We start from the raw sequence: 60,948 nt of genomic DNA, 5'->3' as shown, positions 1-60,948 counted from the left end.
GAGAAGATTTTGAATAAAAGGTAAATTGCAAAATTGTTTGTTTTTACAAGCTCCGCTTGATTACTCAGGCTTCTTGGTCTGCGCATAGAATCTCGCCGTGCCTCTCTTACATGTTGGCAGCAAACCAGTTCAGCTGGTACTGTGGTGCTGCACATCTGATGACCTGACCCAGGTCCGGCGATCACTCCTCCTCTTCCCTGGCCACGGAGGCATTGTATATTTTCTAACTGTAACCCAATTTGTCACATGACCTTGTGCATCCTGCGTCTAGTTCTATATGACCATGTGCTTACATGCTGCGCGCACACCAGTTTGTATTCTAGTTCATACTTTTTGGGGGTTTTCTTTTGTGTCTGATTGAATTATGTGAATATAAAGGTGTGGCCTGCCTTTGTATTGAGCTGGGGATTATTCATGTGGTCTCTCATCCACCAGTTGGTTGCGGTCCGTCTCAGCCCTTATCTACATGCACGTCACTTGACAAACAGTAAGGTTTTTAATATTAGCGTTAAGACTGTCCCAATTACGGTTGCCATGACGAAGCGGGATGGTTTTTACATTTTGTCACATGACCGTGTGCCTCTTGCTTCTGCTCCCTATCCAGCAACACACACATACACTTTCTAGTTCCGGCTTACATTCTTTTTTTGTCCCCGTCCTTATAATCTCTGGTCACTAGGTGGCAGTGTTCGTTTACTTAGGCACCACAGTGCATTCGGCTATTTAAGTATTTCACCTCCTTACATTGGCCCCTCCCTTCCTGGTTGACACAAAAGTTGGAAGAGGAGTGAAAAGTTTCAGAAAGTGGTGCAGAGCTCGTTATTCCCAAACATCCCAATAATCACATAGACAAACAAAATATGAAGTTTGCATTTCCCTTTAAAAAAATACTGATTTATTTTCAATCATTTCCATACATGTACAGACATAACAGGCTTTGGTGCAGTACGGTGATCTCGGCAGCTGTCACGTCATCGATGCACGTTCCATTATGTACTTTTAGGATTCACCATTAATATTCGGACTAATCTTGGTTAAAAAAAAGATTGAAATATTCACAAAGAATTCCTGGTATCTATTTGGCATTGTTACTACTAGTGCTCCGCTCCTCCGTCCTACGTGGGGTTTGTCAGCTGGGTATGCAGAAAGCGCAATAGGATTGTACCACATTGGGTATTGCGCATTGATTTCTACAAGCAACCCCCATATCAAGCCGGAGACACTTGGCCTTTTCTTGACTTGGTGCTGCTTGCGTTATGGGATGCCGTCTGATCTGCGGACACAGATGGCTCGATGGCCCATGGGTTCCTACCACAGCATAGAAAAGGTATCACACATTCCTGGAACTGTTGAGACAAGTGGACGTGAAAAAGTTAGTCTGGATAGTAAGAACTACAGCCACCCATATTAGTTTTCCTTAAAGTGGTTGTCTGTGACCGTAACATTGATGGCCTGTCCTTAGGATGGATCATCAATGTCTGATCGATGGGGGTGTGACACCCGGTACTCCCGCTGATCAGCTGTTCCCGGTGACCGGAACTGGCTCGGTGGCAGAGTTGCACAGTTCTGTCGCAGGAATAGTGGCCACGGCCGGATACTGCACATCCGAGACTGATTCGAATCAATAGGGAGTGGATGTGCAGTACCCGGCACTATTCCATTAATGGAGCTGTGCCGGGCTCCGTAACTAAGCCGTTCCGGCCGCCGGTACACCGGGAACAGCTGATCAGGCATCGATGGCCTATCCAAAGAACAGGCCATCAATGTTAAAGTCGTAGACGATTTCTTTAAAGTTTTTAATTAATATTTGCATAATTTGAAAAAAATAAGGCCCTTTCTTATAACTCTACATTGTGTCATCCATCTGTTCCCCTGGAAATGTATAGGTAAATTGGCGACTAGGTGTTATTATTCCCCATGTCAGCTGGATATGTCCCTACGGCTTCACTTACTACTGATTGCGCAGTGTTAAATAGTGTAGGGACCCGGCGCTCTGATACGATGAATTGTAACACCCAATTAACACATTTTTCTGTTTCCAGGAGGAGCAACAGAGGAACAATACAGAATTCTCCGATAAGGTTCTGGTTAATTGTGATCTGTCAGATGTGATGCCGCCCTGATTGCAAAGTTGTCAATAAATGGACCTACTGATCCTGATGAGGGTTCTTACCTGCTTATTCATAAATATGTATATAATTGGGTTATATACGGTGCTGGTTTTGGTCAGGTACATGGGCACGGTGGCTATTACTGGGTCAATATACATGCCAGGGTTTGCCACGACCATCATAGCAAAAGCGGCGTATGGGAGCCAGCAGATGAGAAATGCCATGATCATCACTAGGACCATGCGGGAGACTTGGACCTCGGCTTTGCTGGTAGTTCCTCCTTCTGCTACTCCCAGTTTGGACACCTAAAGGGAAGCACAGAATATTTTTTTACTGGTAACAAGATACAGTGAAATCTCCTACTGCAGCAATGATCCTGGAGGAATTACTTGCAAGGGAGCTGATGACATCTTTTATAGTTGTACTTATAAGGAATCTGTCAGCAGGTTTTTACTATGTAATCTAAGAACATCATAATAAATGGGCAGAGACCCTAATTCCAGTGACGTGTTACTTATTGGGCTGTGTTTAGCTGTTTCAACACAATCATAGTTTTATCAGAAGGAGATTATCATTACCGGACAAGCTGCCTTGTGCCTCCCAGTCCAACCACGCCCCACCACTGATTATCAGCTCTCTGCCAATATACAGTGTACACAGAAAGCAGCCAATCAGTGATGTGGGCGAAGATATACAGAGCTCAGCATTTGAGCACTGCTAGATCTGCAGCAGCAAAAACAGCGATTGTATCGCAACTGCTGCACCCAGTAAACCAGGTTTTTATTATGCTGCTATGAGATCACATGAAATAGTATTTTTTCATCATTTCACAGCACTTGTTTTTTTTCCCAGTTTTTCAGTACATTATATTGCTAAGGAGAATGTTGTCATTCAAAACTACAACTTGTTACACAAAAAACACGCCCTCATATGGCTATGTTGACTGAAAAATATAAAAGTTATTGCACTTTGACGGCGGAGAGGAAAAAGTTCAAATGCAAAAAATAAATTAGGTAATGAATCTGGTCTTGTCAGGAGTGATCTTGTTAAAATGGATATTTCACCAAGTCATATGTGGCCAGTTTTGGCTCTTATTTTATTCCCGCTGATCCCCTGAGTATTGCATTTTTTATTTTTTTTAAATCCGCCATATGGTTCCAGAGATATGGGCCTTTCTTTACTAAGGGATTGGTGCTCACCAGTGCAGCCTAAAGACACGCCCCCGGAGAATCCTGCGAGCCACGCCCTTTTTATAAAGATCATAAAAATGAGTACTGAATAAAAAGGCCCATATCTCTGGAACCTTATAGCGGATTTAAAAAAAATAAAAACCGGAATACTCAGGGGATCAGTGGGAATAAAATAAGAGCAAAAATTAGCCACTTTTGTCCTAGTGATAGGTCCTCCTTAAAGAGGTGTTTTAGGGGGGGTTACTATATGTACTGTATTTTTCTGATCTAATAGTGGTTCTTGGATGTCAAATCATATTTTAATATCTATAAGCAACTTTATAGTACTAAAAAAGCTAAAGAGCTCCTGAAATCACTTTAGTTGAGGGACTACTGGAGAATAAAATCCAGAATGGAGGCTGTTCCAAATGTCAATGAGTAGCCCCCCAAAAGACTAATTTTGGGAGAAAACAAATGTTAAAAAACATTAAAAGATGATGACAGAAGCCTCAATATTTAAAATATGCAACATTTTCGGTAACATGCATAAAAAATAGCTAAAGGAAATTAAACTGTGTGTTAAATGTATTACTTTCCACATCATATAACATTTACATATTTTAGTTCCAGCAACAATTAATGGTCTTAGAATAATTACTTCCTCGCAGTTGTCATTAGTTCACATCGAGTTTCCTCCAGTAAAACTGGATGATTGGATTAGATTAGAAGAATTTTAGGTTCAGAGTTATGTTTTACCTCGGGGGGAACATTTAAATAGAAGCCATTTTAACAAGTGTAACCCTGATAGCGTACCCCTGGCGCCAGCTAAGTGCTTCCATAACGCCGGCTTGTATTAAACCAGCCACTGTTCATTTACATTTCTAAAGGAGACGTGGATTAATGTACATTTTATGGGGGAAAAACGGGATAAATGTTCGGCTATGAGATTCCAAATCATTGCAATATAAAAACATAGGAAGGGTAATTAAAATGGGGCATTGGCAATTTAAAGTCATTTATTAAGGTAACATGTTGTTGAAAATAATGAGCATCATTCGCTCCTTCATCTTAATGTTGTTTGTATTGCACCCATAGTAGTAATTATAGACATAAAACACAACTTTGCAAAACTTTAATGTGTTTCGCAGCTGCAGCGAGACTGAGACGGATGAAATATTGCCGCACTCATGGAATCAGGGTTACTGGATGAGGGTGCAGTGGGAGAAGACAAGTACCACATGTGTAAGCCTCATGGGTTAAATGTCAATAGCTTGGAGGATTCCCATTCAAAATAAAACATAACCTTTAATAATCCATTAAAATCTAAGACATCACATAAACAACACATAAACAAACATAATAGTGCTCATGTGTATCAGTGCTCATTTAAAAAAATGGTTCGGTTTCACCATTAATCCTGGACATAAGCGCCCCGGCGTATTTTTCAGAGGTCCCTTACTGGGTATTCGGGTCCATGTAGCAGCACAAGACAGTGTATGAAAAAGGAGGTTAATAGGGTTACAGGTATGCAGTTTTCCCTGTCCTCCCTGTCGTGCCCAGGTATTACTCCTGCCCTTACAAGGACAGGCCCCAAATGGACCCTATAGTGTCACCCCCAGTCCTCGGAAGGGGTATTAGCTCCCTACGCGTTTCCTCCCCAATAATGGGGAATCATCAGGGGAGTTATATAATTAGATATAAGGGGGTTTGAATATATTTGTCCATGGTGTAGTTTCCTTAAATAGACCATCTATCCATGGGACTTACTTTTTGGCAGTGATATGGACAGTCACTCTGCTGGTTGAGGCACCCAGCCATTGCAGGGCCCCTTCTTTATGGACCACAAAATTAAAACGCATGAAAAACAAGGCCCATCTAGCCTGTCTAGGATTCAAGCGTATGGCCGACTCCAGATAAATCAAATTCTTGTGGTCAGTGAGGACCACAACTTGATGTCTAGCTCCCTCCAACCAATGTCTCCACTCTTCAAATGCCCATTTCATGGCCAACAATTCCCGATTCCCCATGTCATAGTTGCGTTCAGGTGGGGAGAACTTTCGAGAAAAGAAGGCACAGGGATTCATTTTAGAAGTCACAGGATCTTTTTGGGACAAAACAGCTCCTGCACCAATCTCAGAAGCATCTACCTCCACCTGAAATGGAAGTGAGACATCAGGTTGTCGTAAAACCGGAGCAGAAGTGAATCTCCGCTTAAGCTCCTGAAATGCCGAGACAGCCTCTGGAGACCAATTCAGCACATCAGCGCCCTTCTTGGTCAGATTAGTCAGTGGTTTGACAATACCAGAGAAATTACCTATAAATTTACGATAGAAATGAGCAAAACCCAAAAACTTCTGGAGAGCCTTGAAAGAAGTGTGCTGAACCCAATCATAAATGGCCTGTACCTTGGCCGGGTCCATTTCAATAGTCGACGGAGACAAAATAAATCCCAAAAATGAAATCCTCTGTACACCAAAGAGGCATTTTGATCCCTTAAAAAACAGGGAATTCTCCCTCAAAATCCAGAACACAGTCCGGACATGTTCCACATGAGAATCCCAATCACTGGAAAAGATCAAAATGTCATCCAGATAGATGATCAAAAATTTATCCACAAAGTCACGGAAAATATCATTCATAAAGGACTGGAAGACAGAAGGGACATTAGTGAGCCCAAAAGGCATCACCAGGTACTCAAAATGTCCCTCCGGAGTATTAAACGCTGTCTTCCATTCATCCCCGTGCTTGATACGAATAAGATTATACGCCCCCCTGAGGTCAAGCTTGGTTAACCAGCCGGCACTTTTAACTCTGGAGAATAAATCAGACATCAGGGGTAACGGGTACTGATATTTAACCGTCATCTTGTTAAGGGAATAGTAGTCAATACAAGGTCTTAATGAACCATCCTTCTTGGCCACAAAAAAAACCCAGCACACCTAAGGGTGAAGAGGATGGTCTAATATGACCCTTCTCCAACGACTCCTTAATATAGGATCGCATAGCATCCTGTTCGGGTCCTGATAAGTTGAAAAGCCGACCCTTGGGAAATTTACACCCAGGCATCAACTCAATTGCACAGTCATAACTCCTATGAGGAGGCAAAGACGCAGACTTACTCTCACTAAATACATCAGAAAAATCAGTCAAATAATCAGGAATATCATGAGACTGAGGAGAAGTGGAGAAAACAGGAGTGTCCCTAAGAACACACTGACAACCCCAACTCACCACAGACACAGACTTCCAATCCAAAACTGGATTATGAGTTTGCAACCAGGGAAAACCCAGAACAATAGTATCATGCAAATTGTTGAGCACCAAAAATTTACAATTTTCTTGGTGGTCTGGGGCAACTCGCATTATCACCTGGGTCCAAAACTGAGGTTTATTCTCCGCCAAAGGAGTAGCATCAATACCCCTCAAAGGAATAGGCATCCGCAGAGGTATCATGGGAAAACCACAACGTTTAGCAAAGTCCAAATCCATCAGATTCAAAGCTGCTCCTGAATCTACAAAAGCCTAGCGGAAAATGTGGATAAGGTGCAGATCAGAGTAAATGCCAAAAGAAACTTAGGTTGTATACTGCCCACAGCAAATGTGTGTGCAAAACGTTTCTCTCGTTTAGGGCAGACAGAAATAGTATGAGAGGCGTCTCCACAGAAAAAACACAGCTTATTACTCCTGACGTTGTGCCCTAGACAAAACCCTATCACATTGCATAGGTTCAGACGTTTGTTCAAAAGGTGGCAACGCCTCTCGTGTAGTTTTACGTTCACATAAACACCGATCAACTTGAATGGCTAATGACATAGAATCATCAAGACCAGAGGGAACAGGAAATCCCACCATAAAGAGAGAATTATTTCAGAGTAAGGAATTGAGATACACGGACAGGCCAAGGATCACCTGACCCAAACTTGACAGCCTCAAATATACCTATGAGTCTGTTGTGTTTGAGTCGAGAGACCTGTGGCCGGTATGTGAATCACAGACCATGACACAAAAATGGGTGAATGTGACCTTATTCAACCGCCTGAAAAGAATTCCTCATGAGATCACCCATTTGTCTCAAGCACACCTGATGCTAATAGTTTAGGATTTCATTAATTGCATCATGTGTGCTACATTGAAGTATGGTGGTTGCTTGGTGATGCCTTCAGTGAAGCATAATGGTGGTTTGATGAATCCTACAGTGAAGCATGGTGATAGTTTGGTAATTCCTATAGTGAAGTGTTGTGAACTCATTTTCTGGTCTGCCTCTGGTTTCTGGTGAGGGAGCTGGTTGTGCTGACAGCGGAGTTGTGAGTTCTCTTTCCGGGCTCCCTCTGGTGGTGGCAGGAGGTAATGAAGCTGATCTAATTAACAGAGACCTGCCACCTGATAATGAGGATGAGGATTGGACATCTGGAGTCTCAGACTGGATTTAAGACAGCCGACTCCCTATTCCCATGCTGGTGATTTTTTCCTGCCTCCTGAAGTCTTAGTTTCCAGCTCAGTTCCTACCTTCTCAAGCTAAGTTGTCTCTGCTAATGATCACATTTGATTTGGTTTGGTCTATTCAGTTTTTTGTGTGGTCAGCCAGCCCCGGCTGGGGCTGTGCTGAATTTCCACTCTTATTTCACTGTATGTGCCAGTTTGCTTTTTGTCCCTTATTAGATTGGCCTCTTTTTGCTCTGTTCTCAGAATATGCCAGAGTGCTGATATAGTGGGTGAAGTCTAGTGACTTCAGGGTTTTTTTGCTATCAGAAGTGTTGGACATTTTTGCAGGGTTTTTTGGCGTGATTGCAGACAGTATCTTTCCTTTCCTGTCCTTTCTAGTTAGTGTGGGCCCCATCGTTTGCTCAGCCTATTTTCCTACCTGTGTTTGTGCTTTCATCTTGTTTCACCGTCAATACATGTGTGGGGGACTGTCTATTCCTTTGGGGTCTGCTCTGGGGCAGTTTAGATTTCCCCTTTTCTTGCTTTAGGCTTATTTAGTCCTCCGGCCATGTCGAGGTGTCTAGAATCATCGTAGGTACGCTCCACGGCTGCTGTTAGTTGTGTGTTAGGATCAGGGGTCTGCAATCCACGTAGTTACCAACCTCTCTGGTTTCCTGTGACTTAGCTTGGTTTTGTTTTCCTCCTCGGTGACCCAATCATAACAGTGAAGCATGGCAGTGGCTCAATAATGTCTACAGTGAAGCATGGCAGTGACTTGGTGATGCCTTCAGTGAAACATAGTGTTGGTTTGGTGATATCTATAGTGAAGCATTGCAGTGCATTTGTAATGCCTACAGTAAAGGATGGCAGTGGCTTTGTGATAACTACATTTAAGCATGGTGGTGGCTTCATGATGCCTACAGTGAAGCATAGTGGTGGCTTCATGATTCCTACAGTCAAGCATGGTGGTGGCTTGGTGATACCTTTAGTGAATCATGGTGGTGGCTTGGTAATTCCTTCAGTGAAGTCTGGTGGTAGTTTGATGATTGCTCCAGTGAAGCATTGTGTTGTCTCAATGATGCCTACAGAGAAGCATGGTGGTAGCTCAATGACGCTTACAATGAAGCATTGTAGTGGCTCGGTGATGCCTACAGTGAAGCATTGCAGTGGCATGACGATTACTACAGTGAAGCATGTTTGGGTTCAGTAATATTCTGCAGCTACTTTGCTTGCTCTAGCACTGGATGTGTGTGGATAGCAGGATAGATTCAATCAAGTGTTAGGAAAAAACATCATGCTGTCTGTGAAGTGGCTGACGTTTGGGTATCATTGGAGTTTTCCACAGTATAGTGAACACAAGCATATCTCACAGTCCTGAAAGATTCTGGAATGGCGGTCACAGTTGCCTGACTTCAACACCATTGAAAAAATATTAAGTGGGGTTTGAAGAAGACGGCTGTAGCGAAAAAAAAAAAACCAAGAATATTAGTGAACTGGAGGCCTTTACACATAAGGAATGGGTTAAGAGTCCTCAGAATCGCTGCTAAAAGCTAGTGTCTGAATATGCGTCGTATTTGCAGCAGGTTGCAACAGCCAGAAGTTATCTACTAAGTATTAAAGTCACATGTCATTAAAGGATGAATTATTCTGAGACTGCAATAGTCAGTAAAAGTGGCATTTTGTGTGGAAAATGTCGAAATCTATTGTTACATTTGTTTTATTATTTTGCAAAAAGTAGAAAATGTGTATAAATGGCAATAGGATTGGGGATTGAATAATTTTGAGTGATGGCAAGCACATACAGACATATATACGTTATGTATATATGCGCATGTTAACTTATATATTATATTGAGTATATATTATATATACAGTGTAATTGTTAAACTTTTACTGCAAATTTCACAGGTAAAAAATTGAAGTGGAATTGGAGAGACATACAAGGTCTCATTTCTGGTTCTGTTATCGTCATACAGTAATTATTACCTTTCATTTCTTTTCAACTTTTTACCCATAATCTGTCAGATTTTTTTTTCTCTGTCACAGTTCACCCATTATGTTAATTTTATTCTCCTTCTTTCTTGTTCTTTAGCTAAAATTATCCAACTCTTTTAACTCCTCCATAGTCAGAAAACTGCTATGATAATTCCCTAATAACTAAGCTGAGCTAATAAAGTAACAAAAGGGAGGAGCTGAGGTTATAGCCTGGTGCCCAATGTTCCCCTATAGATCCTCTACTACCAGTGATATACATCGTAAGCGAGGACCTTGGTATAGATTTTGCATTAGGGATTGTCTACCTTTGGGGACATATTTTTTACTTAAATGGAATCTGTCACCAGGTTTTATGTAATCTGAAAGCAGCATGATGTAGCGACGGAGACCCTGTGTCACGTCCGCCATGTCTGCCATGTCTGTTTGTCTCAAGAACTCCTGGAGCGATGTGCATGCGCATGTTTTGTCTGCTGTCCTGCATGTTCGCTAGAGCTGTGTGCAGACTCACCTCATGTCTGAGCTGCAGGATCCCTGCGTTTCTGCTCTGCCTTCTGTGATCTTCTCGTCATGTCTGGAGTCCTTGATCATGTGATGTTTCTTAAGATCCTGCACTGTCTGGTTCTGCAATCATCTCGTCATGTCTAGAATCCCGGATCATGTGTTCTTCCTAGGATCCTGCACTGGTTGGTTCGGTGATCATCTCGTCATGTCTGAAACCCTGATCATGTGACGTTTCCTAAGATCCTGCACTGTCTGGTTCTGCTATCATCTCATCATGTCTAGAATCCCGGAAGTTCTCCCCTGGTCCTGACCTGGAGGAGGAAGTGCTATGCCCTATATCAGGCCGCCTCTTCCTATGCTCAGGGCCTGATTATTGTGTTGCTTCCCTGCAAGGCTCTGGGTCTGTGGGGGGGGGGGGGCTCCCTCTATTCTGTGCCCTTGCACTTTGCTCTGTAGTGCGCCTCTGCACACGCTCCGTGCTCGTATTCCGCCTCTTGTCTTGTGCCATGTCTTGTGTTGTCTCTTGTGCCATGTTTGTCTTTGCCTTGCTTTGCCTTGTAGTCCTTCTGCTGTTCTTTGTCTTAGTCTGTTTTGCTATGTCTCGCCTTAGCTATGCTTTGACTTGTAGTCCTTCCTTTGTTCTCTGCCTCGCCTGTTTTGCCATGACTTGCTTTTGCTATGCTTTGACTTGTAGTCCTCCCTGTGTTCTCTGCCTTGCTATTCCTTGCTTTGTGTTCCTCCCTATGGTCTCAGTCTTTGCTTGCTCTGCCTCGCTCTCTCCTATGGTGCTCTGTAGTGCTCCCTGGCACACGCACCATTTCTCCTCTCCTTAGTGCTCGTTTCTTTGTCTAGTCCCAAGGTCTTCCCTTGGCCCGGCTCTGGGCTTCTGCCTACGCTCCGCTGCTAGACTCTGTCCTCGCTCTGTTTCTGCCTGTATTCCTTGCCTTGTTCCCTGCCTTGTCCTTGCATTGAACCCCGGCGTGGGTTCCCCTTGGCCGTCTCCTGTGCCGTGGTAAGTGCCACGTGTTTGTGTACAGCCGTGTGTACTGGCCAGTGTGGCGTGCCCCCTGCGTGGCTCCTAGCATGCAGCCCTTCCTTGTGCCCTGGCGTGGCTCCTAGCACGCACCCTGCCTTGAACCCTGGCGTGGCTACTAGCACGCACCCTGCCTTGTACCTTGGCGTGTCTCTACACGCACTCTGTCTTGTACCTTGGCGTGTCTCTACACGCACTCTGTCTTGTACCTTGGCGTGTCTCTACACGCACTCTGTCTTGTACCTTGGCGTGTCTCTACACGCACTCTGTCTTGTACCTTGGCGTGTCTCTACACGCACTCTGTCTTGTACCTTGGCGTGTCTCTACACGCACTCTGTCTTGTACCTTGGCGTGTCACTACACGCACTCTGTCTTGTACCTTGGCGTGTCTCTACACGCACTCTGTCTTGTACCTTGGCGTGTCTCTACACGCACTCTGTCTTGTACCTTGGCGTGTCTCTACACGCACTCTGTCTTGTACCTTGGCGTGTCTCTACACGCACTCTGTCTTGTACCTTGGCGTATCTCTACACGCACTCTGTCTTATCCTATGCTTTGGCGTGGCTCTACACACGCACCCTGTCTCGTTTGTGAACCTTGGCGTGTCCCCTACACACGCACCTCGCTTTGAACCCTGGCGTGTCCCCTACACACGCACCTAGCCTTGAACCCTGGCATGTCCCCTACACACGCACCTAGCCTTGGACCTTGGCGTGTTCCCTAAACACGCACCCTGCTTGGATATCTGTCGTGCCTCCTTGCCTGAACCCTGGTTTGCCTGCCGGATGCCCGGAACCTGCCGACCGTTGCCAGAGGTCCGGAACCAGATGACTGCGGCCTGATGTCCGGAGCTGACGTCCGCAGCCTGATCCCTGGACCCTGTCGGTTTGCCAGCAGTCCGGAGTCCGATGCCATCTTGCCATTACCTGTGCCTAGGCGTGCCATCTGGCACGTACCATGTTATGGACCTTGGCGTGCCCACGCGCGCACCTTGCACGTTTTGCTTGTTTTCTCTGTATGTGATCTTGTGTTATTCTAATGAAGATACCTTGCACCTACGTCTAGTCTCGTCTTGCTTCCTGCTCGTCCTTGTCGTCAGACACTCGTCTAGTGTCCCCTGAGCCGGCCGTCTGGTCCCAGCAGTCGTGGTGGCTCACCCCCTTGGTCTTGCCCCTGACACTCCCTGTATAGGGGGTGGATTCTCACAAGGTCAGCTCGCCCTCGGTGGGTGGGTGCCACGACCCAGAGGGTCCACTCAAAAAATGGGCTCAGCAGGAGCTGAGTCCGTCACAGTTAATCAGGCCATGGACTCCGCTGGTACCTCGGCTACCCGTCTGATGACCCGTCTGTTATAGAATCTGATCTGCTCTGTCTCCTGGACTCTCCTGAATATGGCGGTACCCCGGCCACTCTTCTGATGTAAATCAGACCTGGCCCTTGACCTCTGGACTCATTTGGAAATGATGGCTGCCAGAGTAAGAAGACTTGCTTGTCTAACCGCAGTCCTCCCCACTGGATCTTCATGTCTCGTTAGCGGCTCCTGTGTCTTGACCGGTGCAGGTGTCCGTTTCAGATGTCGGATCAACATTGTTGGAGTGGTTTGTACTAAACTCTGGTTTCTGCCGAAGAAAATTTTTTTTTTTTTTTCTTCTTTCCAGCCCCGGTGAGAGGGGGCTTAAAGAGGGGGGTACTGTCACGTCTGCCATGTCTGTTTGTCTCAAGAACTCCTGGAGCGATGTGCATGCGCATGTTTTGTCTGCTGTCCTGCATGTTCGCTAGAGCTGTGTGCAGACTCACCTCATGTCTGAGCTGCAGGATCCCTGCGTTTCTGCTCTGCCTTCTGTGATCTTCTCGTCATGTCTGGAGTCCTTGATCATGTGATGTTTCTTAAGATCCTGCACTGTCTGGTTCTGCAATCATCTCGTCATGTCTAGAATCCCGGATCATGTGTTCTTCCTAGGATCCTGCACTGGTTGGTTCGGTGATCATCTCGTCATGTCTGAAACCCTGATCATGTGACGTTTCCTAAGATCCTGCACTGTCTGGTTCTGCTATCATCTCGTCATGTCTAGAATCCCGGAAGTTCTCCCCTGGTCCTGACCTGGAGGAGGAGGTGCTATGCCCTATATCAGGCCGCCTCTTCCTATGCTCAGGGCCTGATTATTGTGTTGCTTCCCTGCAAGGCTCTGGGTCTGTGGGGTTGCTCCCTCTATTCTGTGCCCTTGCACTTTGCTCTGTAGTGCGTCTGCACACGCTCCGTGCTCGTATTCCGCCTCTTGTCTTGTGCCATGTCTTGTGTTGTCTCTCGTGCCATGTTTGTCTTTGCCTTGTAGTCCTTCTGCTGTTCTTTGTCTTAGTCTGTTTTGCTATGTCTCGCCTTAGCTATGCTTTGACTTGTAGTCCTTCCTTTGTTCTCTGCCTCGCCTGTTTTGCCATGTCTTGCTTTTGCTATGCTTTGACTTGTAGTCCTCCCTGTGTTCTCTGCCTTGCTATTCCTTGCTTTGTGTTCCTCCCTATGGTCTCAGTCTTTGCTTGCTCTGCCTCGCTCTCTCCTATGGTGCTCTGTAGTGCTCCCTGGCACACGCACCATTTCTCCTCTCCTTAGTGCTCGTTTCTTTGTCTAGTCCCAAGGTCTTCCCTTGGCCCGGCTCTGGGCTTCTGCCTACGCTCCGCTGCTAGACTCTGTCCTCGCTCTGTTTCTGCCTGTATTCCTTGCCTTGTTCCCTGCCTTGTCCTTGCATTGAACCCCGGCGTGGGTTCCCCTTGGCCGTCTCCTGTGCCGTGGTAAGTGCCACGTGTTTGTGTACAGCCGTGTGTACTGGCCAGTGTGGCGTGCCCCCTGCGTGGCTCCTAGCATGCAGCCCTTCCTTGTGCCCTGGCGTGGCTCCTAGCACGCACCCTGCCTTGAACCCTGGCGTGGCTACTAGCACGCACCCTGCCCTGAACCTGGCGTGGCTCCTAGCACGCACCCTGCCTTGAACCTTGGCGTGTCACTACACGCACTCTGTCTTGTACCTTGGCGTGTCTCTACACGCACTCTGTCTTGTACCTTGGCGTGTCTCTACACGCACTCTGTCTTGTACCTTGGCGTGTCTCTACACGCACTCTGTCTTGTACCTTGGCGTGTCTCTACACGCACTCTGTCTTGTACCTTGGCGTGTCTCTACACGCACTCTGTCTTGTACCTTGGCGTGTCTCTACACGCACTCTGTCTTGTACCTTGGCGTGTCTCTACACGCACTCTGTCTTGTACCTTGGCGTGTCTCTACACGCACTCTGTCTTGTACCTTGGCGTGTCTCTACACGCACTCTGTCTTGTACCTTGGCGTGTCTCTACACGCACTCTGTCTTGTACCTTGGCGTGTCTCTACACGCACTCTGTCTTGTACCTTGGCGTGTCTCTACACGCACTCTGTCTTGTACCTTGGCGTGTCTCTACACGCACTCTGTCTTGTACCTTGGCGTGTCTCTACACGCACTCTGTCTTGTACCTTGGCGTGTCTCTACACGCACTCTGTCTTATCCTATGCTTTGGCGTGGCTCTACACACGCACCCTGTCTCGTTTGTGAACCCTGGCGTGTCCCCTACACATGCACCTAGCCTTGAACCCTGGCGTGTCCCCTACACATGCACCTAGCCTTGAACCCTGGCGTGTCCCCTACACATGCACCTAGCCTTGGACCTTGGCGTGTTCCCTAAACACGCACCCTGCTTGGATATCTGTCGTGCCTCCTTGCCTGAACCCTGGTTTGCCTGCCGGATGCCCGGAACCTGCCGACCGTTGCCAGAGGTCCGGAACCAGATGACTGCGGCCTGATGTCCGGAGCTGACGTCCGCAGCCTGATCCCTGGACCCTGTCGGTTTGCCAGCAGTCCGGAGTCCGATGCCATCTTGCCATTACCTGTGCCTAGGCGTGCCATCTGGCACGTACCATGTTATGGACCTTGGCGTGCCCACGCGCGCACCTTGCACGTTTTGCTTGTTTTCTCTGTATGTGATCTTGTGTTATTCTAATGAAGATACCTTGCACCTACGTCTAGTCTCGTCTTGCTTCCTGCTCGTCCTTGTCGTCAGACACTCGTCTAGTGTCCCCTGAGCCGGCCGTCTGGTCCCAGCAGTCGTGGTGGCTCACCCCCTTGGTCTTGCCCCTGACACTCCCTGTATAGGGGGTGGATTCTCACAAGGTCAGCTCGCCCTCGGTGGGTGGGTGCCACGACCCAGAGGGTCCACTCAAAAAATGGGCTCAGCAGGAGCTGAGTCCGTCACACCCTGATTCCAGCGATGTGTCACTTGCTGATCTACATGCTGTCATTTTGATACAGTCCCTGGTTTCTCTGCTGCAGATCTAGCAGAGCTCGGAATGCTGAGCCCTGTATAACCCCGCCCACACCACTGATTGGCAGCTTTCTGTGTGCACTCTGCATAGACCTGAATTAAATTTTTTTAGATAGTCAGAAATTTTTTTTTGCTCTAATTTTGCATTGTTTTTCAGAATACATGACTTCTTGCTCTGCAAATGTACAACATCGATTAAAGACCATTTTTGACTTGGCGCAAAATTTGTGATTTTGAAAAATTTGGCACAAAAAATGGAAACCAGTACCACAAGGAACAAAAAAAAAGGGAAGTGATTTAAGAAAAATTTTGCAATATTTTAGAAAATTGTATGACGGAATATGGAACGTTTCTGAAACAATTTTGTAAGGAAACGTGGGCAAGCGTTCAGAGTTCTGAAAACGACTCACTGATCGCAATTTTTTGGATACTTAGCAATGTGTTGATAAGTAACGCCGAGTCTGAAACAGAGTTGGAGGAGACTAGCAAAGTGCTTGCACGGCGCACTCGGACTAAGGCCGGGGTAAGACTAGCGTGTGCAATGTGAGAAACTCTCGCGAGTCCATCGCATCAATACCCGGCACTGCCGCCGGGACTCGGATCGGAGTGTGCGGCTGCATAGAAATACATGCCGGGTATTGATGCGAGAGACTTGCGTGAGTTTCTCGCATTGCACACGCTACTGTGACCCCGGCCTAACTTATCGGCTCGAAACTCAATGTTATGATAAGTAGAAAGTTGGCCAAAAATACCATAAACCCTGCTGTGTTCAGAAGGCAAAAGATGAGATGCAATGCAGAGGAACTTGGTGAAATGATGGGAGTGATTACCTGCCGCAGAGTCCACACGAGGTATCCGTAAGAGGCCATGATTATAAGGAACGGGATTGCAAAGCAAAAGCAGAAAAAGCTTAGGATGTAGGACATATTGACCGGGTCCGTGCTGTACCAGTCAGGGGCGCAGGACGTTTCGACTCCTTCCAGCTGATAGCTGCCCCAGCCAAAGAGAGGTGGAGTATTCCATATGAAGGACCAAGTCCAGGCCACAGCTATGCCCGCCACGGCCTGTCTCGGGGTGAAGGTCAGGGTCCCCATAGGTTTACATACTACAAAGACACGATCCACAGCTATGACAGCAATTGTGCAAAGGGCAGTGATACCTGCAAAAAAGACAACAACAGGTAATGATAAGGAATGACAGCCGGTATATTCTTCACATGGAAACGTGGCTAGAGCTGAATTTGTGGTCCGAGAAGAACAGACTGGCCACGGGGGTCCTGACCCAATGTATACATGCCTATAAGGGTTTGAGGAGACGACCATATTTTCAGTCTGAATGTGATCCGACAAAACATCAGATCGTACTCGGACCACGGAGCTGTGCACGTCTGATTTTTTTCCTCTGTCCAAGGAAAAAAAAAAATCGCAGCTGCTGCTTTCTGTGAGGTAAAACATTTCCTTATCTGTTTTACCTCACAGAAATCAGCATATGTCTTGTCTGTATACTCTTTTTCGATCCCTCCCCTGCCCAGGAACTTATGATATTTTATGAGGCTGTGCTCGTGTCCAATTTTTTCCTCAGAGACCAAGTAGTCCGTGGAAAATATCACGATGTCGGATCAAAATCGGCAATGCAAGTCTAGGGGGCCATGAAAAAAATCAGACTACACTTGGATGGCATTCGAGTGGGTTTCGATTTTCGTGGACTGTCAGAATGGAGGCGGTGGAGAAACTGTTTTTTTTTTTTCTCTCCACATACGACAAAAACTGACGACACTCAAATCACAATTTGATTAAAGAGTGATTAGAATAATCTGACCGTTTTTATCAGATGTGGGAAAATTGGACGTGTGAACGAGGCCTTGTAAACAGTAAAAAAATCAACAGTGCATTCATGTGCTTTCCATTTTTGTTTTATGGACCCATTGATCTGAATAGATGAGTTTGATTAATAACTCGGGTCAAAGCACAGTCACGTGAACAGACCCATAGACTACAATGGGTTCTATGAAAAACACAGATAGAACACGTATGTGAAAAATGGACGTCTGAATGAGGCCTAAGGGCATAGCTTTATCTACCAAGTGTTTCACCAAGGGATTTGCTGTTGCTAAAAAGGGCTCATTTAGATGTCAGGTTTTTGGATACGAGTTCTATCCTCGTTTCTCACGTACGTTATTTTAGTTTATTGAGCTGCTCACGTGTTTTTTTTTTTTTTTTTTTGCCCACGGCGTTTCTGTAAAAAAAAAAATCACGGAGAAATGTCAACTTTTGATTGGTGGATCATAGTCGTCCATACCTTTTTATATTGCTGCCTTCCGTGTGTTGTGTATTTTTCACATTGTGATGGATAGGAGATTTTGCCAACTTTATTTATATATATTTTGTTTTTACATATGCAAAAATTACTGATGTAAAAAACTGACCAAACGCTGATGAAAATGTGGTCCTGATTTTTTTTTTTTCACGTGTGAGAAATAGAATGAGACCTTGGTCAAACATTTTTTCTAAAATGAGTAGCGACCTTTAGTGCTTGAATATGTTTAAGGAAAACTTTTGTTTTTAGCGATAGTACAAATCTTTTCAAACTTTTCACGGAACATCGCAAACAGTCTAAAATCCCTGATCTAAAAGGTTCATATAGGGGTGTTATCGGATAGTGCTTAGAAAGACAAGCCATTTTGCAATTTACTACTTGTTAAAATTTTCAGCCGTTGTTGAGATATTAACACTTTTATTCATCGCTCGTTGCCTTGGAGACCGACCACCGCTGCTAGACAGTAGAACATATGCGGCGCTTACAAGCTGTTTTCTGTTGACACTGTTTTGAAACTGGCTGGGATTGCTGACATTACTTATTCTGCCCAGCTTCAGGTCGGCGCTTACAAGCCGGACGAGGTCAGCACTCTAAAGCCGGACGACAACAGCGGTGGTCGGTCTCCTAGGCAACAAGCTGCAAACAAAAGTGTTAATATCTCGAGAACGGCTGTAAATTTGAATACGCAGTAAATTGCAAAAGTCCTTATTTTTATAAGAACTATCCATCTATTAAGTTGCAACGGATGTATGTTGTAGATGGATGTTCTTTAATGTCTGTCTAGATGGTATTTAATAGTATATTAAGCACATCGGATGCCTGGATTTATCGCTCTGCACATCAGCTCTGTGGAAGTTCAGTACAATGTGTGATTTATGGAGACGGCCAAGAAGCTGAAGTCGCTGGTCCTCTTGTAACCATTCCAGTTTTATACCTTCAGTTTATGTCTAATAGTCTCCGGAGCAAATTTATAGCGTGTAGCCTGGAAGATCAGTCCTAGCTCCTGCGTATAAACCCACGAGACGGACTGCTCAAAATTCCGGTAGGCTTTCCAGAAGAAGAGGTAAATGGCTTTATAAAATGAATTTACGGCTTGTAAAATGAAAGATATGTGTCACACTAAGCTGAAAAAAATCAAATTAACTTTTCTTACCGGCAGTATTAAAGAACAAATGTCTGGAAAGGTTACTTCATATTAGCTCTGGACTGATGGTGAACATTACGCTGGATTTAATAACACTATCTGTGTTTACCATAAAGGAAGCCTCGGAACGATTTTCTAACGTGAATTCATAGGGTTATTAAATGAGAGAAATGGAGAATATTCAAAGTCACGGATTTAAAATTCTAAATATTTGTAAGATGCCTTCAAATAATATGACATATTCCCCGTGAGCCCGCAATGTGATTAGCCCAAGGAACGAGATTGGAAGAACGTTACATTATATGCCAATGTCTTACATTACTTTCTACGGGAGGGGGGCAAGCCATAAAGGAGGGAAGGAATGGCGGCTCCGTCGGCGATGGAGAAATCATCGGTATATGAATGAGCCTTGCCACATGACGTAGGATAAAAGTCAAACCAGAATCTCAATTTGCAGACACATGTTTCAGGGTGTTACCCCTGCTAAGTGCAAAGCATGAGATCTGATTTGGCTGTATGAGAGGTTTCCAACTGGGATATAAGGGGTAACATTTTTCTTTGAGATGAGTGACATGTCTGGCATGGCAGTATAAGGAGGTTTGTAAGTCATACATGGCATATAAGTCTCAGGCTATGTGCACACGGTGCAGATTCTGCTCCGGATCCGCAGCATTTCTGGCCCTGCGGATCCGCAGCAGTTTCTGCTGCATTGTACAGTAGGATTGTTTTCAATGGTAAAGCCAAAAACGCTGTGCACATGCTGCGGATTTTTCCACGCGGATTTGCTGCGGGTTCAAATCCGCAGCATGTCAATTCTTTGTGCGGATTCCGCTGCGGTTTCACACCTTCTCCATTGTGAGGTGTGAAACCGCAGGGCTAAACCACAGGCCAGTTCGCAGGTAAACTGCAGGTCTTTTGACCTGCGGATTTACCTGTGGATTTTTCAAAATCCGAGTGGAAATATCCGCAACACTTCCAACTACGTGTGCACATAGCCTCATGACACTGGCAAGCCAGGAGTGTCACTCTCCACAAGAAGAAAAGTTACCCCTTAGAATCAAGCCTGCTGTCCACCCTAGATGGTCATTTATATAGTAAGCACCCATCAGTTCAGAGTTCAAATCTCAGGATTCTCAATTAAAATCAATACCCAGGGCTGGCGTTAGATTGGTTAGTATATTCTATCAAAGGGAATCCATCAGCACATTTTGCTATGTAATCTGAGAGCAGTATTATGTAGGGGTTGAGAGACTGATTTTAGCGATGTGTTACTTACTGGGCTGCTTGCTGCAGGTTTGATAGAATCCCTGTTTTCTCTGCTGTAGATGTAGACTGCTGAGCTCTGCATAACCCCGCCCACACCCCTGATTGGCAGCTTCCAGTGTACACTGTCACCAAGCTGCCAATCAGTGTTGGGGGTGGCGTTACACAGATTAGTTGGTGACACCTAGTCCTCTAATGATGATCTCCAGCTGATAAAACACTGATTGTATTGAAACTACAGCAAGTTGCTGAGCAAGTGACACATCCCTGGAATAAAGCTCTCTGTCCCTACATCATGCGGCTCTCAGATTAAATAGCAAAAAAACCTGCTGAAATGTGTGTATGGGGGGCACATACTCTGTATAGAGGGGGCTGTGTGTGGACTCATAGTATATAGGGAATGTCAGCATACTTACTTCTACTCAATATTAAATCATACAATTAATATTTATAAAAAATAATAATTGTAATTAATGTGATAATATTGATATTAATAGGAATTAATTTCAGCCAATTGGTTCGGCCCTCCACAGCAGTCACAGTCTCTCATGTGGCCCCTCATTTTGTACTTATTTTAATGTTATATGACAGTGAGAAAACAATGGAAAGGTAGATTGAGTGACTTTTTTAATGGTAAGGACACTTTTGGTCATAGTTTTGCTTTTTTTAAATTTAAATGCATGTGTTTTTGGGCTAAAAATCAATTTTCCAATTGGGCATCATTGAAAATTTTACATAGTTTGGCTTTTAAAGGCTGCCTTAATCTATTGACACTTGTGCAATATCTTTTCTATTATGCCATCTTGTGATTAATCTGAGTTACTTTAGGGAAATTATTTTAATCTCCAGGTGTTCCGCACCTTATCAGACAAATTTCTTGTTTTTTTTTTAGTGACTTTTTTGCATACCTATTGATTATATCATTTATAGGAGCTGATTCTGCATAACGAAGCCTGTGATTTTAGTATACGGTATTTGCCTTGCACGTTCTGCATTATACAGTATGTGCTTATTATTCATAAACAATAAAATGTATCGGCACGGCCCGGCGCAGGTTTCGTCCAAAGTCTTCATCACTGTGGTGTTTTTCTAAAGCTCCCGTCACACATAGCGACTCACCAGCCATCCCGACAACGATACGACCTGGTCAGGATCACTGGTGTGTCGCTACATGATCGCTGGTGAGCTGTCAAACAGGCAGATGTCACCAGAGATCAGGACAGCGACGACGCGGGTAACAAGCGCGCGATGCTTAGAAACCCGCTGTTTACCCTGGATACCAGCTCCCAGCGCAAGCACGCTGGTATCCAGGGTACACAGCAGGTAACTAAGCGACGCGCACGCTTAGTTACCTGCTGTTTACCTCGGATACCAGCTCCCAGCATCTGTTTACAGCGATGCGTGCTGGCCAGCAGGAGACCAACGATCAAAAAATGGCCCAGGACATTAGAGCATGATCAGCGATACCCGGCGGGGGGGGGGGGGGCGGTCGCTGATAGGTGTCACACACAGCGAGATCGCTGCTGAGGTCGCTGTTGCATCACAAAACTTGTGACTCAGCAGGGATCTCGCTTAGTGTGCTGGGGGCTTTACGGGCAGGTGTGATACGATTTTGGTAGAACAGATGTTAGGAAATCAAGTGCAGATACTTCCCTTTAGGGCTCGTTCACGCGACCATATTTTTAGTCCCAGTGATCTCCATAAAAAAAAAATGGAGCACACTCGGATCAATGTTATTCAATGGGGAGGTGAAAATGACCGATATTTTTCATTAACCGAATCTGTGAAATATGTTGCAGCGTGCATCAGTTTGTACCTTAAATCGGATGAGTCTCACACATTCAAGTCTATGGGCGCGAGGAAAAAAATCGGATGCCATAATAGAGCACCTGAGTTTTACAGATACATTGCAATTCTGTAACCTAGGAAACAAAATGGTCCTGTATGTTACTAATAGCTGCTGTAAGAAAAAAACGGATGACAAGTGCGAAACAAAATCGTCCCACTTACATGAATGAAACTTGACGCTTTTTTTTTAATCAGTCGTGTGAATCTACTCTCAGGTTAAGTTGCCATGATGAGTTTTTTGGTGAGTTTTTAAGGTGGTGTATTTTTACTGAGCAAAAAAAACACAGCGTTTTACATTTCCAATGATGTTGGATGGGATTTATAGCAATCTCATGGCCACTGTGCTTTTTAGTTATCTGCGGTGGCGGTGCATGTTGGAAAACCAATAAATGTCAATTTCTCTTGAGAATACATTGGGTTTTATGTTTGGATTTTACCCATAAAATTACATTAGATGCAGAAAATCCGCAGTTAAAAAAATGAATGTTATTTTAGTGTGTTTACGCTTCGGAAACACGTGTAATCCACATAGGACTAGAAATGTTTCAATTGAAAAGTCAACATATAGATAACAGTCTATTCTTTCTGGCTTGCTAGAAATAGTCATGTGGTTAATTAAGATACAATGCTGTGTCTCCACAGCCTGTATCAATTTTCTTAAGCTGGACATTATATTGATGTGGTTCCCCATGACTGTGTGGGCACTAGTTGGGCCCAGTCCTTCTCAATCCTTATCTATATGCATGTCACTTGACAAACGGAAAGGTTTTTAATATTAATTAGGACTGTCCAAATTACGGTCACCGTGAAGAGGTGGGATGGCTTTTGCATTTTTTTTTTAATAAAAAAACATGATAACTAAGTACCCTATATTATTTTCATGCACTATTGATTTACTGCAGGGTATGCAATCATTATGCTTCTGTCTTTGTTTTTTTTATGTTCAGTGACCAGTATGAACGTGTGCTTACATGCTGCATACACACCAGTCTGTATCCCAGTTCATTTCTTTAGGTTTTTTTTTTATAGGACTGTATCAATGTAGTTTTGTTAAAGCCATATACCAGGAAGTATCAAAAACAAAACAGCTTTATGTAAAACGTGACATACCAAAAAGAGATGAAAATCGCATAGTCAAAAACATGTTTCCGACATTTTTGGTGCATTTCTGGATCCTGTAGCTTTTCGTTGCAATTTTATTATCCAGATGTTGTGTTACTTTATACTTCTGTTTTGGAAAATTTTTAGGGTAGCATAATTTCTACATATATATATAATATGATATAATATTATAAGGGGAAATTACTCACCAAAAAATGCCACAGCAAACCCTTCTATGACGCAGCCGACTCTTCCGAGGTTGAAGTAGCCAACCGCGTTGGTTTCTACGGTCAGTAGACCTCCCAGGATGGTCACACCTAGGTCGGCTACTGCAAGGTTGACTAAGGAGTAGTTGATGGGGTGCCGCAGATGCCGATATTTCACTGTCACTATAATGACTGAAACATTGAGGATTATAGATGCAGTACAAAATACGGCCATTATCATAGCTAAGATGGTGTAACCGATCCTGGGCATGAGGACCTTTTCAGCCTCGCTCACCCCATTGCTGAAGTTCATCATCAGCTGTTGGATATCTTCTTCAGCCATCTCTGCCTTTCAGAATGAGCTAATTTGGTAGGATTCACAGCCAGGTCCCTTCCCCACTGTGTGTTTTACCAGCTATGACTTATCATGGCTTTATTCTTATAGATGTAAAGTCTCCGGTGATATTATCAACAAATGATATGACACAGATTATCATACACTTAAATCCCAAGATCCGGCTTTATTTGACGTAATTCCCCTTTCTCATTAAATTTTTATTACTCTAAAGCATTTTCAAGATTTGTACCTGGCTGTATGAATGACTTCCCATTGTTCCTATAGGATTGATTATGTGCATTAACAGAAACAGGGAATGTTTGGAAATGAATTGAAGGTGATAATTGAGTCAGTAAGAAACGTACTCATCCATCCAATTTATTGAATGTGGATGTAATGGAGTTTTTAAGAATCATCTTTTCCACTCTTCACTAGTTTCTAGTGGTATACATACACTGGGGAAAATACAGTCATATGTAAAAGTTTGGGCACCCCTATTAATGTTAACCTTTTTTCTTAATAGCAATTTTGGTTTTTGCAACAGCTATTTCAGTTTCATATATCTAATAACTGATGGACTCAATTATATTTCTGGATTCAAATGAGGTTTATTGTACTAACAGAAAATGTGCAATCTGCATTTAAACAAAATTTGACTGGTGCAAAAGTATGGGCACCCTTATCATTTTCTTGATTTGAACACTCCTAACTACTTTTTACTGACTTCCTGAAGCACTAAATTGGTTTTGTAACCTCATTGAGCTTTGAACTTCATAGCCAGGTGTATCAAATCATGAGAAAAGGTATTTAAGGTGGCCACTTGCAGGTAGTTCTCCTATTTGATTCTCCTATGAAGAGTGGCATCATGGGCTCCTCAAAACAACTCTCAAATGATCTGAAAACAAAGATTATTCAACATAGCTTTTCAGGGGAAGGATACAAAAAGTTGTCTCAGAGATTTAACCTGTCAGTTTCCACTGTGAGGAACATAGTAAGGAAATGGAAGAACACAGGTACAGTTCTTGTTAAGCCCAGAAGTGGCAGGCCAAGAAAACTATCAGAAAGGCAGAGAAGAAGAATGGTGAGAACAGTCAAGGACAATCCACAGACCACCTCCAAAGACCTGCAGCATCATCTTGCTGCAGATGGTGTCACTGTGCATCGGTCAACAATACAGCGCACTTTGCACAAGGAGAAGCTGTATGGGAGAGTGATGCGAAAGAAGCCGTTTCTGGAAGCACGCCACAAACAGAGTCGCCTGAGGTATGCAAAAGCACATTTGGACAAGCCAGTTACATTTTGGAAGAAGGTCCTGTGGACTGATGAAACAAAGATTGAGTTATTTGGTCATACAAAAAGGCGTTATGCATGCGCTGTATTGTTGACCGATGCACAGTGACACCATCTGCAGCAAGATGATGCTGCAGGTCTTTGGAGGTGGTCTGTGGATTGTCCTTGACTGTTCTCACCATTCTTCTTCTCTGCCTTTCTGATAGTTTTCTTGGCCTGCCACTTCTGGGCTTAACAAGAACTGTACCTGTGTTCTTCCATTTCCTTACTATGTTCCTCGCAGTGGAAACTGACAGGTTAAATCACTGAGACAACTTTTTGTATCCTTCCCCTGAAAAGCTATGCTGAATAATCTTTGTTTTCAGATCATTTGAGAGTTGTTTTGAGGAGCCCATGATGCCACTCTTCATAGGAGAATCAAATAGGAGAACTACTTGCAAGTGGCCACCTTAAATACCTTTTCTCATGATTTGATACACCTGGCTATGAAGTTCAAAGCTCAATGAGGTTACAAAACCAATTTAGTGCTTCAGGAAGTCAGTAAAAAGTAGTTAGGAGTGTTCAAATCAAGAAAATGATAAGGGTGCCCATACTTTTGCACCGGTCAAATTTTGTTTAAATGCAGGTTGCACATTTTCTGTTAGTACAATAAACCTCATTTGAATCCAGAAATATAACTGAGTCCATCAGTTATTAGATATATGAAACTGAAATAGCTGTTGCAAAAACCAAAACTGTTATAAAGAAAAAAGGTTAACATTAATAGGGGTGCCCAAACTTTTACATATGACTGTAAGTATTTGATACGCTGCCGGTTTTGCAAGTTTTTCCACCCACAAATAATGGAGAGGTCGGTCATTTTTATCGTAGGTACACCAACTGAGAGACAGAATCCAAAAATAAAATCCAGAAAATCACAATGTATGATTTTTACATAGTTTAATTGCATTTTATTGCATGAAATGAGTATTTGATCACCGACCAAGCAGCAAGATTTCTGGCTTCCACAGACCTGTTAGTTTTTCTATGAGAAGCCCTCCTACTCTGCACTCATTACCTGTTTGAACTCATTACCTGCATACAAGACATGTGTCCACACACTCAATCAATCAAACTTCAACCTCTCCACCATGGCCAAGACCAAAGAGCTGTCTAAGGACACCAGGGACAAAAATGTAGACCTGGACAAGGCTGGGATGGGCTACAGGACAATAGACAAGGAGCTTGGTGAGAAGGCAACAACTGTTGGCACAATTATTAGAAAACGGAAGAAATACAAGATGACTGTCAATCTTCCTCAGTCTGGGGCTCCATGCAAGATCTCACCTTGTGGGGTAAGGATGATTCTGAGAAAGGTCGGGAATCAGCCCAGAACGACACAGGAGGACCTGGTCAATGACCTGAAGAGAGCTGGGACCACAGTCTCAAACATTACCATTAGTAACACTATGCCGTCATGGATTAAAATCCTGCAGGGCACGCAAGGTCCCCCTGTTCCCACCATCACATGTCCAGACCCGTTTGAATTTCACCAATGGCCATCCAGATGATCCAAAGGAGGCATGGGAGAAGGTCATGTGGATATAGAACTTTTTGGTATCAACTTCACTAAACTTGTTTGGAGAAAGAAGAAGGATGAGTACAACCCCAAGAACACCATCCCAACCCCAATATATTTTGGGGGTGCTTTTCTGCAAAGGGGACAGGAGGACTGTGCCGTATTGAGGAGAGGTTGGATGGGGTCATATAGTATGAGATTTTGGCCAACAACCTCCTTCCCTCAGTAAGAGCATTGAAGTTGGGTCGTGGCTGGGTCTTTCAGGATCACAATACCTGAAACACACACAGCCAGGGCAACTAATGAGTGGCTCTGTAAGAAGAATTTCAAGGTCCTGGAGTGGCCTATCCAGACTCCAGACCTGAACCCAATAGAAAATCTTTGGACGGAGTCGAAACTCAATGTTGTCCAGCGACAGCCCCGAAACCTGAAAGATTTGGAGATCTGTGGAGGAGGGGGCCAAAATCCCTGCTGCAGTGTGTGCAAACTTGGTCAAGAACTACAGGAAACGTCTGACCTGTGTAATTGCAAACAAAGGTTTTTGTACCAAATATTAAGTTCCGCTTTTCTGTTGTATCAAATACTTATTTCATGCAATAAAATGCAAATTAATTCTGTAAAAATTATACAATGTGATATTCTGGATTTTTTGTTATTTCTGTCTCTCACAATTGAAGTGTACCTATGATAAAAATTACAGACCTCTCCATTTTTTAGGTGGGAAAACTTGCAAAATCGGCAGTGTATCAAATACTTATTTTACCAATTATATAATAGACTTATATCCGGCCCCTCACCCCCCGGTGTATAACATCCGCACCTCGCCACTGTGCATAACATTTGCCCCTCATCTGCTGTCTGCCTTTACTAGCATTTTTGACAGAACGGTTGGTGGTGCAGAGATCACTGATCCCAGGGAGGTCTTGTAATAGTCCGTTCATTACATTTCTTCCTTCGTAAACCATCCCCATCACCTGTGAGTGATCTTATGGAGAAGTGGAAGGAACCGCATCAACTCAGAAACGAAGTGGAAACCCCGCAACGGTACAGAGCGGGAGGCCGAGTGCTGAGTGCAGAAAAGTCAACTCTTTGGTAGTAACATCAGAAAAAAAACTGCGTACTGAGAGATTCTTGGCATGGGTTACCATGGTGGAACAACTGCCGTGCAACCTTATATTACCAAGCACAATGGAGGGATGCTTGGCCAATAGTTGGCCTTTTCTCCAAGAGCCCAGTAGGCCTATAAGGACATGTTAACCCAATGGTATAGATGTATAAGTGCAATAGATGGTACTGAAGACTATATACATTAGGCATGATGCTGGGAGAATAGACTTTTTCTGTTCCCCATGATTACAGCATTTTAATGCAATAGTCATCATTGTCCTTGTACTGGATAGAAAGGAGACTACAAATAGTGAGGGGCCCAGAATAAGAGTCTTGGTATAGAAAAGCAAAACTCATGTGAACGGTGCATAGAGAAGTGAGAAGTTACAGCTTGTGTGTAGCAGTTCAACCCTGATAAAATTACTGGGACAAGAAGGCAAGAAGAGAGGGGATGCTACGGACACTTCACCTAGACAGTCTGTTATCATTGAGTAGATGTAGGGACAGTGACCTGACGGACAGACGTACTTGCCAGTTATAACAGATGGATAACAGCTGGGCAGTAAAAGTGATAGGTAGTACCCTGGGTGACCACAAGGTGGCAGGGGGGAGTGAGAGGAAAAGGACTTGACATCAGCTTAGGGCTTTGGAAACCGTTGGGCATGGGGGGCGGAGTTACAGTGACAGGGGATCAGGAGAGATATAAATTGACAGGCGGGTTCCAGAAGGTTCCAGTCCCCAGTGGGAGCTCGAGTGCTAGGAGAACTGCGACAGTTTGTGGACTCTGAGGAAAATCCAAACCAGGGGGACTGAGGAGAGAGAACGTCAGAGGGGTGGCTCTGACAAAAGTACCGTAACGCAGACGAGGCAACGGAGACAGGCATACCGTGTTAAGGAAGACGTGTGACCAGTGAACGTACTGTTGGTGTCAAGGCCTAAGGCGGCCACAGTGTCGGATCTGTCAGTGCGTCACAAGAGAAGAGGGACGGTACATGCATGCACGTCCCGGTGTAAGCACGGTGTGCGGGAGACGGCTCTGGAAACGGAGGGCCGATAAGGAAAGTGAAGTGCGGTGTGTTTCTGTGGCCGTCAGGTGGACGGCGGTCGAATAAACTTGGACTTGTTGTACCCGATATTTGCCTCCATCGTGTCTCTATTCCATCTCTGCGCGGTAAGAGAGGGACCACCCCCCCAGCTCGCCCCAACGGCCTCTACATTGACTCTTGGACTGGCACACAGGGAAACCGGTGAATCCCCTGTTGGACCTCTCTGCAGGAATGTACCTTCTTATATGAGCAATATTTGGAACAATACAAAGGAAAAATCTCATCATTCATTTAACAAACTACCTGGTGTATTATTCTATTGAAGTGGAGGTAAATTTGTGTATTAGGGTAATGAAAATCTATCTGTAGCTAAACAGTGGGCACCCGGAGTAAATGTTACTGGTGGGCAGTTGGCATCCGAATTCGACAATGCATGGTCTTCTAGAGGCGAGGAGAGGAGTGTCAGATCTGGATAAGTGTCTGGAACAGGAATAGCAGCCATCTCCGTATCTGAAAGTGTCTTAGAGTTCCTGGTTCCTTGGGTTGACTTTATGGGACTGAAACATCAGGTCTCTTATAGGACTTATGGTCGTCAACCCTTCCATGGTGGTGTAGGCAATGTGTACATGGCAGAGCCTTGTGAATGGGCTTTCTGTGCTCCATCGGGTGCCACACATATGGAAAGATTTTTCCTTTCAAACAATGCTTCTAGAGAAGACCACCTCCATACATGCAGGTTGCTACAATGTCTTATCTGGCGGATTCATATAGACAGAGGCACATACATTTGGCATGCTGAGGTCCACTAATGTCCACTAATACAGGAGCCCTAATGCGGTTCTGTCCAAATTTGATTGTTAATATTGCATTGTGATACTCCGTTGTGTAATCTAGCTATGTGATTTTAATGAGAGAGCACGTTTTTTGACACCTAATGAATTATTCACCTATGAGACGATTATACAAATAATTTGGGTTTAAGGTGTTACATGGACTTTATAATAATTGCAGAGAGCAAATACATCCTCTTAGACAGTTCCAACCACTATAATTAGTTACGATGGCCGAGACGTGACCTTGTTGCGTTACGATCACATATTGCACTGTACAATACATCTTTCTGTGTTCACTTTAGGCTTTTCGCGCTATTACTAAGTAGGTCAAACATGCACCTGTAATATAGCGTATAAATAATTGTATGGTAAATAATGCGACTGAGATTTTTTCATATTTTATGCTTAAATAAAAGGAAGTTGTTTGGCCCAAATTATTCAGACCCTTTCTATTTCTTGAGTTCATATTTTAATGTTGGCCATGGAGGGGTAATACCTCAATTTTTTTTTTTTATAAGGGACTGTGAAGTATATGGGGTATATAATTTCATGCCAATCGACTATATCATATCCGGTCAGAGATTATAGGCCCCATTCAAAAGTGTGTAGCTTACACAGGACACCAAGCTGAGCAAGCGGTCCAGCTCCAAAGTGGAAGAACTTACACCTTCCAGCAGCTTAGCTGGTACCAAGGCCTTCCTGGCAGGATGGATCCATGACGGGAGTCCAAGCTGTTTAACTGCTTCAAAAAGTTCCTCTCCAGATGTACGTCAGCCGTAATTTCATAAGGAGTTATTAAATTATCATATGTCCTAGCCATATACTGATCACATTTTCAATATCTTGGGAATGGGCCGAACGCTTGCCTGGGTCTTGACCTGTTCTAGCACCCCAGGGTGTGGAGGTATGTAGAATGACTAGTAAAAACCAGGTAGCAAAGCCGTGTTTGCTCTCAAAGTGTAATGGGGCCCGGCCGGATCCAATGATGCCAAAACCAACTCCCTATGACCTTCCGTTGAGAAGTTATGGTCCATCATAATTTTTAGAGTTTCAGCTACCAGAACATAGAAGAGTGAAACTAACACCATCCCGGGAATGGGAAAGGGAGTGACCGACCAAGGGGTTAATGGCTTGTGCGAGACTTTCGCCATTTGTTCACTTCTAAGGGAGGCCAAACCGTGTATTTTGTTGGAAGAAACTGGAAACAGCTGGCACCCCACAACTCCCATGTGGCTGCCAGCATCAAGACCTAACGTCAAGCCGTTAACTTACTCGTATATCATCAACTTAAGGTACTGTCACACTTAGCGATATCGCTAGCAATATCGCTATAACTTGTGACGTTATAGCGATATTGCTAGCGATATCGCTGTGTCTGATACTTACCTATGACCCGCTCCCCCGCTGGTTATCGCTGATCACGCGAGAACGTCCAGGACTGTTTCTCGTCGTCAGCTTCCTGCGGCGCTTCCTGTGGAGAGACGAGCGACGCGTGGAGCCGGGCGGGAGGATGTCAGGATCGCCTAGTGTGACAGGTAAGTAGCGACCCCCGTCCCCAGCGATGTCGCTGGTGAGATCTGCCTGTGTGGCAGCTCACTAGCGACCACTTAGCGATGCACCAGCGATCCTGACCGCGTCATATCGCTGGTCGGGATCGCTGGTACATCGCTAAGTGTGACAGTACCTTTATACTTAATGTACTACCACCTGTATTTGATTATCTGACCATTGTATATGTATAACCATTGTGTATATAGTGTTTCGTCTAGTGTGCCCTTAAGGCGATTAAATATCTAACTTAACCTTGGACTGCTCTTTTATCTCAATCCACGAATCAACACGTCTGTTCGAGGCTTAACGTCACAAGCTACTGGGGCTGGTTTCTGGTGGAGAGGTCGTACCGCGTGACCCCCCCAACGTATTAGTGACGTCATTCGGGGCTACGAGGTGCGGTTTGTCACAGGGACTATCTAGGGCCTATCTCGACTAATTCCAGAATTCATATAATGAAGTATCCTTTCCTAGACCACCGCCCTGATCATTAGACTAGAGGAACCTTCAGTGAGCCCAAGCTGCTATCAGTACTACTATTCTATACTTACTGTGGGGGAGTCAAACTGATCCACTGGTAGATATCACAGCAAGATGGACAAATCGCTAGGCAGAGATATGTAAATTTAGGACAGGGATTGGTGAGCAGTGACACTTTGATTGTATAGTGCCTGCAGAAGGTAAGGTTACTGACCATAAAATATGCAAGGGAGGTGGTCGCAGAAAGTAGGTAGGCTGACCTGAGAGCACTGTGCTTGGCACTGATATAAGGGGCAGTATGGCTGCCTGTCTGAGTCTCTCTGCTCCTTGTACTCTGACAGGGGAATTATAGAACACAGACTGATGGAATATAGTAAAAAGATCTTGTCGAGCAACAGCTGAAAGCAGCTTCTAAAGGAGCATGAGCTAAGCAAAGAAACAGCACTGCAGAAAAGTATATGGGAGAGAAAGAGGCAAAATAAAGTATAATACAAAATGTCATTACATTGAAATGCCTGGAGGATAATTAAATAATAATAATAAAAAAAAAAGTTTAGTTATTTTTTAAAGGGAACTTGACAGTGACAGCTCAATGTGCAGCATGCATCAGACATTATCTGTATGATTTAGCCATATATATTTGACTGTCATGCTGCAGCATTTCAGAAAAAACATGCTGTAAAGGCTGACGGGGACTAAGCCGCATGGGTGACTAGTCGGACAGGCTCCTCCCCACCCGCTAGAAGTGACTGACATGTCTTTATGTATGCATGCAGAGAGAGACCAGTCACTCAAGGGGTGAGGGTGATGAGATACCGCCGGGGACCCACCTGTCTGATTAGTCTCCAGTGAGGTTTTAAATGTATGGTTTTCTCTGGAGCGCCGGAGCGTTTCAGAGTCAAACATACATGGCTGGGATCATATAACCAGTGCCTGACACATACTTCTCATAGATCGGGTCACATGTATCAGCTGTCAGGTTCCTTTTAAGTATCTGTGTGCCAATTTTTTTGTTATTGCTTGTGTTGATAGTGTGGTTTACATAATCTCCCCTTTCTTGATTTCATGCCTATATCTGCCATTGACTGTGTGGTATCTTTAATGTGAGTGTATATCAATTTAAGCAGTTCTGTACTGTATATAGGGCAAGTTTTCCCTGCATATCTCTGCGTGTATTTCGGCTTCATACAGGGCTGACCTCTTTTTTAGAGATAACTAAGTTGCATCTTGTAAAGAGCAAGTGTTGTATAGATTACTCAGCTATGAGGATAACAAACAGGATAGCAGGTTTTCCTAATGACTAACAGTTAGACCTTTTACCAAGGACCCTTCTGGTAAAGAGATTTTTTTTCTAAACCTTTTGACCTAAAAAGTATAAGAGCATCAAGGCACATATTTTGTATTGGTTGCAAAACATCAGCTTCTGTAAATTCTGCAGAAAAAAATATTAGTAAAATAGAAAATATTAATTGATATAATTAGTATATACTGAGCCACCGTGCTGCCCTGTAAATATATATATATTTTAATCTTTAACATTTTAAAAATTACAAAAAGGAAACCGAGCTGATGCAAATGCTTGGGCGCCCTTCATGGTTAGTGCCTAGTAGCACTGCCTTATGCAAGTATCACAACTTGTACATACTTTTTGCAGCCAGCCAGGAGTCTTTCAACTCTTATTTGAGGGATTTTCATTCATTCTTCCTTTGAAAATTCTTCCAGTTCTGTGAGATTTCTGGGTCGTTTTGCATGCATTGCTATTTTGATGTCGAGCCACAGATTTTCAATGATGTTCAGATCAGGGGACCATGAGGGCCATTGTAAAACTTTCAGCTTGTGCCTTTTGAAGTAGTCTGTTGTGGATTTTGACGTATGTTTAGGATCATTATTCCTTTGTAGAAGTCATCCTATTTTCAACTTCAGCTTTTTTTTCTACAGATGGTGTTGTTGATATGTTCATTTCCTGAAATTCTGTGCCCTTTTTCTCCACACATACAGTACCTTTGATCATCGTGGCCAGAGTTCTATTTTAACGACAGGCCTTGTTTCCACAATGCATCAGGCTTGTTTAAATGTTCTTTTGCATACTTCTGACACTGAGTTTTATGGTGAGGACACAGGAGAGGTTTTCTTCTGATGACTCTTCCACAAAGGCCATATTTATGCAGGTGTCTCTGAACAGTAGAACAATTTACCACAACTCCAGAGTCTGCCAAATCTTTCTGAAAGTCTTTTGCAGTCAAGCAGGAGTTCTGATTTGCCTCGCCAGCAATCCTAAGAGCAGCTCTCACTGAAATTTAAAGATGGCACTTTTACTTTGTATTTTAGGCTATATATATATGCAGACTCCATGTAATATAAGACGATGCTTTTGTGCCATGCTCATTTGCACCTTTTTTAAAGTCACTTTCATTATTTGTCTCTGTGTTTTTTCTTTTATTTCACCATTGTAGCCAGGGATTAGTCTCTCCAGATGTTTTCACCTGATTTATCATTTGCGACTTTTTGAAAAGTCACAGCTTTTTTGCACAAATGTTCTCCAGTTTCCCATCTGAAGTGATTTCAGGTGTCAGAACTTTTTGTGACATTTTGCAAAACGTGTAAGTTTTCGTGCTAAAAATGTTTGAAAATTAAAAAAAGGTTAAAGGGGTTTGCCCAGGCTTGTGGATAAAGCCTGCACTGACTTTATGTGACTGCACACTGTTGGATCCTCACGACATGCGCAGCGGTGCCGGTGCCGGTGATCGGAGTGGGTGATCACGTGACCACAAATATGTGATTTGCACACATTTGATCATCTCTTCCTCTACATTTTTGCTGCTCTCAGATTACATGGCAGGAACCTGGTGACAGATTCCCATTAAATGGGAAGGATGGAGTGCTTAGTTTTCCCTGTGGTAGCGCTGCAGTGAAACTGAACGTTTCCCGTCAGGATTTGTCAGAAATTACATACGATCGCTGGGGAGGAGCCAAATAACTGCTTTTCTTTCAAAAACAAATTGCTGTTTTATCTCATATTTTAGGTATGCAACATTTATCCAAAAAGTTGCATAAAAACTGCGCTGTGTAAACAAGACCATAAAGTCACTGACGCCCGCTGCTGCACTGTAAGATTTTCCTGCTGTTCATTGAACCATTTCACTTTTCCAGTCTGTTTTTAATGGCTAATTAATTTGAACAATGTGCTGATTATAATAGCGTAATTGAAGCCGCCAGAGATCATTTAATTGTTCCACAAAACAGTAAAAATAATTAATATAGATTTTAATGACAAGCAGATAACAATAAATTCCCTTTTTCTAGTCTACAGCAGAAATGGATCACGGCCAACCGAGCCCTCAGCCCTGCCGGACAATGATTGTTTTTAACTCTCTGCTGTCCCCCCTTATGAAGAATATTCTGGCACAGAATCAATACACTTTATTAGATCATTTGTCTTTTTCACATGGCTAAGCTGGGGTGACGTATAGAGGAGTTTACTGCCTCAGTACAGGGGAGCACTTGTGTTTTGTGTTCCCCCAAGATTGGCTGTGGGCATGAGGTTGGCTGAAATTGGCACTGGGTCCGGTACCATATACACTGAGATGTGAAGAGAGGCATGGAGCACGCTGCGAGGTGCAACTGCCAAAATTTGTGGCACAACTTCTGTTCTTATTATTAGGAGATATGTTATGAATGGGTCACTGAGGTGGATGGTAGGAACAGGCTAAGCCACCAGAAGACCAGAGAGGTTGGTAACTAAGCGGATTGCAGACCCCTGATCCTATCAATACAACTAGCAGTAGCCGTGGAGCGTTCCTACGATGTCCTAGACGCTTCGTCACAGCCGGAGAACTAACTAAGCCTAAAGACAGAAAGGTGAAATCTAAACTGCCCCGGAGCAGATCCCCAAAGGAATAGACAGCCCCCAAACATGTATTGTCATTGAGACAAGATGAGACACAAACACAGGCAGAGAACAGACTGAGCAAATGGTGGGGCCCAAGCTGTCTAGACAGGACAGGACAGAAAAGATACTGTCTGCAATCACGCACAAAACCCTAAAAAAGTCCAACATTTCTGATATACAAAAAATCTGAGGCCACACGACCTCACCCCCGCTAGATCAGCACTCTGGTATAAACTGGCAGCAAAGCAAAAAGATACTAACATAACAGGGGACTGAACAAGTTGTAACATATGAAGCAGGGCCCAGCATTGCCCTCAGCAAGGAGCACGCTGAACCCTAGCAAAAAAGCAGAAAGCAAAAAAAAAGGCACAACCAGATTAGATGCAAAGGATTAGCAAAAGAATCACTTAACTGAACCATGCAGATCAGACAGGGGACAAAAGAACTCCAAATGCACAGAGAGGAAATCACCAGCAACCACCAAGAGCAGCCATCTCAATTATATGCTCCCAGCCAGTAATCCCAGGTTCCCAATTATTGTCGTCAGGTGGGGAACTTCCATCAACCTGGCCAGCTCTACTACTCTCAGTAGTCACCAGAGGGAGCAGAGGGAGCTTCGGCTCAGAAATCCGAGCAAGGTAGTTCAGAACAGAGATAAGTACAGGATTCCTCAGGCACCACGTGGCCCTAAGTTTGCCATAGATTTAAGGGGTTTTCCACTCTCATGAAAGTGTACCCCCAAAACTCTACAATATCTAAAACCACAAGGTGGGTTTCTCATCCCCATCCGATGTTGCTCGGATCTCAGCGTTTTGGCAGCCGCGGAGATGTCACCTTGACAGCGTACATCACCTCTGTAGCCAATCACTAATCTTAGCAGCTTGTCATAGCCATTGAACTTAGTGACTGGCTGCAGCAGTGATGCACGGTGTCAACGTGATGTCACTGCTGTAGTCAAAACACTGAAATCTGACCGGCAGCGTGAAGGCGATGCTGGACACAGACAGCCTGTTGTTTGTTTTAGAAGGGTATTCTCAAGGTATTAAAATGCTTTACTTAATTAGGCATAATGAAAAGAAGCAAGATTACAATTACAATTAACTTGCTTTATTATCAGTTGTCATTCTACTGCAGTGAGAGCTTTTATCTTTCATAGGGTACAGCTCGTTTCTATCGCGCTCGGTCATTAGTGCATGCCCAGACCCTGGGCAAAAGTAACTATATTCAGGGGAGAGGTTAACTCCTATTATCCAAGCCACCTCTCTCTAGCCAATTGAATTCTATACAGAAGTTATCTACTCCTTTCTCTCTCCTTTCCACCCACCCTCTCAGCTCCTGACAAGCTGCTGTTATAAATCTTGCAAAATCACCAGCCCCACAGCAAGTCTCTTAATGGTTTGGACTCTCACTGTCTGGAGCTGTGTGCTTGTTCAAATCCCCTCGTACCTCTATGCGTAAATACAGTGATAACACTGTACACTTAGAACAAACCAATGATAGCTGAATGTGTTATAGCAGGAATTGTGCTGAGCTTTCTTTTTAGTTCTACTAATACTATAGTTCAGTTACTCACCGGAACTATCACTCAAGGAGGAGAGCCCTCCTTGTCATAAACTACGAAGTAAAGAGACTGTAAGGAGACTACATTGCTCTGGGATGCTCAAGAGACAACATGAGAATACCCCTTTAAGTACTATAGAGTGTTTCACTTTCCTGAAAGTGGAAAACCCCCTTAAAATCCTATGCTTTTGCATGAAGCTTATGCTACAGTGCACAGAAGCAGTATGGCTTCCTAATAGGAAGTCACAAAGTCTTCATGCAGTGCTGTACTCTGCTGTATGAAGACTGATTGATTCCACTAGAAGCAATGTTGTTATGCCACTTATGATCAGTACTGTTTATAAGGCATTCCATTGATAGACCATACTATGATTTTTATTTTCTGTTTGATTCCACATGGCTCTTCCTGAAAACAATTAGGTTCCATTGGCTACTGCTTGCATGTTTCTGTGTGTGAGTGAGATCAAAGTCATTTACAGTACGGTAAAGTCTCCAAATTTGAGTAACTAAAATTTTTTTTTTACATTTATTTCATTCTCCAAAAATGAAAGCTTGTGCGTCATCCTGAGTTAAGGGAATATACCTGCCACTCGTCCACTAAACGCTCTCTATCACGCATAGACTACATATTTGGTTTTAGCGGTCTGGCAATGTGGGTGGCAGATATAGAACATGGAAGTAGGGGGATTTCAGACCATAGTCCGGTCGTCCTTAAACTCAAATATGGGCAAGTAAACAATGGGATAGCTTGGAAGTTGAATCCTTTCTGGTTAAAATTGATGGCTCCTCCTGACAGAACGATTGATCAGTTGCATTGCTTCATCGCTTCCCACCCGGAACCTCAGGATATTAATTTATTCTGGGATGCCCTTAAGGCATACGTGAGGGGCTGTTTGTCCTCCACGATCTCGTATATTAAGCGGGTAACCTCAGGAAAGGATGATGAGGTGGAGCATCTACTGAAAGACTCAGAGGCTACATATATATCTAACCAAACCAGTGGGAACAGGAATGAGTGGCTGGCTGCCCAGAGGTTATATACTCAGCGTGTGGACACTAAATCTAAGCGTAAACTATTCTTTACCCGTCAATCCTATTTCGAATTGGGGAACCGGGCGGGCAAATTTTTGGCCTATCTGGTTCGCCAACATAACACCTCCAACACAATATTACAGAATCTTAAGGCGAATGGTATATTGGTGTCTTCGACTGAGGAGATTTTTGGCTGTTTTCAAGATTGCTACAGGTCACTATATGAATCTAAAAGTGACTTTGACACTTTAGGGTGTTTAGACTATTTGTCAGATGTGTCATTCCCCACATTAGATCCTGAGCAGCGGGCCCTTATGGACGTTGTGTTCACCACAGAGGAGATAGAAAATGCTATGACAGACATGGCTTCTGGGAAGGCCCCTGGACCTGATGGGTTTCCTGTTGAATTATATAGGAAGTATTGGGAGATATTGACGCCACTTTTGGTGAAGGTATTTCGGGGAATTTGGGAGGGGAATTCTATGCCTGAGTCCTTTTATGAGGCTAACATCATAGTGCTTCGGAAGGAGGGGAAGGACCCTTTGGAATGAGAATCCTATCGCCCCATTTCGTTAGTGAATGTGGACTATAAAATTTTCACCCAGATCCTAGCTACCAGACTGAATTCAATAATATTGAACCTTATACATCCTGATCAAATGGGTTTTATACCTGGTAAAAGCACTTCCATTAATATCAGAAGAGTCCAATAGTCCAATATCGCTCCCTGGTGCCAGACAATAAATGGGCACTGGCATCGTTAGATGCTGCCAAGGCTTTTGACTCTCTTGAATGGCCTTTCCTCTCCGCATGTTTGCAAAGGTATGGCTTTGGCAATAAATTTATAACATGGATCAAAATATTATATATGAAACCTAAGGCCCGTATTATAGTAAATAACTCTATATCTGAATCTTTCTCATTACATAGAGGAACCCGTCAGGGTTGCCCTCTTTCCCCGGCCCTCTTCACCCTTGCGATTGAGGCACTAGCAAAACGTATAAGATCCTCCCCTAGCATCCAAGGTATAGATATAGCAGGTCGGGTGGATACCATAGGCTTATATGCCGATGACATGGTGATATTCTTGAATGATGTGGAGGAAACTTTGCCACAGGTGATATCCCTTATAGATAGATTTAGTAAATATTCAGGTTTACATATAAATTGGGAAAAGTCTGCCCTGTTACTCCTTTCCCATGCCCCGATGCCCCAGCTGGAGGCTCTCTCCTCGCTGTCTACTGTATCTAGTTTCAAATATTTGGGCATTCACATATCTCACAATAGTATGCTTGATCTACAACTTAGTGTCCACCCATTGCTGGAACTAGTTAAAGTTAAATTTGCATCCTGGAGTAGGCTCCCACTGTGGCTGGACGTATTAAACTGATTAAAATGATACTGTGCTCCCTAAATTTAGCTACTCCCTTCAGCACAGTGCGGTAGCGGTGCCCAGGTCCTTTTTTGTACATCTCAATTCCCTGGTCACGTCCACGTCCACGTATGGGGGAAAACTAGGCCCAAGCTTAAATTGTCCACTTTACAAAGACCAAAGAAGGGAGGTGGGGTGGCGTTGCCAGATTTTTTCCTATATTACTTGGCCGGGCAGGCTAAAGCCTTGAGTGGATGGATGCCGGGTAATTGCCCTCCCAATTCTGAAAGTCACTTGCTTCACGCTGCACAAGCAGATTGCCCATTGGGGTTCCTTGAGTTGGAGAAAACTAATGTCTCACGTCTGCTACCCCTGCTCCGGTTGGCACGATTAATATGGAGACAAATCAAGAATGTAATTGGGTTTAAAGATTTAATAGCTGAAATGCCCCTGTGGAATAATAACTATTTTCTGGGGTTGTTGGATCACCCATCCACCGTTTTTTGGATTCAGTGTGGAGTCTCTTCATTGGGAGACTTGTATGACCAGGGGATCTTAAAGTCTTTTGAACAATTACAGGTCGCACATGATATTCCGAGATCTCAATTTTTTCGTTATCTGCAGCTGAGATCGGCTCTTAAATCACATATCACGTACTATTTCATCTTTACCTCTGATAGGAATCCTTAATTCGCAGGGTCCCCAGGGTCTCATATCCTCTTTGTATACATACATGCTGTCAGTAGGGGCAGAATCGACCATAAGCTCTATTAAGGGGAAGTGGGAACGACTCATCCCTAATGTGCAAAGAGAGGATTGGGAGGAGATTCTGGAATCTCCGATTGCAGTATCTCCATCTGTTAATAACAGAATGATACAATTATATATAATAAATCAATCATATTTGACTCTGATGCGACTTTTTAGGATGGGTCGACTCCAATCATCAGAATGTTTGCGATGTCACTTACCAGATGCGGATTTTATTCACATGGTGTGGCAATGTCCCACTATCCTACATTACTGGAAAGAGGTGACTACACTATTGACATCCCTGGTGCAAACCCCTGTCCCTCTAGAGCCATTGGTCTGCTTTTTTGGGGTATGGGAGGAGGAAATTTGGGATCGCTATATTGGGGTCTTCCTGTGCGAAACACTGTTTACGGCACGGAAGGTGCTGGCATTGCGGTGGATGGGGGGTTCATGTCCTTCCCTTAGATTCTGGATCAAGTTGGTAAATTCGATTGTTCCATATGAGCGCACTTTATACCAAAATAGGGGATGCCCAGGTAAATTTGAAAAGATTTGGGAGAGGTGGAACTCCTCTCACCTTACTTTGCAAGGCTGAGACATCACATGCGACATAACACGATATAGGAGACCAGGCTACGGAAATAGTAGACACTAGTTGATGTAGTGGTAGTTGTAGTTTAGGAATTTTAGTTAGACTTTATTTCTGAAAGATACGACAAGGCTTGTGAAACTGGATTGATATACGTGCTGGAAAATGTATAACCAATTGTCCTTTATGTATGTCCTCTGCAAAAACTCTTACTGTTTCTCTTATTCATTCTCGTCTCGACTACTGTAACTCTCTTCTAATCGGTCTCCCTCTTACCAAACTCTCCCCTCTCCAATCTGTCTTGAATGCTGCAGCCAGGATCATATTCCTCACCAATCGTTACACCGATGCCTCTACCTTGTGCCAGTCATTACAATGGCTACCCATCCACTCCAGAATTCAGTATAAACTTATTACCCTCACCCACAAAGCCTTCCATGGCTCAGCACCACCCTACATCTCCTCCCTTGTTTCAGTATACCATCCTACCCGCGCCCTCCGTTCTGCTGATGTCCTGAGGTTAGCATCCACAATAATCAGAACCTCCCACTCCCGTCTCCAAGACTATACACGTGCTGCTCCAATTCTTTGGAATGCACTTACCAGGTCAATACGATTAGTTCCCAATCCCCACAATTCTAAGCATGCTCTGAAAACACATTTATTCAGACTGGCCTATCGCCTCAACACATTAACGTAATCTATCCCTGTGTGGCACAGCCAAAAGTTTTACTATAACCAGGTTCCCCGCATCATGTTCCCAAATGCTTTATGCATCTATTAGCCCTCTGTGTCTGTACTGTTACACACTTAACATTATGGCTGGTCCATACAATCAGGGCAACTGTTACCACCCACCTTTCGTGTCTACCTCTTTCCTCATAGACTGTAAGCTTGTGAGCAGGGCCCTCATTCCTCTTGGTATTTGTTATAATCTATGTGACTATTGTTATGCTGTAATGTCTATTGTCTGTACAAATCCACTCTGAAATGTAAAGTGCTGCGGAATATGTCGGCGCTATAGAAATAAAATTTATTATTATTATTAATATTATTATTATGTTTGGAAGGATTTATATATGGTCTTGTTTGTCTATAAGAGTGTGCAACTTCTTTGTATTGTATTTTACACTGGACGGGAACATGTGTGCTATGTATAATGCTTGCTATCATATGCCAATATGTCTGTTGTACACTCTTTGTGCCCTGAGATTCAATAAACGAATTTAAAAAAAAAAATAAAAAGCTTAGTTCAAGCTTCCTAAGGATTTGCTTTCAACTGCTACTCATCAAGAATCTGTATTTTACATACAATCGGAACCATCTGTGTTATGGACTTTCCCTTTTTCTGTCTACAATGGGAAGTAGCAGAGAGACTCAGGCAGGGAGAGTCTCGTACTCTGATGGTAAATAGTATGGGTTCTTACTGAGCAGCAGTTAAAAGCAGATTTGTAAGGTCTGAGTTTGCATGGTAAAGGAGAGCAAGGCTACCAACCAGCAGCGACAGTTTGGGGAGAAGACAGGATAATAAATAGGTCTCTGAACAATATATCGATGAACAATAATGGTATTTTTTATGACAAAATAGCAATTTATCTTTATTCTTGCAACTGAAAAAACCTCTCAAACTTTTGAGAGAAATTCCAAAATGCAAATATGAATGGAGCGTTATGAATCAAGTGAAATATACTAATGCTATAGTGTTTTCTGTAATTAACAGTTTAGGAATAGAGCATTTTCTTTAACTGATGTAAATTTAACATTTTCATTCATTACTTGTGACGAGGTACATAGGTATAGCTGTATGGGGTGCAGAGGTAACAATTGCAATTAACCCGGTGACTGATGGTGCCCAAGAGCCCCTCCGCCACAAGGCACATGGTAGGACAGACTTTGCATTGAAGCCTTGGAGTTTCAAGTACGTCTTTGACCATGTCTTTGCATAAGAAAAATGTACTGCTTTGCTCTGTTTTTATTCTAGCACCACCCATTTGTCAGCCAAACACACAAAAAATTACTCTATTGTGTTTGGAGTAAGAAAATTTCCAGAGGCTCATTTCAGTGCGTGAAATTCATGCTTCACGTTGTGAGCGAGTATTTATCTTCTCAAGTCTAAATGAAGATGAACACTTATCTCGTGACCTTCAAAATTTCGTGACCTACAGCAACAAACGAGTACATCGGCGAGGGATCCTGGAGCCCTTCATTAATATCATCTCTGCAATTTTCCCATGTCAGCTGGCTTTGTACTTTCATGTGTTTGCTGAGAGAGACGGAGGTTGTTTGATGTTGTTCTACTTACGGTTCATCAAAGTTCCCTCGGTCATTCTATTTCATGGTACTCCCGCAAAGTACCTGCATAAAATACCTTTATGAAAATAATAGTCGGGGAGTAACTTGCTGACATAGCTATATGTCTCGACGGTAAATTGGCTCCGGAGAGACGGAAGTGTATCCAAATGTGCAGCCAAATACAAAAAAAGTACAATTGGAAAATGACTTGTAAAATAGAAAATGACCCAAACAACATGTTATAACCCAATGATATTCCCGTAAATGTTCGGTTATGCTTAGGATCAAAGTGCACAGGAATATACGGCTGAAAATGTAAGTCGGATATTCTATCGATGTAGCAAAGCTAAATATGAAAATGGAGTAGAAGGCACCAAATTTTTATAAAATTAGATTATATTGTATTATTTGTGTTATAGGGATGCTACTAAATCTATAAGGATTTGAATGTCATAATTTCCTTTAAGGCTCTTTTGCCTTGAAATATAACAGCTTAGTTTATCCGACCATAATGAAGATGATCTTTTTAATTGGTAGTAAAGGAGAGTCCAATAAATGAGAATCCTTAATGGAGGACTCTCCTCTGTTAAATAGGCATGTGAAGGAAATAACTGGTCTGAAGCAACACTAGGACTCTTTTATTCTTTGAATTGTCCTAGGCTCCTAGATAATGGACTTCCAGCAAACATTAGTTGATTGCATATTTTAGCAATATGCTATCACATAAGGAGATACTGCTATTTATCCCAGCTCCAGCATGAGTTTTGCTTCCCTCACCTATGACTGGATTAAAGCGGTCATCCAGGAAGACCTACTGATGTCCTCATGCTAGGACTTTTCCGGTGAGCTCAGGCAGCTGCCCACCGCCTTAGTATTCAGGAAGTATAACACCTTGCTATAGTGTGCTTTTACTGGAGTTAGCCTCTATTGATGAGTGATCATGCTTGGATAAGGTGTTATCCATACATGCTCATGTGCTAATAGAGTGTCTTCAGCATGCTCGAAAAATATGTTCGAGTCTCCAAGGCTGCATGTCTTGCGGCTGTTCGACAACTGCAACACATGCTGAGATTGACTGTTTGTTAGGCAATCCCTGCATGTGTTGCAGCTGTCAAAACAGCCATGAGACATGCAGCTGCGGGTACGCAAACATATTTTTCGAGCACACAGAAGTCACTCGGCTAGCACACGAGCATTCTCGGATAAGTCCTTATCCGTGCACGTTCGCTCATCACTATTAGCCTCATCTTCATCTTGACTCTCATCCACCCTCGTGTCTGATTATCTTCTCAGCTACTACTGTTGGCAATCCAACATCCAGCTACAGTTTCCAAGCTAAATCCAGAGATTCTTGGTGCTATTGCACTCTCAGCTCTGCTGAATGTGTGAACAAGCTTGTCTCTGCTGTCCTGATGCTGTCCCAATTTATTATTTTGTTATTCCTGCAAATTACCCCATCTCTGCAAGCAAGTTATTGTGTGTAATGACACTTCTGCAAGTAAGTTAGCAGTTTGCCTATACATCTGCTATTCTTGTGTTTAACTGTACTTTTACAAGCAAGATACCAGTATGCCTATATATACAGTGACAAGCTAAAGGATAACAATGTTTTGAAGTTTTGACTTTCAGGTTCCATATTTCACCATCCACTACTGCTTCGAATGTGAAACTACCATCAATACCATCAATTTATGGACAATCATCTTGGCTATCTCAGACATGACAAGAATCTGAATAACTAATCATATGCTAAATAGTTGCAAGTCAAATTTATGTATGAGATAGCCAAGATGACTGTATATAAAATGATGGTAGTCTCATGTTCAAAGCAGATATGGAGCCTGAAAGTCAAAAGTTCAAAAAACATTGTTACCCTTTTGCTCTTCAGTGTATTTGTATTTCTGAATGCAACTGCACTTATACAAGCAAGATTCAATTTTGCCTACACATCTCTGCTATTCTTGTCTGGGTTTACTGTTATTTAAGAATGGTAGCAGTTTACTTATACATTTATGCTATTCCTGTATGTAACTGCATCTCTGCAAGCAAGTTATCAATTTCCATAATGTGAGGCAGTGAGGGGGATCATTTATGAGGGTTGTTATGTGTCCCCAGGATGTGCCTAGAAACATTCTGAACCCACTGGAGAGCATTGTAATTACAGCCATAGCTGTGGTTACAATGCAAAATAAAAGAGAGTGTGGACTTGGTCAAGTTAATTGACCAAGTGAGATTTAGGAAAATCTGACATGGGCTTTTATTTTTGGAGAGGTCTGTAAGAAGGCAGTGGGATGGATCTCTCTCCACTCCGGGTCTTGAAAGTGGCCCATGTCTACGATTCCCATTTAAACTTTCAGTTAAGGTTTGGATGTGCCAGTGTTTGGTTTTGAAAGCACAGAGCAGCAGCTCTGTGTATGTCAGGTACGTGTGAGTCGAAATACAGGTCAGAGCCATTGGGAGCAAAGCCATTGCCACACCCACGAGTTACATGGTGGTGCAGTCGCCCACGGCAACAATTGATACGGACTGTTACGGATGATCCAGCTGCAAACCGGAGGATAATATTTGAGTTTATTTTCGTATGGTGCCAAAATAAAGAATGTGACTTTAACTATCTTGTGTCATTGCCTTGAAAGCCACTGCCCTACAATATACATCTCTGCAATTCCTGTGTGCAACTTCATCTTTCCAAGAAAATTACCAGCTTGCCTATACATCTACAGTATATTATCCCTGTATGTAACTTCATTTCCGCAAGCAAGTTGCCAGTTTGCATATATGTCACGCAGGAGCAAGGAAATGCGTGCAGCACCAAAGAGGGAAAAAAGGGTTAAGGGGCCATGACATAGGGAAAGGGGTGGGGAGGAGACCGCTAAAAACTCACCTGAGACTGAACCCTGTGCACCCTGTCGCCCCCTAGATGGGTCCTTTCTAACTAGTGAATCGGGCAGCAAGACACTAATCTCACTCCTAAAGTAAGAAAACACAGCGAGCGAGAAATACAGGGAGAAATCACACAACAGCTGGAACTCCACATCTTTAGGAGCCTTTAGGTCAGAGTTGAGTAATAGGATGTTTAAATGTTTTCTAGACCTTATAATTATACAAAAGGTACTGTATCTAATATAATGCTGCTTATTGCTGTTCTGTTAAATAGCACATTTTTTTGTAGAACTGGTAACATAAGGTCTCAGTGTAGTTTTGGTGAAGTTTTTCTTTAGCTTAATGTAGGTGTACATGCATTTTTTTTAATAATAATTAGTATTGTATCTGTAAAACATAAATCCCCTTAAAAGCGGCACTCCAGCATATTTTTTCAGCATTGGCGTGGCACTTTAAATGTAAGCTCCGTGCTCCCCATTCTTATATTCACCTGACGGCGACTCCACCTTTTAACGACGCCTTTCCGGTCCTGCAGCGTCATCTTGTGCCTGTAACTTCTGACTTACTGGAAGTCAAAAGTTACGTCAAAAAAGCTCAATTCAACTCTTTGACAACTAGAACAAGACTGTCATAGAGATGTATTGAAAAGTGATCTCCGGCACGATCCATTAAACAATGGAGTTGGCGGCAGGTCACTTTTCGTTGGAGATCGATGGAAGCGATTCTTGAAAAGAATTTAAGGTGGCAGCAGGGGAGTATGAGACAGAGGGCAGGGGGGTTGTATTTAAAAGACTACTCCAATGATGCAATGAAAAAAACAACAACGCTGGAGTGGTGCTTTAAATAACTTTTCATAGTTTGAATCTACACATAAAGTTGAGTAACTTTCATAAACTCGGTTTTAGTGTTTTGTAATAATTTTTCAAAATCTCATACTATTATCCTCCATGTGGCTGCACCAATCTAGGATAGAGGCGTATTGACCAGTCAGTGTGTTGAGTGACAATTCAGCTGTCCGATCAGGGCTGGGAAGTGTCAGACTTCCTTCATTTGTCTGCTATTCAAGTGATTACCTGGCTATTTATCTGGCTCTCTGCCTCCAATTAGCATAGGTTGTAGCTTTGCACAAATAATATGTGCTTGCTCTGTTTTCTGTGTTCCTGTCTTTGATCTTTTTGCCCAACTTTGGATCTTACCTTTGACCATCCGTATGCCTTACCCTTTTGTCTTGATCTCAGAACCAGGAGACTTCTCCTGAATATCCCCCATCCTCTGGAATTCTGTGCCCCAACACGTCCGACTAGCAACCACATTCGGATCCTTGAGACGGAACCTGAAAACCCATCTCTTCAGGAAAGCCTACAGCCTGCAATGACCCGGCTGCCTCCTCACCAGTACTGGAGCTACCGCCTCACCAACACCGGAGCTGCTGCAACCCCCCAACCTACTGTCTCCTTCCCCACCATCCTGTAGAATGTAAACCCGCAAGGGCAGGGTCCTCTCTCCCCTCTAATTCAGTCTGTCATTGTTAGTTTACTGTAAGTGATATCTGTAATTTGTATGTAACCCCTTTTCATGTACAGCACCATGGAATCAATGGTGCTATAGAAATGTATAATAATAATAATAATAATAATAATAATAATAATAATATTCTGCTACCTTCCCGGAATTCTGACCTTGGACTGTGACCTGACTACACCTTTGCTTTACCCCTTTGTATATGATGAGTCCTCTTGGTATCTGACCCCGGACCTCTTGACTACCCAAGCCTCGCGACTTGTCCGTGACTAGTGTAAGGCAGTGGTAGAACCGTACGCAGTGAAGAGGCAGTGACTCACAAAATTCAACCACAAAAGTCTCTTTAATGTGTTTCCTCATAGCATTAAATGTCCAATCCACACAAGTGCACATAACTTCAGGGCATATATGTAGTAACCATTTCTCCATCTGCAGAATATATATTATACTGCAACGTTCATTTTACAGACACTAAACACGCCAGTCTTCCTCTGACTAGTTCCCGTCGGTGTCTATGCGCCATATCCAAGACTTTATTCACACAGCATTACATGTTGCAGGCACTACACATGCTAGTCCTCCTCTGACTAGTTCCCGTGGGTGTCTTGCACCGCTGCATCAGTCTCTTTACTCACACAGCTGTACTCAGTCCAGGATATCCTCCGGATAGCAGCCGAGCACCATATCCACCTGTTTCGCAATCGTTACACACGCCAGTCTTCTTTCGGGCACAGGAAAATCACCTCCGGTTCACCCCCGGGCACAGGACTGTCCACATCCAAGACCAGTCACCGTGGACAACTTGTATCTCTGTGTACACTGCAGGTTGCCAGGCCTCACTCTGGCCCTGACACATCTGAGACTCACTCAGTCCTATTCAGATCTCACTAACCCTTTCCTGCAGGGCTTTTATCACAGAAACCTGTGGCTTTCAGCCACATGGAAAACCTGGATCCAAAATAGAACAGACTGCCACACTGTCATATTGCAATCTGTTTCTTACACAACAACCAGAGCAGGTTTTCCCTACCTCTGTCTTGGACACTAGAATGTCCAAGACTAACATTTACGGTACTATTATTATCAGTCTGCATTTCAGTCACAGCTACACTCGTGACTGTCATGCACATCTATGGCCTTCATACACTTCCATGCATAACCTGGGGAGACTACACAGCGACCCCTACTTGTGACTTCGGTCACTGCTTCACCATTGCAATCCCAGCTACGCCTGTGACAACAATGCATTCCCAAAGCTTCAATACACCTCCGCGCGTATCCTGGGGAGAACACAATGCCCCCTAGCTGTAACAGGGGTCACTGCCTCACAATAGTGACTAGCTTCATCCATATGATCAAATCAAAACTCCCATATTGCAGAAAAAAGAAAACTTGGAGCTCAGTTTACATAACATTTAGTTAGAAAAACTGAGAAAATAAAGTATGGAAATTAGTGGTAAAAGAAATGAGAGTTCGAAGGCAAGACATAAAAAATGATATGGTGAAAGGCCAGCCAAGTGTAAAATTGCATTAGAAATCACCTCATTTTCTGGATAACTCAAGCACACGCTGAGAGATAGAATATTAGGCGGATGTTTATATATTCAATTTTTATGCTTATTAAAAATCACATAGATTGAATATACATCACAGTTGTCTCATTACATTATACAAGCTATTATAAATTATCAGCAAACACAAAGCCGGACAGAAAGAATAATAAAAAAAAATGATCAACTGTGATAAAAGACCTGAATATATCCACATGATTCTGACGAAACTGCTGGAGAGGTGTTCATATAATTCATAGAAAGGCTTAATTACAGCAATGCATTGCGGCAACATTTCAAATGACAGCGGAAATCAGAAAACGAATGACTGACACATTTAAGCAGGTCCCTTAAAGGCGTTGTCTGGGCACTTAATATTGCAGAATGGGGTAAAATTCATAAAAAAGGTAATATCTTACTGATTAGAGATGGGCGGACTCCTGGATGTTCGGGTCCAGCCGAACAGTACCCGGACCCGAACCCGGACCCCATTGACTTGAAAGGGGGTCAGAACAACCAGTGTTTGCAACGCTGTCATGACCATGACAGCGCGGTAAACACTGCTTTTGATCGGCAGTATAATCATCACCGCCGGTCAGTGAACCGCGGTTCCCACGTCGTCAAAAGACGGCGTGAGCCAGCAGCTATGATCAGAAGTATAAAGTTCACCTCCGTTTACTGGTGTCAGCTGATGAGACTACTGCTCCCAATAGCTGCCGCCTGCTGCCGCTAATAACAAAGAGAACAAGAGTGGCTGATGGGAGTATTCATCAGCCGCCTCCTGCGCTGTAAATACATAATCAAAGAAAAAAAACAGCATGGGTTCCCCTGTATTTTTCATAACCAGCCAGGCAAAATTGACAGCTGGGGGCTCCATCCCTCAGCTCAGCTCTAGCAGGGCTGGTTATCAAGACTAGAGGGGCCCCCATACTGTAGTTTTTAATTATTTAAATAAATAATAATAAAAAAAATGGCATGGGTTCCCCACATTTATGAAAACCAGTCTTGCTGAAGCTAAAGTGAATGGGGTTCGGGTAGTGTTCTGGTACCCGAACCCTATTCAACTGTTCGGCTGAACCTGCTGGACCTAAACATCCAGTTGTCTGCCCATCTCTAATTATCATCAAATGAAAAGAACATGTCACCACAGCAAGCCTACCAAGAGAGGGCTGCCCATCAAAACTCTCAGCCCCGGCAATGACTGCATTAATCAGAAAGACAGCACAGAGACAAAAGGTAACCTGGAATGAGCTGCAAAGTTCCCAAGCAGAGACTGGAGTATCTGTCCACACAACCACAATAAGTCGTACATTCTATAGAGGTGGCCTTTATGGAAGCGTGACCAGAAAAAAACTTAACGTACACACAAAAATTGTAAGGTTCTTTTTGAGTTTGCTAACAGACACTCTGTCTGGCGCCAAACCAACACAGCTAATCACCCCAGGAACACCATCCCCACAGTGAAACATGGTGGTGGCAGTATCATGATGGGGATGTTTTTCAACAGCATGGACAGGAAAAATAGTCTGAGTCAAAGGGAAGATGAATGGTGCAAAATACGGGGATATTCTTGAGCAAAACCTGCTTCAGTCTGTCAGTGGTTTCAGACTAAGACAGAGGTTCACCTTCCAATAAGACAATCTCCTAAAACATACTGCTAAACCAACACTAGAGTGGTTTAAGGGGAAACATGTAAATGGTCAAAGCCCAGACATTAATACAATTGAGAATCTGTGGTCAGACTTGAAGATTACTGTTCACCAGAGGAAATCATATAACTTGAAGGAGCTGGAGCAGTTTTGCCTTGAAGAATGGACAAAAATCCCAGTGGCAAGATGTGGAAAGCTCATAGAGACTTATTCAAAGCAACTTGCAGCTGTAATTGCCACAAAAGGAGGTTCTACAAAGTACTGACTTTAGGGGGTGAATAGTTATGCATACTGAATTTTTTAGTTACCGTATTTTTGGGATTATTACTCGCACTTTCCCACCCCCCAGATTTGGGATGAAAATGGGGGTGCGTCATATAATCCAAAGGTAGCTTACTGGCGGAGGGCAGCTGTGGTGGAGAGGAGTCACATGAGGCAGGGTCCACAGCTGCAGGATGTCGGCAGTGGTGGCAGAAGTGGGTGTTGCTGCGGGCTAGGAGGAGGAGGTGTCATGGTGGTGCGAGGCTGCGGGCCCTGGGTGGATGTCAATTTGCAAATGTGCCACCTCCAAAGGCCATTTTACCCAGGTACAAAATCAAGGTAGTCAACAAGTGCAAGCAAAGGTGAACCACCTGCACGTTTCTCATATATGACAAGCATAGTCAATGTGTCTGAACCCACATCTTGGAAAGACAGATCTCTGCTCTCAGAAGAGTCAGCCAATAAAATTGATCAAGGTTGCGGTAGAAGAGATTTTCAAGAACATGGGACAGCACATGGGACTATGTCAATCATTAGAGTTTGTTAACAGTGTATTGGGACTCCTCGTGTTTTGTCTGATTGTCTATTCATTTGTTTTGTCTTGTTGTGCTACTTGTGTTATTTTCCCTGTGAATTCACTGTGGATTGTGTATCAAGTTTGTTGAGTTAATTTTTCCAACCAAAATCCCTTCTTGTGCTTTTTTCAATAAATAGGAGAAAACCAATTATTTCAGTCTGATATCGTAGTCACTTATTTCTTGTATGATTTTCTTGACAGCCTAGAAAACCTCCTGAACAACTAATGAGGATTACTAATGAATTTCCATCTGTCACATGAAACTCTCACGGCACTATCCAAGAACATGTATACAAACCGTTTCTTTTTGTGAAGGCAGATAAATGAATCTGAAAATCCTTCTGCAAAACCTTACCCCAAATTCTAGTCCAGTGCCTCATAGATGAATGGAGTGGAGGAGGACCCTCTCGGGTGGGATCTCCATTTAATATTACTATTACAGATTGCTCCTTGCCCCTTTTTCCAAGACCCACCTGGTAAACAAGCCTCTTTCATTCTACATCCCTGTCCCCTTTTCCACTACCATGGCTTCTGAATGTGCTTGGGTGCTACTGAAGCCTCCCAAAACCTTTTTTCGCAGTGGTTTCTGCATCAGGAAGATTTGGCAACTTCTCCAGGAAGGCCTCCACTTTTTTTGGTCCTCCCTGACATTCAGGGACAGTTGGCAAAGTATGGCCTAATATTGTTGTGATCCCCCTCGTACTTCCAAAAAAGTTCTGACCCATTGTAGACCTTTAACGTTTTCGTTTCTGACATGACTCCAGAAATGTCAATTATGAACACGATTGCTGCAGTGGTCTCATTATTTTTCATTCTTATATCACGACAGTGTCCAGTAATTGGCTGCATTTGCTATGTGAGCGAGTCATCGTTGCTGCAGTGATGCAAACCTAGGTCAGTAGGGACCATGTGCATTGAAGGATTTAGCGGTCTTTCATATGTTGTCAAATATGTAGTGGATTTTCAGAAAATGTCCTGCATATCACGGTGCCAGGTTTTCCAGCCTCCAAATCACAGAGAGTCAACACTTCTTAAAGGGAATCTGTCAGTAGGATCAGCCCACCTCAGCCACCTATATGGACATGTAGGTCATAGAAGGTTGAGTAAAATGACGCTTTGATATCTGTGATCTGATATCTCATTCAGGAGAAATCCAAGTTTTTGTTAATACGTAAATTAGCTTTTAAGATCTACGGGCGGGACATAGATCTCCCTGAAAATCTGCCTCCAGTGCTTATTTTATATGAAATGCTGAGTTACCAGCGTGAGACATGTAGATCAGGAGAGCAAACTGTCAGTCATTACATGTCTCTCCCTTTTGATTTAAAATAAGTGCTGAAGGCAGATTGTCAGGGAGATCTATGTCCAGGGCCGGTTTTAGACAAAGGCCCTAGGCAAAGTTTAAAATGGGCCCCAAATGCTAAAATATTGCATATCACACAGAAGCATTTCGGTTGTAGTTACATGTGCTGAGTTCAGGCCGCTAAACAAGCGTGACTTACAATACTGAAATTGTTCAACACAGTTTACACCAGGCGATGTGCTGCTGAGAACAAAGATTTTTGTTCTGGCATAAACAATCCAATCACTCGATGAATATGCAGCATTTTGCTTGTTTAGTATAATACACCCCATAGTCCTCCATATATTATAATGTGCACCACAGTCCTCCATATTGTAAAATGCACACCCCATAGACCTCAATATAATATAATGTGCTCCATATTCCTCCATATAGTATAATACAGTCCCTATAGTCCTGCATATATTAAAATACACTGCTCAGTTCTCCACATAGTATAATACACTCCTCATAGTTCTCCATATAGTATAATGCACCGCCATAGTCATCCATGTAGTACAATTCACTTCCCATAGTATAATGCACTCCATAGTTCTTCATATAGTATAATGTATTCCCCATAGTCCTAATGCAGCCCACATATAGTATAATGCAGCCACCCCATAGAGCATAATGCAGCCACCCCACAGAGTATAATGCAGCCACCCCACAGAGTATAATGCAGCCATCCCACAGAGTATAATGCAACCATCCCACATAGTATAATGTAACCCCCATAGAATATAATGCAGCCCCTATATAGTATAATGTAGCCCCCTCATAGAGTATGATGCAATCACCCCTCATAGAATATAATAAATATAATACACCTCCCCATAGAATATAATGTAGCCCCAAAGAGTATGATGCAATCCTCCCTCACAAAAGCTAATACAGCCCCCCTTAGAATATAATACAGCTCACCTCCCCATAGAATACAATGTAGCCCCCCATAGTATATAACACAGCCACATAGTATATAACACAGCCTCCCCCATAGAATATAATATACCCCCCATAGTATATAACACAGCCTCCCCCATAGAATATAATATACCCCCAATAGTATATAACACAGCCCACATAGTATATAGCACAGCCACGTAGTATATAACATGGCTACGTAGTCACATAATGCATAGCACATCCTGCATAGTATATAACACAGCCCGCATAGTATATAGCACAGCCACGTAGTATATAACACAGTCCACATAGTATATAGCACATCCCACATAGTATATAGCACAGCCACATAGTATATAACACAGCTGCGTAGTATATAACATAGTATATAGCACAGCACGCATAGTATATAACAGCCTGCATAGTATATAACACAGCCCACATAGTATATAACACAGCCCGCATAGCATATAGCACAGCCCACATAGTATATAGAACAGCCACATAGTATATGACAGTCCACATAGTATATAGCACAGCCCGCATAGTATATATCTCAACCCGCATAGTATATAGCACAGCCTGAATAGTATTTAACACAGCCCACATAGTATATAACACAGTCTGCATAGTATATAGCACAGCCCACATAGTATATAGAACAGCCACATAGTATATAAGACAGTCCACATAGTATATAGCACAGCCCGCATAGTATATATCTCAACCCGCATAGTATATAGCACAGCCTGAATAGTATATAACACAGCCCACATAGTATATAACACAGTCCGCATAGTATATAGCACAGCCCACATAGTATATAGAACAGCCACATAGTATATAAGACAGTCCACATAGTATATAGCACAGCCCGCATAGTATATAACTCAACCCGCATAGTATATAACACAGCCCACATAGTATATAACACAGCCCACATTGTATATAGTACAGCCCACATAGTATATAGCACAGCCCACAAAGTATATAGCACAGCCACGTAGTATATAGCACAGTCCACATAGTATATAACACAGCCCACATAGTATATAGCACAGCCCGCATAGTATATAACACAGCCCACATCTCCTCCCCCTCGAGAATGGCTCCACAGTCCAGTACTCACTGTTATATTAAAAAACCCCACTATCCTCACCTCTCCTCGTGCCCGCGCTGCTCCCGGCTCCTGTCTCAGCGGCTGCACTGCCGTCACACAGTGATTGCGCGATGATGTCATCGTGCACCCGCCGTGGCAGAGGGGGAATGATGGGAGAGAGAGCGTCAGCTGACGCTCTCTCCTCCATCACTGCTTTAAACTGTACCGACAGATGCCAGTATAGTTCAATGCGGCGGCGGCAGGGGGAGTCGCCGCTGGCGGCAGGCGAGCCCCCCGCCTCACATGCCCCATAGTGGCTGCGTGATGTGCCGCTAGCTGGAGGCCCCTGGGGGAGCGGGGGCCCTAGGCAGCTGCCTGGTCTGCCTGCCCCTAACGCCGGCCCTGTCTATGTCTGGCCCATAGATCTTAACAGCTCATTTGCATAATAACAAACATCTGGATTTCTCTGGAATAACACATAAGATTGCAGATATCAAGGTATAATTTTATTCAGCTTCTTATGATGTGCATGCCCATATGGACGGCTCAGGAGGGTTGATCCTACTGACAGATTCCCTTTAAGGATGCATTGTTATACCATAATAAATGATATATGAACAGCCCATATTTCTGATATGAAGACGTCAGCTGCATTTACTATGAACTTTCAATAGAAATTAGAGGTATGATAAATAATTTTTCTCCAGACTCCCAACGAAAACTTTTTTTTTATTTTATTAGAAAATAATGCTCTATTTTCATGGACTTTATGGGAATTTTTTGGATGGTTGGAAACCTAGTACAGGCACCAGCGTTTTGGATGAGATTTTATGACATGCCATCCATGCACTACAGAGAAAACCCAAAGCATAAATTTACCAATGCTATCAATATATGCTGCAGATATCCACTGAAGAATTCACCCCTGCCCTATTCACAGTGGAAACTGCAGCGACGTTTGCCAAATATGCTGCCTCATTTCTGCTGCCGGACAGTCCGCCTGAAGTGCTGCGCTCACTTGCCAAAAAATAACACTCAAGGGCATAAATAAGGCCGAATCATGGAATATTAAAAAATAATATATATTAGAATGAGACAGATCGGGGAAAAGTGCTTTGCAACTTCCACAAACTTTTTTTTTTTTACCCCTTAAACGCACCTGGTGTTTTTAGTTGGAAAAGTTGGCAAACCTAATATAAATGCAGAAGAGAAAATCAGATAAAACAATCTGACTTTCACAGAGTTTTTGCCCATGCATTTTAGGTATTTCTCAGGGGTGTAATTTTTCAAATGATGAATATTTTAGCCATTTTTCGATAGCTTAGTGTAGCATGCAGTTACTAAACTCTGCCTTTAGATGGCGCCACACTACATGGTAATTTCTCAGTACGTCCAGTCGATTTTCATGACTATTTTATGCAGAAGACGGAGCGGTCCTATGACGATCAATGACAGTATGCAGAAGGATATTTGATTTCTAAAGAATAGTTGAGTCGTTGCATAATCTTTGCAAGAGTTAAATGTGATTTTTTTTTTTTATTTCTTATTGTTTTATCACCATTATCCTGTTCGCTCTGCACTAAGTACAGGGTCATGGATTCAATAAACAGATAAGACCTGCACATATTGGGTCTCATTCAGCATTGCATTTGCACATGTTTTTTTGCCAAGTTTTTAAGAAATTTTTTTTGCACTATATTCATTGTTCAATTTTTTTTTTAGTTCGCCACTGCGGGTGGAATTTAGAGTCTCTAGATGTTTTCGGCTGATTCGTCCATTGATACTTCAGTTAGTGCGAATATATTGGCACGTGCAATTCCATCGGTCACGGCAGTGGTCCGAACCTGCTGCATAGGGATTCAGATTGGGGGGGGCAAAAAATCTGAGTGGGCCTCTAACCAGTAACCCTGATTATAACTCAGGTGATGAACCTAGTGGCAGTAGCTCTTAGTGGGCCGCCCCCTCAGTGGAAGGGGCCCGGCGACCACACCCTCTGCCCCCTGGTAGCTACGCTACTGGAATAACCTCTTACCTGATGGCATCTGCAGCTCTTCATTTCACACGCCAGCCTGGCCTATGTGCGTCACCCCACATGCAGGCTTACCAGAATGGAAAGAATCACGTCACGCGGGCTGAAATGAGGAGTTTTGGAACTTCAGATAAGGTTTTTATTAGTACCAACGCGTTTCGGCGCTGGATCGGTGCCTTTCTCAAGGTCAAACCACAGAGGCTGGCAAAAAAAAAAAAACAGAAGATCACTTCCGCTTCTACTTTTGTGGCCAATGGAATCAATTCACAACAACTTTATTTTCGCGTTTTTGAAAAGTTGAAAATTTTGTTGCAAATTTTCACCAATTTCCACCCCCCCCCGAGAAATATCATGCATGGTTAAAACATTGGCACAAATTCCGCATAATTTAGCAGAAAATGCTAACTTTTATAATTGATAAAGTTGCAAAACAGATTAAAGGCAAAAATAAAGAACATTTTTGATATTGTGCAAAATTCACACACAACAGAAAAGAAAGCCGACTTAAAAAAGAAAATCGCAAGTGATCAATCGAGTCCATTGTCTTTTAGAAGTACCAGAATTTACAGTTGTGAGGTTGGAAAGCATAGGGGATACATCGTTCGGGGCCATAGCACTCTCACAAAATGGTGCAAAAATTGTGCCAAAGTATTAGGTGTAGATAATATCACTCCAGGGGAGGGACTGGAGCACATCTGGGACAATTTTCACAACTTTTTGAAAAGTCGCAAATAATGAATCAGGCGAAAAGTTCTGGAAACCCTCAACTCTGTCCACAATGGCGAACATACTGAGAAACACATAAAAAAGGGACTTTAAAAAGGAGCAAATGGAAAAATAAACATGGCTCAGTGCAAAAAAAAGGTGCAAAATGCTGAAAACTTTAACAAAGACACGAGCAAATGCAACAGTGAATTGGGTTCTGAATTAAATATTGTTCTTTAGTGCGTTTTTGAATATTTTGAGGGGGGCGGTTTGTTAAATGGGGTCATGTTAGAGGGTTTTCTGACATATATAAGATTGACCAAACAAGGCAAGTCTTCATCATTCAACATATATAAGATTGACCAAACAAGGCAAGTCTTCATCATTCAACCACCACAATCCTTTTGTACAGGGCTGCCACTAGGAATTTCTGGGCCCCATACTGGCAAAATTTTCAGGGCCCCCTTGAAACTCCACTCAGACTCCACCCAGACCTGCCTCCACCCCTCAAATTGTCCACAGTCCCACCGCCCTCTCTTGGAAAAACTCCACTTCTCCCCAGATCACACATTAACAGTTCCCATCACCAGATCACACATATAGTCGGCAGCTTTTGCTTTGGACAAAAGATTTTTTTAAGCCGCCACCATGACAGGGTAGACACTCTTGGCCGGGTTTACTCTACTGTAACCTATTAAATATTTGTTAAAATATGCAATACAATTTAGGTATATTTTTATCTATTTTTCAATTTTTAAAATGACCAATAATATCACATACAAGGAACAAATACCACTACACCATGTCCAGACCACATATTACCACCACATAGTGACCTATAATACCACATACAAGGAACAAATATCGTCACACCATGACCAGACCACATGTTACTACCATAGTGACCAAATAATATCACATACAAGGAACAAATACCACCGTACCATGACCAGACCACATATTACCACCACAAAGTGACCAAATAATAGCACATACAAGGGACAAATACCACCGCACCATGCCCAGACCACATATTACCACCACATGGTGACTGAATACTACAATACTGATCATTAATAAAAAAACATAATACTATCACCATAAGTGGCATTATGCACAGGAGATCTGTATTTAGTATGCAGTGTCTGTGTACAGGTAATATAGTGATCAATGACATTATACACAGGAGCTCTGTATATGATGTACAGGTAAAAAATATATAAAGTGCTCTCAGTGAGAGAAACAAAATAGGAATCTTGTGTGTATGATACCTTTTAATGTCTAACAAATAATAGTGAATGTTGTTACAAAGCAAGCTTTCGGGACTGCTTCTGTCCCTTCATAATGTACAGGTAACACAGTGATCACTGGTGACATTATACACAGGACTTCTGTATATAGTATACAATGTATAGTGTCAGTGTACAGGTAACACACTAACTCACCAGTGATGTCTCTAGGTGAAGTCCTTCATCCTTGCTTTTCATCTTTCATCCAGCACAGATCGCCATCACGTCTTCCAGCCAGAACTCGTCTCTGCAGGAAATAACACAGTTATCTAGAGCTCCGCTTGCAGAACACATTACTTATTTTTTCCCAACTTCTACATTACACCACATGAAGAAAAACAGGTGACATAGTGTCGCTCTACACAGTAACAGGACCGCCCCCATTTAAAACAGTATCCTCAAAAAATTAAATACATCACTGCAGTAATAATATCCCTTAATTAGCCCCTATGGTAATAATACTGTATCCCCCATCCTGGCCCCCGTGTGTCTCATTTCTGGCTTTAGCCATATGTTCTCCCATCCCACCCTCATGAGTATCCATTCTTCCCCATATGATCTCCATCGTATCCATCCTGCCCTATGATCCTGTGCAATCTGTCTCCAACCCTGCCCCATCTGTCTCCAATCATGCCCCGTATCTCCATTCTGCCCAGTGTCTCCAATCATGCCCCGTGCCTTGCATTCTGCCCCCATGTCCAGCATTCTGCCCCCATGTCCAGCATTCTGCCCCTGTCTCCAGCATTCTGCCCCAGCGTCCAGCATTCTGCCCCAACGTCCAGCTTTGTGCCCCAGTCTCCAGCATTCTGCCCCAGCGTCCAGCATTCTGCCCCAGTCTCCAGCATTCTGCCCCATGTCCAGCATTCTGCCCCAGTCTCCAGCATTCTGCCCCAGTCTCCAGCATTCTGCCCCATGTCCAGCATTTCTGGCCCATATCCAGCATTCTGCCCCAGTCTCCAGCATTCTTCCCCATGTCCAGCATTCTGCCCCATGTCCAGCATTCTGCCCAGTCCAGCATTCTGCCCCAGTCTCCAGCATTCTGCCCCATGTCCAGCATTCTGCCCCATGTCCAGCATTCTGCCCCAGTCCCAGCATTCTGCCCCATCCCCATTTCCAGCATTCTGCCCCATGTCCAGCATTCTTCCCCATGTCCAGCATACTGCCCCAGTCTCCAGCATTCTTCCCCATGTCCAGCATTCTGCCCCAGTCCCAGCATTCTGCCCCAGTCCAGCATTCTGCCCCAGTCTCCAGCATTCTGCCCCCGTCCAGCATTCTGCCCCATGTCCAGCATTCTGCCCCATGTCCAGCATTCTGCTTCAGTCTCCAGCATTCTGCCCCATGTCCAGCATTCTGCCCCAGTCTCCAGCATTCTGCCCCGACCCCCCGGATCTCCGCTGTCAAAAAAAAACAAACAAAAAAAAACAAGTTCTTCTTACCTGGCCACGCTCCAGCAGCGGGCGAGGCTCTGTCCCTCCAAGCTGCTGAAGCGCGCTCTAACCGGCGACTGACAGTGACGTCAGACGCTGGCGATGTACGCGATGCGGCTGATGTCAGCTGCCAGCCTCCGATTGGCTGGCGGCTGTTAACTATTGACGTGCGGGCCGGTGGGCCCGCATGTCAATAGCATTTAGCTGCCGTCCGCAGTGCCGCGCTAAGGGCCCGGTTTACCTGCCAGTAGGGGCCCGGTGAGCAAAGGAGACCGGGCCCGATGCGAGCCCCCTCTGCCCACCGGGCCCCATACGCCAGTCAGGGCAGTAATGCCCTGATGGCAGCCCTGCCTTTGTATACCAGACCAATGCCCAAACCCCATAACCTTCCACTCCAACATCACTGAAGGAGAGCTTAATTGTCTCTTCTCCAAATCGCACTTCACAACCTGTGCACTCGACCCTATCCCATCCCACCTCCTCCCCAACCTCACCACCACACTTATCCCATCCCTAACCCACCTCTTCAACCTATCACTAATGTCCGGTACCTTCCCTTCTGCTTTCAAACATGCC

General features: G+C 43.6%; 1 protein-coding gene across 1 annotated transcript; it reads right to left on the bottom strand.

The window, feature by feature from the left end:
- Positions 1 to 872: 872 nt before the first annotated feature.
- LOC141088212 (parapinopsin-like) lies at positions 873 to 23,761 on the bottom strand. Its single transcript, XM_073574157.1, has 4 exons — positions 23,449 to 23,761; positions 16,398 to 16,726; positions 2,174 to 2,416; positions 873 to 1,346 (listed from the first exon to the last, which is right to left on the bottom strand). Exons 1-4 carry the CDS (start codon positions 23,759 to 23,761, stop codon positions 1,209 to 1,211), a joined length of 1,023 nt encoding a protein of 340 aa, XP_073430258.1. The 3' UTR covers positions 873 to 1,208.
- Between the last annotated feature and the right edge of the window lie 37,187 nt (positions 23,762 to 60,948).

This window comes from Dendrobates tinctorius, unplaced genomic scaffold (genome assembly GCF_039654945.1).
Source record: "Dendrobates tinctorius isolate UK_male_01 unplaced genomic scaffold, ASM3965494v1 ptg000038l, whole genome shotgun sequence".
Classification (NCBI taxonomy): domain Eukaryota; kingdom Metazoa; phylum Chordata; class Amphibia; order Anura; family Dendrobatidae; genus Dendrobates; species Dendrobates tinctorius.
Note: the sequence above shows the minus strand (reverse complement) of the source record. Positions and strands in the feature narration are given on the sequence as shown.

Bases quoted from the DNA above. Each gene is read 5' to 3' on its own strand.
- LOC141088212 (XM_073574157.1), bottom strand. From the start codon at position 23,761: ATGATGAACTTCAGCAATGGGGTGAGCGAGGCTGAAAAGGTCCTCATG. The intron at 16,727-23,448 runs GTGAGTAATTTC...TCTTTTTTGCAG, and splicing joins GTTTGCTGTGGCATTTTTTG to GTATCACTGCCCTTTGCACA. The intron at 1,347-2,173 runs GTAAGAACCCTC...TTGTCTCAACAG, and splicing joins ACATATTTATGAATAAGCAG to TTCCAGGAATGTGTGATACC.